General features: G+C 45.2%; 4 protein-coding genes and 1 long non-coding RNA gene across 7 annotated transcripts; 3 read left to right on the forward strand and 2 right to left on the reverse strand.

The window, feature by feature from the left end:
• The first annotated feature begins 12,736 nt into the window (after nucleotides 1-12,736).
• Nucleotides 12,737-14,042, forward strand: LOC101757528 (protein TsetseEP-like). The gene has a single exon (XM_004960682.3). The coding sequence runs from the start codon at nucleotides 12,867-12,869 to the stop codon at nucleotides 13,827-13,829; it is 963 nt and encodes a 320-aa protein (XP_004960739.1). The 5' UTR covers nucleotides 12,737-12,866; the 3' UTR covers nucleotides 13,830-14,042.
• A 6,805-nt stretch (nucleotides 14,043-20,847) lies between these two features.
• Nucleotides 20,848-22,081, forward strand: LOC101757924 (protein FLOWERING LOCUS T). Its single transcript, XM_004960683.3, has 3 exons — nucleotides 20,848-21,204; nucleotides 21,443-21,483; nucleotides 21,676-22,081. Exons 1-3 carry the CDS (start codon nucleotides 20,939-20,941, stop codon nucleotides 21,900-21,902), a joined length of 534 nt encoding a protein of 177 aa, XP_004960740.1. The 5' UTR covers nucleotides 20,848-20,938; the 3' UTR covers nucleotides 21,903-22,081.
• Nucleotides 22,082-29,908: 7,827 nt separating this feature from the next.
• Nucleotides 29,909-36,470, reverse strand: LOC101758343 (chaperone protein ClpC2, chloroplastic). Of its 3 annotated transcripts, none has more exons than XM_004960684.3 (10): nucleotides 36,318-36,470; nucleotides 35,051-35,635; nucleotides 33,953-34,068; nucleotides 33,732-33,854; nucleotides 33,466-33,651; nucleotides 32,695-32,910; nucleotides 32,319-32,536; nucleotides 32,073-32,148; nucleotides 31,892-31,981; nucleotides 30,117-31,295 (listed from the first exon to the last, which is right to left on the reverse strand). In XM_004960684.3, the coding sequence occupies exons 2-10, from the start codon at nucleotides 35,610-35,612 to the stop codon at nucleotides 30,117-30,119; spliced, it is 2,766 nt and encodes a 921-aa protein (XP_004960741.1). In that variant the 5' UTR covers nucleotides 35,613-35,635; nucleotides 36,318-36,470. The 3 variants fall into 3 exon arrangements, with proteins under 3 accessions (XP_012700255.1, XP_004960741.1, XP_004960742.1); XM_004960685.4 differs by lacking the exon at nucleotides 36,318-36,470 and adding an exon at nucleotides 36,137-36,244; XM_012844801.2 differs by lacking the exon at nucleotides 36,318-36,470 and having other exon boundaries at nucleotides 29,909-31,295; nucleotides 35,051-35,612.
• A 675-nt stretch (nucleotides 36,471-37,145) lies between these two features.
• Nucleotides 37,146-40,516, reverse strand: LOC101759029. The gene is made up of 2 exons (XM_004960686.3): nucleotides 40,319-40,516; nucleotides 37,146-38,870 (listed from the first exon to the last, which is right to left on the reverse strand). Exon 2 carries the CDS (start codon nucleotides 38,839-38,841, stop codon nucleotides 37,663-37,665), a length of 1,179 nt encoding a protein of 392 aa, XP_004960743.1. The 5' UTR covers nucleotides 38,842-38,870; nucleotides 40,319-40,516; the 3' UTR covers nucleotides 37,146-37,662.
• A 1,168-nt stretch (nucleotides 40,517-41,684) lies between these two features.
• Nucleotides 41,685-42,340, forward strand: LOC111256595. Its single transcript, XR_002676644.1, has 3 exons — nucleotides 41,685-41,716; nucleotides 41,803-41,874; nucleotides 42,218-42,340. It is a non-coding gene; the product is annotated as an uncharacterized LOC111256595 (long non-coding RNA).
• Nucleotides 42,341-69,423: the final 27,083 nt, after the last annotated feature.

The raw sequence follows: 69,423 nt of genomic DNA on the forward strand, positions 1-69,423 counted from the left end.
GTTTCCCCTGCTGGTTGTCGCACGTGGTGGCAAGCGTGGTCACAGAACGGCAGAGGCCGGGTCTGTGGAACCTTGCACCAAAGGAAATGGGCCCGACACGGGTTAGGGGATTGATAGGGAAGGCCGACACAGGAAGCGACCTCCGGGTGCGCGGATGTCGTGAGGTTAGGTTCACCATGCATGGTTAAAGAACTCGAATTGATTCGTCTGCCTCTCACAGTTTGAGATTGCCTGATCGCTATGTCACCCTGAGTAAATGAGGAATCTGATGATGATATGGTTTTGTTGATATATATATACCTTGTTTTGGTTCTATGATTGCTTAGAATAGGTTGCAAAACCTAGACCGATTAATGAACTTAGAACCGAAGCTAAAACTTGAAAATAGGGTTTTTACTTAGCGCTCTTGGCAAACAAACCCTTAGCCAAAAGGCCCTGCATGTCTAGAAGTGTGGAGTAGCTTCTCCTATCGGTTAAGTCTTGTTGAGCTTAGTAGCTCAGCCTTGTTGTGGCTCCTATTTTTCAGGTGAAGTTGCTGCTTCCGACCCTTCTCCTACTGGCACTTGGCCGCCCTAGCTCCCTCCGGGTTGGACGGTCGAGTGGGATCCCTCCTCGGACGGCGAGGAAAGGGATCAGTGATGTCCCGGCTGGCCTCACCAGGACGTCCGACCCCGACGATTGCTTCCGCTAGTGTTCTACCTTCTGTTGTTTTCTGAAATCTTGTAAAACTCTGATGTTCTTTCGTAACTAAACTAAGTGGTTAATGGTTAACTTGTGGACTTGTTGTACTCTCTGGAACCGCTCACCTTCATGTGAGTCTGCTAAAATGGTCCTGTTCAAGTGGTTAAATCGGAGGAAAATCCGACGGCACTTCGTGTTTACTCGGTTTAGGTATGAGCGTCGCATATTAGGCGGCTAAATCATATCTAACCAAGTAGATCCGAAGTGGATCCACCACACCGCCCAACTTGCATTCGTCCTCTGTATATTCTCCTCTATGGACTCGTCATCAGTGCCTCTGTGGCCTGTGTACACTGTGATGAAACAAAGAAATGTTATTGTCAATTTGGATTTGGATCCGTATTAGTAATGAAAAAGAATGCATGTATTGAACTATTGATGACTCACCTATGTCGTCCACATGGAGTCCACGCGAAGACGGTCCAGCACTAAGTGGTCGTCCAGTGAAGTGTTGCGGCACTGTATCATGAAATTATAAGTTAGTACGACCAATTACTAGTGGAATTGGTGAATGGAAAAAAAGAAAGTAAGAAACACATACTTGTGGGGTAGAAATATTGTGGACGCGGCGCGTAAGTGGAAGGACCTGGTGGAGCTGCAGCCCAAGATGGTGCAACTGGAGGAGTAAACGACCCGGGGTAGCTTGCGTGTGCTTGTGCTGCAGCTACTCACCTCCCAGTAATCCTTCCACTCGTCCTTGTATGCGTGCACCCTAAAAGGTCAATTGTTTTTGACATAACACACATCATATATTGGCTGGCTGCTCTTCACCACCCTGAACTGTCGTTGCAAAGATAAAGTCTACCATCACTTTATAGCTGCCTTCACCTCATCCCCATTAGGGTACAATGCACCGACATAGACCTCATTCTCCCTTTACTTCCAAGGGATATTTTCCCCTTCATTTACTGCTAGGTTCGAATGGTCATAACTTGACCAATTCTGTGGGATAGGATTAGCATCATCCTCATCCAACGAGTCATCATCCATGACATGAAGGTCCTCTTCTCCCTACCTCTCTACCTGCTCAACTAATCTAGGGATGTGTTCGCCCTCATCAGCCTCGCGATTTGGTTCACGGGGTACCTCTTCATCCTCTACATCTGCTTCTTCTACCCCATGTTCAGTATCTTCTTCAGTTTGTCCATCGGTAATCTCCGGACCTTCCTCGGCTCTAACTTCCCCACCACCGACTTCCTCTTGCAACTGACTGTTAGACCCAATCTTCTGGAACATTTCAACAAACAATATCAGTGGTAAACCGCATTCAGTAGCAGTATTTACATAGGTCCTCCAGTTCTGTGTTCCTTCAAGTGGCATCAACTCCCAAAATATTATGGTAGGTCGGAACCTCACTACAGCCCTGACAGACAGCTCCACTTGGTCTCTATCAAGCTCGAAAATCTTAAATAGCCAGTTGCATATTGATCCCCAAGTACTCTCTCTTGCTCTCGGTACTTGTTTGTAGAACAACTTAAATTAAGATAGATCTACCCCTTCGGGATCATATCTAACCTCCCCCGAACCATAGAACACTTGGAAAAATAAACTATCGGACATGCCTGTCAACATACACGACATCAAGAAGCATTATTACTAAATGTTACTAATTTTAACTAACCCTAATAACACCCATGCATTTTAAAAAACTAACTAATGCATTACCATTAATATTAAATTTAGAGTTATCTAAATATGTCCACAAACTAAATCTAATTACAAGTAAACTAAGCTAAATCTACTTCATCAACTAACTAATATTTATCTATGCCTATTTTGTATACCTAGGTTTGATTTAATACATAATGCTACACCAACCTTAATACCTACTACTACATCTACTCACAACAAACTTAGATAAACTGCTAGATTTCAAAAATTACCTGAAGCGAAGCGAAGATCCAACAAAACTTCGCTTCAATCCCCCTCCCCTCCCCTCCTCCTCTTTCTCTTTTCTTCCCGAAAGCTGCAAGTCCTGGGCAATTTTGGCTTTTGTAGCGTGGGGCATCCTACCGCCGAGTGATCCGGTGGGATTTCCCCACTCCCGCTGTTTGAATCGGTGGTAGAGCCTTCCGCCATTTCAGCTGGCGGTAGGGGGCGTGGGCCCTAGCGCCGACAGCTTCCTGTCGAATGAGACAGCGGTTTTCTGCCGCGGTCCCCCGCTCGCCGTTTCAAGCGGCGGTAGGCGGTTTTGCGCGCCACGCTGGACAACTCTCACGTGGCGCCCCGTTTTCTGTGTGTGGTTGTTTTTTTATTCATCTCGCCACTTCGAATGGCTACCGCATTTCAACTGGCGACGGGGACCCTACTGCCGAACCAAACGGCGGTCGCCGTTTCATCCAGCTGTATAGGTCTAGATCTGCTAATTTTTTACACGGGTATTTATTTTTGCAAAATCGTAAAATAAAAAAATTTCTCCAGGGAGCTTGGCGCGCTTCACATCAGCATAGACCCCTCATTGGTGGGCTGGGAGATAGAGCAATTCTTGTTGCATGGACGTACCATTGATCTGAGCAGGATGCAAACATGTCTGGTTTACCTGCAATGAAGCGGTACTGTGACGTCATGGGTGCAGCAACTTAATTATCTAACTGGAAGTTGACCAGTGGGTGATAGATGATGCATTATATGAAATTTTACCACGCACAGCGCCTGTCAACATGATATATAGAGGTAGTCCTTGTTTATAGCCAGGATGTATATATATGATTGAGATGATCCATTAAACCTGTGTGTCGCTCCTATAGTAAACGCTAAACGACTCGCAATGCAAGCCGTCGCTGAGTGCGTGACGAAGCAGGTCTTGCTTTTTCCAGGCCGGTGTGCATACTAGGAAGGAGGGGATACACCTTTTCATACTGGGAAAAGGTACTTTATTTGTGCAAATAGTGTCCCTGCTGTCCCTGTACGATATCATCGACTTTAGTTTATATTTGATATGATCGATATACTACCTTAAGCATGTGAAAATGGCAGCAGCAGTCGTCGCACGGTCTTTAGGCTGCTTGACAACTAACACCAATCATGCGTACCAGCCCACTAACAGGCAATTAATAAATCATTCTAGTAATTTCTAAGTGACTTGCCGTTAAGCTAATCGTGCTTTTGCTAGCTAGTACGTGCTAGAAAATAATTCAAAAAGTTCCCCTACGAATTCACAGCCGAATTAAATTGGACGTTCGGTCCAATAAGACATATATGTGCTAACACACACGTTACGTTATTTTCACTACTTGGGCTTTTATTTAACTGTGCTTGGTAGAAGCAAGCAATGCAAGCGTACATTTTATGCATGTTCCAAATAAGCTTGTGTTACCAGTGCAGTGAGCTTTTCGTCTCCCACGAATTGAATATAATTACCCAAATAAACTAAGTAACTAACTAACTAACCCCTCAGGCAGGGCAACTTATGGTGCTGGCAGTTGGCACATTGTAGTATACTACAACTTGCTGCGTTGTACTGAGAAATGCTTAATTACATATGATCATGTGTTTCAAATAAATTTGGTCCTGCCCACTTAATTATAATAATAACAAACAAAAGGAAGGATGCGCGTGGAGGCTTGGTGCGTACGTACGTGCATGCCCTGCAGGACCCCGGCCTAGCTAGCTATATAATCGGCTCAACGCTCCTTAAACTAGCGGCCGGCCATCGTATCTTTCGTCCCTGCTTCAGCTAGCTATTGCTATTGCAACGTAGCCATCCGGCCTCCATCCATCGACGATGGTGTATACTGGCAGCACCCGTGACCATGTGATCTACGCCTTCATCCTCGCAGGTGTGCTGATCGTCGGATGCCTGCTGGGTGTCGCAGGCACGGCGCTCTGGTACTGCTGCTCCGCGCCACCGCCTCCGGCTCCGGATCAGCAGCGTCCCTCCGGTTGGGAGGGCTTAAAAACTGCCGTTGGTGAAGGGTACCATGCGATCGAAGGCTTCTTTATGGGAAGACGGTAATATGGTACGATCCTAGTTATGCATATGCAAAGCCGCAGCAGGTAGCGTTTGTGTTGGAATAACATATCCCGAGTGGCCGAGTTGAGTCCTTGTTCTGCTTATTGTCTTAAAAGTTTGGATGTTCGTTACTACTTCTGCATATACTACATGTAACGGCAAGTTTGCCTGCTCCTAGCTACAAGTTTGCTATGCATACTGTATTACTGTACGCGGATGATCGATTTGTTCTTTTGTGCCGTTGTCGTTTTTTTTACTCCCCATCTTAGCTTGGCTTGCTCCCATTTATTTTCTGGAATGGTATATATACGGCCGGCCAGTGAATCTGATACAACACAAAAATACAAGACTACGACCCTAGGAGGTCATAGGTAGGAAAAAACTATACTCGTATGGTTGGATTAGGACATCAACGCAGGTAACCACTCAACTCGATACTGCCAAACCTGACCGGTTGGATTGGGACCTCAACGCGGCCGCACCACTCTACTCGGCAATTGTAGCCGAACCGAAGCCTTAACGCAGCACCCAGCAACATTCTCACGCTCATATAGTCGCCGAAACGTCCATGCAGGGACCCGAAAGAAACAGACCGCACCGCACCGAGAAGGCCACAGCCATGCGGGACCCTTAGCCGTAGTGCCGCTGCAACACCACGTTCCACCCGACAGAGTGATACCACCAGATCTGGACCTCTCGCAGGCTGCCTCGCAGTCACCACCACAATAATACAAACGCGTGAGGGCCTTACCACACTCGCTGTTGGACTCTACCTCACTCTCGTCGCCTCAAAGAAATACATGGGGCACACGATGGAGACCGTGCTCGACTCCGGCGAGTAGGTGAGCTCGCCGGCCATTGGTGGAAGGCGCGCAGGACCTCCGCAACGGACGACCTAAGCGCGTCGACGACGTCCGGGAAGGCGACGGGTGTCGGGTGGCGGCGGCGCGGGAAAGAGGAAGACGCGGCAGTGCGGTGCCAGCTCGATCCAGCGCGTGTCGAATGGGGAGAGTGGCACCGCCCGGCGGCCTTGCGCCGCCGGCGGTGGCGCTTCGCCGGTGGGGTGAGCGAGACGGTGGCGACGCGCCTCGTGCGCACGGCAGACGCCATATTGATCTCGACGTACACAGATAGCGAGGTACGGTGGCGCAGTTTGGCTGGACTCGGTTCTTGGCGTTGTGCAAGGTCGCAGTGCTTCTGAAATATGCCTTGAGCATCGTGAGAAGTGGCTTTGAGCTAGTTGGGCAGATGCTTACACTTGATTCGATATGATGATGATCGGTGACAATTTTATTTGATAAATTATGATTTTTGTTGAAGTCTGAGAAAACTGTTTTTAATCGAACTACCATGGTCCATGCATTGTTCCATCGAAAAATGAGCCATTGCATTTGCTTTGACGGTTTGGATGGATGAGATGAGGTGGCAGAGCAAATCAACCAATCATATTGATAACATGTGGCGCAATTTGATTAGAGGGACATATGGATAATTAATTAGTTTGAATCTAAACTTGAAATGCATTTTTCTCCTCTTAAAAACTCAAGCTATTTTCAAATCCGTTTCAAACACCCCGTTAGTTGGAATAAGTACATCGAAATAAGATCCAACATGAATATTTTTATTTTAAAAAATCCATATTTCAAATGTTCCATTTTAGTATTTGGAATATACTAATTTAATAATTTAATGTCGTAGTTCAATATTTCCATTTTGAATGTTGAACTAGTTAATCCAAAATCTTTGACTTAAATTTTATTGATCGTTGAACCCAGTTTTTTTAAAAAATGTTGAACTATGTTTTGTTTTATAGGTCCTTGAAGAATGAAGATGTTGTATTAGATTTTTCCTTGTGCTGGGCTAATGGCTATGGACCTTTTGTCTTTGGGGGCAAGCTGGGCTGTAGCCTGATGTGAAGAAAAATGGGAACAAAACATGTGCTGCTACTACTTACAGCCCATGCAGGTGATCCTTGGGCCATTTGCCTTCCTGGGCTTGGGCGACGCCCACATATTCACACGTATCCCATATGTGGCTTGGTCCACCTTCATGGGAACAGAGGTGGATGGTAGGTGCTTCTTCAGTTCTTGACACCCCTCCACCATACATGTCTCAATCTTTTCTTTTCCCCGTTAATGACAAGTCATGGGGTTTCTTCTTCCTCTGACACGACAGCAAGGAACGACTTTTGACTGAATTAAAGCTCACGCGTATGTGTCATTAATAAAGCCTAATTGTGTCATGTTCGACGCGACATGCAGGTCAGGACCATCGGAGAGAGGCCGGGTGACAGAGACGATGGAACGCGGCTGCTTCTTTCCGCCTTGCTTGTTGCTTGCCCAACGTTAACCCACACACAAAGATACTAGTATTTGTTACCCTCCCGGAAAGAGAGAGAAAACAGGTCTTTTGTTACAGTGACATGCATATCACATATAGCCTTTTTATCTCACATGCAAAAATGTTACTACTTACCTTGTTGGGTACAGTACAATAATCCTGTTCCTTTCAAATGTCAACATCTTTTGTTTCTGTTTGAAGTGAAGCCAAGGGGGGTTTGGAAGGAAAGAGAAGGCGTGTGGAAAAGGCCGGGCCATAGGAGTCATGGGCACTACATCTTGTTGGATATAGGAAGGAGGTTAGAAGGTAGTTGTCAGTGTCGGCGGAAAGAGTCATTGGAGATCCGACGAGACGACGAACCTCTCCTTCGCCTTCTTGCGTTGTGGCCGCCAGGATCCAAGAAAAAGCGATGTCCTGATGCGTAGCTGTGCAGTACGTGTCTCGTTTCTTCTGGTAATGTGTCTTCTAGAAGTAACTGCTAAGACTAGTAATTTCACAAGGTTATTACCATCCGTAAATTATAACTAGGTAGCTAGAGAACTCCTATAGATGTGGTTTGTGACTGCAAATTATTGGGAGTTCTGCACCTTCCGGCCGGCCATTCCTTCGTTTTAAAATATACGACATTTAGAACAAGCTTAAAAGTTGTGTTTGAAAACAATTGAGATGAGGCTAGGGAGAACTTTTCTTGAAAAATAGTAGAACGATTTTGTCTTCTCCTTCCATGCAAATTTATTCTTTTTACCGAAATGTTTGCCGTTTTCCCTCAGCTCGATCCATCCTAGAAAAACAAGGAAAATAGAAAAGAAAATCTTAGCTGATGTATCCATCTCCATCTGGGAATAATGAATGGATTGTTGCGGCCGTACCGTACTCCTCCGCAACCGCCACTGCTGAGTGTGATGTGTGAACGCAGTTGGGTCTCGTCGCGTCGCCTCCATATCCCATCCACTTAGCCACGACAATGGCAGCAAACCGCATACCGCTGAAACCCAGAGCTACCAGGCAGCAACATGTACATGTACTACTGCCTTCTAAACTATGATACGATAAGGCCTAGAGAAGAAAATGTACCTTGAGATGAGGAGGTCTACATGGATATAAGTCTGAATGTCTGATTATTAGTCTCTGGACTTCATAACCATTTATAAACAACCATCTTGAACTATATGCAAATAAAGTCTGAGAGCATCTCCAGAGATGACAAGAAAGCAACTCATGGAATGACCTGGCGCAGCAGATGAGTTGATTCTTTCCCACTGTAATGTAGAGCAACCGAATCTTTCACAATTCAAAAGTTCAACCCAAACCATGAGTCTCATGAACATTAGTGGAGTAAAGAAGTATAGACTATTCTAGATTATAGTTATAGTAGTAGATTCCAATATCATTTTGTGAGTGAGATTAGTTAGGATGCTTAGTATAGGCACGTACTAGTGCTGATACTTAGTGTAGGTCACCAGGTCTCATGATTACTGTATAGGGTAATTTTCTTGTTATGGTAAAGTATCAGTTATATTGCATATTATTGTTAATTTTCCTAGGGTTTACACCCATTCACCACCGCTGAAATGAAAAAAAAAACGAAGACACAATGCCACAAATGGCATAAAAATACACACATATGGAGTGGTACCAGAGACACGGATCAAATGACCCACATCAAGATGCCTATCATATATCACAGGGTCGAGACCCGTCTCCGATGCTTACTCATCATAGATGCGTAGAGCATCAATAATCAATGGGTCTTGTTTAAACATGTATGTGATCTCGTTGTACATGTATCTCGACGAAAATCGCTTGTATTTAGTAGCCTCAATTATTAGAGAAAATTACCGCCGCCTACTAGTGCCGTCACGTCACCACCATCCGTCCATCCTCCATGTGCTCCTCATCACCACTGTCCTCCCTCATCATCCTGCCCTGGATCTCATTGGCTAGGAATTCATTTTGCTTTCCCATCACGTGCGTAATATGTACACTAGTCAAGATGGTCTACTGTTCCTAATTTCCTCCTGTTGGAGGGTCCAATTTAGTTTGGTTCGCACATCAACAAATGACGCTAAACCTAGACTTAGGAATGACAACGGCCAACAAATATCTGGACATTTTAAATAAAGTGATCAAAGCTCAATTTTTTACTCATTGTTCTTGCTAGTTCTAAACCTAGCTCCCCCCACTATAGTTCAATTTTTCTGTTTAAATTCATTTATTTTTTTTAAATCAGTTCATCAGTTTCCCAAACATTTTCCATCTTTTGGCAAGCCTAGAATGTAAGCGCAGGTTACTATCTTTAAATTAACGAAACATACCAACTGTATTATTTACCTTCTTCATGAATGAAATATTGATGCACACTATTGTGCATAACAGCACAAAATGTAAACAGTTTATCACGGTTTTATATGTGTTCAATGCCTAGTAATTTTATAATAACCTGCCCGGTAATTCTCTAAAATATATTTAAATGCACATTTTACTAATTTTTGAAGCTTTCTCCGGACTAAACCTGTGTTACGGATCTACAAAATGGGATGCAATGGAAGTTAGAACCAACTATGCGGTGAGCCGGTGACCCTTTTATTGGTGGAAGAGAAATTGAAGTCCCATGTGGAGGAGGACCTTGCCCGTTGGCCAGGTAATAACTGATGGCCACACACGTAGAGGAAAGACGTACTGTATAGTACACCCCTATTCAATTACTTGGTCATCAGAACAATCCCTTGTTGTCAAAGCAAAAGAAAAAAAAATGGAATCAAAAGATTGAATCATTGGGGCACGAAAGAAACTACCCTTGACTAAATTGCACGCGTATGCCATTAAGGCTTAATGGAGTCAAGTGATGGATCGATCGAGGACGAAGTGTTAATCACGGCACGGCTCTGCCTTCTGCATATCCGTTGATCAAGGGCTAGCTCAAAGGCAAAAGATGTATGTAGATCTCTCCTTTGCCAAAGTGATTCGCATGTGACAGACCATGCGGTAGCCAAAGGAAGAAATGAAAAGGAGGACAGGTGGACCTGCAGGGGCCCATGCACGGCCTTTTTGCTATCCGACGTGTACAAAGAAGATCAGACTCAGCTCCATCAATACAAAGTTTCCTCCCCACCTAACCCTACATCTCATCCTTTTTGAAGCTCACCACTTGCTTGGGAGACCAGTGACATATGATCTAACTCCTATTGTTTGTGATGAGATCAACCTAAAAGAGGGCCAGCTCAATCAAGTCTTGCAGTGGCCAAATCTTCCATCACATCTATTTTTTTTTTACTCGACTCACTTTTAAGCCAGAGAAGATGAATTGATGGCTCGTTACTGTACATGTACCTCAGTACCACTCTATTGAAGCAGTGAAGATGCCCGTAGCAGCAGTGAAAAATTTCTACGTAGAAATCATTAATTATCCCTTGTTAATGCGTTTTTATCTACAACTTGGTAAAATTTGCCTACAGTTTTCTGATATACACCACTGACATAGTGACATCAGCACACTCCCATGACAGAAGGCATTGCCTCTGCTTTCATGCATGTCATCTCCTTGCTACTGGACAGAAGGATAACACCATTCCAGTCGAATGAATGTAGCAAAAACCTTCTTAATTGAGCCCTACATATTAGTTTCAAATTTAAAAATTATACAAGTTTTCTAACATTTTATTATTTGTGTCCATTTGCGAAATGGAGTGAGGAAAGCAAAGAACAGCAAGGTTCATGATCGAAGAGAAGGGGATAGGAGGGCCCAAATTAATAATGAAGCTGTGCATGCTAGCAGCAACAATCCGGTGGTTGGAAGGTCGTTGTCAAGATTGTCGAGTCGGTGGACGGAGCGGATGGGTAAAGATCCAACGAGAAAACGACATCTCCGTCGGAGCAACGGATGAATCCATGGATCCGGCAATCCGTACGCCTCCGGCCCCCGCCACGGGTGAGCTCGACGCGTGAACATGGTCGGGTCGCCACCACACCCTGTCTTTCTTCAGTCCATCCACGACTGTGGATGCACAGCCACACGTCGTTGATCCTAGAGCTAGCGAGCAGCGACAGCTACCTTTTCAATTTGTGGCCGGCCGTAAATCTATGTAAATGCATGAATATGCATGCAGGTAAAACTTTTGTGGTAATATAATACCAGTACTTTTACGAGCCTCCTCGTCCCTTCCCTGGACTTCACTAGAACCGTCTAAACTCTACTCCCTCCGTTTCAAATTGTAGGTCATTTTGAATTTTCTGGATACATAGTTTTTGATATGTATCTAGACATCATATATATCTAGGTGCATAATTAAATCTATGAATATATATAAGTCAAAACGTACAATTTTGAACGGATGGAATGGAGTAGTATTCAGCAAGGGTCTAGAGACTCTTTGTATGGAGGTTCTCAAAGGAAGTTTTACTGCCCGGCTGGCAACCGATGTGGACACTGTCGTGTTGCTCACGCAGCAAATCAAAGTCACCCTCGCTGCTCTTGCACACACAAAAGCAACAGCAGAAATTTGACCTTCTGCAAGCCTGCAACCCATGCACCATGTCACAGTGCCCTCTTCCTTGGGCGACCCTGGACTCCACTCCACAAATGCAAGCCGGCCATCTATGACTGCTGTGCAGACCTGCAACAGAAAAAAAAAATTGGCTCTTCGTCATCATCAGCGCAAAATATCTTCTTCTCGAAGCAAGGAGAGGATCGGAAGATGTAAAGAACAGTCGCTACCTAGCTGGTGGTCATCAGAGGCAGGGCATCACGTTGTCAAACGCAAGCTAGATACTGGTGTACCAGAAGCTAACACGTACACGTCGGGTGTGATATGTGGTGACGACTCGCGCAGGGCAGCATGTGCTGGAAGCAGAAAGCCTTACGCGCTAAAAAAGTAAAAGTGAAGAAAGCTACTACGTGCTGCTGCTACCCGCTGAAAAGTTAATAACCCTAGCTAGCTGGTCAGTGTTCTCAAGATTCGATCGAGAGCTATTTTGCTCTTCAGGCTCCTTTCCTCCGTTGAATTGGAATTGAATGAAGCACGATTCCTTAATGTACTAGTACTATTATTTTTAGTTTCAGAGAAGAAAAGAAAAGAAAAAGTACATGTATTAAATCCTACTAAATATTTCACTGTTAACTCTCTACTAACATTTTGCTCAGGCATTTTAGAAAAGAAAACCACCGTGTCTGTTCCTATACTAAACAATGCTTCAGGGGACGCTCTTCAGTTCTTGCACGTATTTACAGCCACTCAAGCTTTACTATAGCAGCCTTTTACAAAGTGCTTCGTACATGCATTTCAGTTGCAAAAACCACAGTAACAACCGTTCTTCAATTTTGTCCGGGAAAAAGAGCTAAACATTTCGCTCAGCATTTAGCAGAGAAAAAATCGTTTCATTGCTCAGGCATCGCCGCGACCCTCTTCAGATTTAGCAAGCATTTACAGCAATCGGAGCTTTCCTTAGCAGCTTTTTACTAACAGCTTCGTTTAGACATTTCAGTTGCAAAACACGCACACAGCACCCGTTGAAACTGCTACGCGCAGAAAGTAAAACTGAAAGTTACGTCCTACTGCTACCCGCTGAAAAACTAACCCTCGCTGGTTGCTGCGACCTACCAGCCGATACGGCGGGGCCAAGCGTATAAAGCAGCGAGGCAGGCAGCCATACACGCGTCTCAATATCCTTGGCTCTCGCCGGCTATAAATCCAAGCCAGCACCAGCTCCATTCATCAGCACAGACACAACAGAGACCACTCGGTCACTAACGCTCTTCGGTTCCAAAGAGAGAGGGAAAGCAACACAGGCACACACAGAGAGAGAGAGCAAGCAAGAGTTCGTGGGAGCTGCAGCAATGGCGACGCGTCGCCTCTCTTCCTGCTGCCTTCTGCTCGCCGTGCTCCTGGTGGCGGCGGCGGCGGCCACGGCCTTCGACGAGGCGGCGGCGGCTGCCGGCGTCGGGCTGGGTCACGGGGCGCGTTTCGCGCGAAAGCCTGGGCGTGCTGTCGCGGAGATGCCTCAGCCGGAACCCAAACCTGAACCGAAACCAGAGCCCATGCCACATCCTGAGCCTAAACCTGAACCAAAGCCCATGCCGGAGCCAAAGCCAATGCCACATCCAGAGCCGAAACCTGAGCCCATGCCTCACCCTGAACCGAAACCTGAGCCAAAGCCCGAACCTAAGCCTGAGCCAAAACCCATGCCCGAGCCAAAACCTGAACCAAAACCCATGCCCGAGCCTAAGCCGGAACCTAAGCCTGAGCCAAAACCTGAACCAAAACCTAAGCCTGAGCCAAAACCTGAACCAAAACCTAAGCCTGAGCCAAAACCCATGCCCGAGCCGAAACCTGAACCAAAACCCATGCCCGAGCCTAAGCCTGAGCCAACACCCGTGCCCGAGCCAAAGCCGGAACCTAAGCCCGAGCCGAAACCCATGCCCGAGCCAAAACCCAAGCCCGAGCCAAAGCCGGAACCCAAGCCCGAGCCAAAGCCGGAACCTAAGCCCAAGCCGGAACCCAAGCCCGAGCCAAAGCCGGAACCTAAGCCCGAGCCGAAACCCAAGCCCGAGCCAAAGCCGGAACCCAAGCCCGAGCCAAAGCCCGAACCGAAGCCAAAGCCGAAGCCGGAACCTAAACCCGAGCCCAAGCCTGAACCAGAGCCGAAGCCGTATCCTAAGCCGGAACCAAAACCCAAGCCAGAACCTAAGCCAGAACCCAAGCCAGAACCTAAGCCCGAACCCAAGCCCAAACCCGAGCCCAAGCCTGAGCCCAAGCCGAAGCCAGACCCGCCGCACATCCCTCCCGCAGCTGACAACTGACGAAGTGGCCGCTAGCTGTTTTGTATGACGTTGCAGAGTATGGTAGTATCTGAATAAAACCGGCTGGACCGGGAGTTGCATCATCTAGATTGGTGCTCGCTGCTGCTTGTTGTACCTATTCTTTCTTTCCATTGTATTGAGCTGAGTACATTACTAGTGCAGCTTCATTTGTTCTTTGTACATGCATTATTATCCACGTGACTCGTTGCTACACATTTTTGGTGTCATGCTTGATCTCTCGCCATCTTTGCACGTAGGCCTGACGGCTCTTTTTCTATCGCATGCTCCCTCCGTCTCAAATTACAATTTATTTTAACTTTTCTAGATATATACTAATGGAGGGAGTATGTTTCTACGCGTTTATGGCGTCTGAACAACAGAACACAGACATGTGCAGTACAAGGATTATGACTAAACTCAAATTTTTGTTCTACTTTATAGTAAAAGAAAAAAGCAAAAGTGGTGATAGCAAGAATAATGAAAGAAACACGTGATCGAGTCGAAAAGAACTTGGACCGATTATAGCCCTAACTTTTCTATCTCTCGACAGTCTATAAAGTCAGTCAGTCAGTCCATCGATTTGATCTTTTAGCATCAAAACATGACCCACACCGGTCGCTTCCCCTCTCACGTTTTTTTTCCTTCGAGCTGATGTCAACATTGGACATAAATGCATGATGGGCTTCCAAGATCGATGGTGGACCAACATACTTTCATTTTTCTTCCATCCTTCAGTTTCTCAACTAATGCGAATGCGACAAGCGATTACAACTTGGATATAGACCAGTCGTCGTACAGATACATAAGGATGCCGATCAGTCTTGTGCCATAAGAAACTTAACTTTGCTCTGCCTCCTCCTCCTCCTCCTTTCTTTCAGGTAGTGCAGGACTACAACTTGTTAATGTTGTATTGTTGTTGCCTCTCACGGTGGTTTCATGAGGCCCTGATGTGTTGAGGATAAATAAAAATGCTGTCAAATTTGGTGGTGAGAAATTGAGAATTGTATATTATGTGTGGTTGTGTAATTTAAATTAGGTAATAATCTCTAAGACCATTTGTATAGTATCAGGGTTCCAATCGCTACCACTAATTAGAGAAACAAAAACTTTTTTTTTTGACGGGCAACGGGGGGACGAAGAGTCCCACCTGAATTATATTACCACATATGCCGGCAAGCCGGCGATGGTACAACAATTGCACGGTTACAGTGGCTTCAAGAGCCAGAATGGAAGTAGAAGGGGACGGGATAGATACAACACCAGAGTACAACAGAGGAACGGGAGGAGCACAACTCGCAGACAATTCAAAGACAAAACATGTCACAACCGAAAGACAACCATTGATCACCGATTTGCGCCTCCACCAAACAACGTACTTGCCGGTTACACTGTGACCGTTGCACCTTGCCCCACCCCTCGTAGCTACGCCGTCCCGCTGCTGCCCTCCATCTGAGTGACCGCGCAGCAGGAAGGGGACTTAGAGCGGCGAAAGGACGCGCAAGCCAAAGCTTACCGGAAAACGACGACCTCCCTTGGAGCTGACGGCACCACCTCCTGCGCATCCGAGCTCCACGTACCACCATTCAACGCCGCTCAAGGGGAGGAATCCTTGAGGGGGAATTGCAGCAGCGGTGGATACACCACCCGGCATTTGATCTTCTGACACCATCAACAAGGAGAGCATCGACGAAATAGAGGCCCCAGGAGAGGACGCTCACCGAATCACGCCGGCAGCAAACAGCCAATGACAGCCTCGCCAACGAACAGTAAGAAGGAAGGCATAAGAAACCCAAGCAGAAACGAACCAGCTTTGCGGCATGGCGGACGATAGTAGTTCGGGATGGGCGATCTCGTCATCACCTCCAAGGAGGACCACGGCGCCTGAGGGCGTCGTCGGTGACGGCACCGGCCGAAGCCGGGCTAGGATTTCTCCTGATCGAACCATCCCAACCGGCGTCGCTCCAACTGGTGCAAGCGCGGCCATACCAACATGTGGGTGGGAACGCCTCGAAACAACACCTCCATGGAGGAGACGGCACCTGTAGGTGTCGCTGTTGTCGGCTAACGGCATAACGCCGGGCTAGGATTTCTCCCGGCGAGTTCCCGACCCGTCGGCGCAGCGCAGGCACCGAGAATGACGAGGAGCCTTCGCCGCCCTTGAAGAGAAGCTGGGGAGCACGGCTTGAAAGAGCGGCAGGACGCCAACCCCTCACGCCGTTGGGCACCTCAAGAGCGGCGCGGAGGCCATGGAGGCTCTTGGCCAAGTACTGGTTGCCCAGCCACGTCTCCACCAGCCGGGAGAGCTCGTGCCCCGCCGCAGCCAGTCGAGCTCGACCCCGCCGCCGCCGGCCTTGCGAGCTCGAGCCCTGCCACCGCCGGCCCGGGGCACGGGCACGACCAGCCCCACGCCGAAGCCAAGCACCGTGGATGCACCGAGTCCGGGTGCCATGCTCGGACATGGCTGCTCTCGCACCCGAACAGGGGACAAGAGACCCACCACCGCCGGCAGTCACGTCTCCGTCCCGTCGCCGGCACCCCAGATCCGGTAGAGTAGGGACCGGATCTGGCCCAGGAGGCCCCGGATCCGCTGCCTTGCTGGCCGCCATTGCCATGGGCGCTACTGGAGCTCCAAGCCCAACACAGGGAGAAAGAGAACATGGGAGAAAGAGAAACAAAAACTTGATTTGAATCGTGAGGTTGAGGATGGAGCAAGCAGCTAGCTGCCTGCCCAGGCAAGCTAGTATGCCCATTGGTTGCAGGTTTTTTTTATCAAGATTCGATAGTGATGAACCAAGTGAATGAATGGTCCACCAATACAGTACGTGTTGTCCTGCCCTGTCCTCGCATGAATGAATGTGCAAGATTCTCGCCCTTCATTCTATCCCGAGTGTTGCCCTGCTGCTATGCAAGATTACTGCGCCAAATATGCTATTTTGTTGCAAAAGGACTTACTGCCACGAAATACATTCCGTTGCAGCAAGACCTGTTGCCACGGAACCAATGTAATAGTCGTTATATTGTCACGGCATCAGCCATCGTAATTGTTTTCTAATACAATGCTAATTGGGTGGCAATTAGAATAAATGTTGCAACAACATAAAATACGCGGCATAAACTTTGAAGCGTGCTACTATTTGCCACGCCTGCCAAAGATTTTGATATCGTTGCAATTAGTATATATTGCCGTGTTTGACCCTACTGTGATGATTTCTTTTTTATCAATGCAAAATCATGATTTACGTCTATTGTGTTGGTGGGTTACTTCTCTATCTTCTAATACGAATGCGTATACATGATCTTTCTATTGGGCCTCCGGCCTCTATAAATTTTCTATTATGTGGGCTGATACAGCTCATACGCCTTCACGACAAATCAGATAGCCAACTAGGCCTTTTAGCCCATACGCACACTAATAACTGGCCCATTAGGTCCCTTTCCCGTGGGCTGTGGCCTGTGATATCAGTCAGATTTACACTTGCTACAGTTCCAAGTTCATATACCTTCCTTTTTTTTAAGGCCATATACACAACTTTAGAGATCTTGAGACCTGCCACAAATGCAAACATATACCACCAGACATGCAAAGGTAAAAGCAGCTATCCATTTCTCATCAATAAGGGTGAAAGGGATCTGTACCCAACAAAAATTGACTTTTGTCTTGGTTCATGTACACAACCTTTGATGCTTTTTGTTGAAGACAACGTTACCATTAATTATTTTAACCATCATGCCTCCAGCTTTCATTAAGAATGTTAATCTACTTACAAACAGCACGGAAGGATGGTGTTCGTCTCCAAATTATCTTGAAAAGTTGCTGAGCTAATTTGACGGTGCACGTGCCTAATTGACTCCGACAGGCCAAAACATATATATAGAGAGAGAGATCGAGTTGGGTAGATTTCAAAAGTAACTTTTCGTGGAGGAACAGAATAAACCGCACCGAATCTTGTGCATAGGCTGTCCAGATTATATTCAGTGAACCGTCTCCTAATTATCTTAAAAAGGTGGCTAAGCTAATTTGACGGTGTACGTGGTTAATTGGCTTCGACAGGCAAACATCATATATAGAATTGGATAGATTTCAAAAATAAATTTTGAAGGGGGAACAGAATAAACTGCACTGAATCTTGTGCAGTATGCTGTCCAGATTATATATAAGTCATACAATCTTACTCCACTGCTGATGATGCATTCTGTTTCTATCAACCACGCAATGCTTAATAAGTGTCTGCTTTAGTTTGACAGCAACTTTAATGTTTTTCTCATTCATCCATCAGTGGTTATTGGAAAAGTAAGGAAGATGAGGAAGCTCCAATTAAAAGCCAGCACTCGGGAAAAAAAAATAACTCACATGTTCTATAGTAACTAAACAAAAATAAAGTTCGATTACTTAATTTATGATTTTTTTGTTTCACTTTTCCGTGTTCGATTACTTAATTTGTTATGGAAGACAGCTTTGGTCTGCTTTGTAATTTCTTTTCTTCCAGCCCATATCCCTGTCTCTTTCTCTGGTACTAACATGAAGTGTAGGTATATAATATTCTCACTCACTTCGAATTATTAGCACACTTGCTACCAGTTCCATGTAATGAAGGAATGCTGTCTTAGAGATTAAAAGAATAAATTGCCACTTTCAAATAGAGAGACATATGGCCCTCTGTTGAAAATTATACTAGAATTCTTTGCAAACCAAAAACGTATATATGCTGCTATACGATAATGGCACTGATCTAAACAAGAAAAAATTAGGTATTGTTTGTTGCTAACAAAAGCTCTAGGTATAGTATCACTAGTATATATGCGTAGCTCCCAGTGTCCACCTTTGCTGAGAATTTCTTCAACATTCGGTCTCGTTTATCAATCAAAAAGCTATTCATTAAGGGCCATGTTACCTTGATCTATGCATGCATATGATTTTTGGGTAACAGAATTTAAAACTCATAACAAATTTTGGTATATGTTCAATCTTCTTTTTTATTATCATATATGGACCCCCAATAATTGAGACCCTTTAATTTCTTTACAATACATTAAGAAATTAAAAACTTAAATTTAAGAAGTCCCATATCTGTGTGTATTACTGAATGGTCAATGCATCAATCTGATTGAGGATGCCATGCGATTTAAGTAATACTAGTTGTCCGATGGGAATATATGCAAAATGCTAGGATAGCTTTAGACGTCATGATACAAAGTATCTAACATTTGCTTATGTTTTCCTTGCATGTCAAAGGTTCATTGGGTGCATCATTTTACTCTCATGCCGACAACTCAATATATTCTTAGTTGTCTGAAGAGTGCACTCATACTCTCATCCTAAATTATGGCTGGCATATTCTTTACGTAGGTGATGCGCACTTAACCAGAAGATGCAACTACAAAGAAAATCATGTAACTGGCTACGATTGCTACGAAAGAGAAGATTTGATGCTGTGGTCAATAATTGACTTCCATGACAAATTAGGAAAGGCAATGATGATGCCCTCCATATTTAGCTTAATAACGGCCTCTTTAATGGTAGAGGATAGGTCCTTTTATCCAATAAATTTTGAAATGTCATAACATAAATTTTACTAAGCTATTTTATAAGGAGAAGCACGCAGTAGCCATCAGAACAGTTCATTACTAAAATCAAACTGTTTGTTTCCCTTTTTCCAACTGGGAGCAGAACCAAATAGGCCTAGGTGGCGAGCGACCAAGCGAACGTGCCTAAATTTTGTATATAGTTACTATGTACTCTAATAGAATTATTGTCTTTTAAAATTTGCCTTGATCTGGTGGCCGCCTGGATAACATCTTGTTACAAGGCACCGATGCTCCACATCATCGATATGGCTTCTCGAAGGCACAAAGGAACGCACGTGTCTCAATTCCAAGGGCAAATCAACTTTGCTCTAAAAGTTGTATCTATCTCAATGCTTGCATATCCCGGTAGTTTCATGCAATGTGGGCTAAACTTCTGCGTGCACAATATTTAGGTAATTAAACTATATGGTCAAAGTTGGTAAAAAAACAAATAAAGTCTTATAAACCTTAGAGCTTAATTATATGATATTATATTTGGCCCTGAAGAATATTTGGGCAGAAAAAAGCGTGCGTGCACAAAATCATATAAGCTGTGTAAAAATATGCCATTTTCTCGACATCCACTCATGTGCAGAATCCAATACCACAACCCATCACTGGGGAGCAAAATTAAGAAACTCGTATACGTATGCCGGAACATGAATGAAACTGTAGTCACATCTGTCTCCTGATGTCACAAAAGTCAAGAGGAAAAAGAAAAAAGGAGTGTGAGAAAGCTTCCCAGCCTACACACATATAGGTGCCGGGGACCTGAGGTGGGGTTTTGTTGGGGCTCAAAACTAAGCTCATTATCTAGGGTCAACAGCTTTCAAAAGCTACATCTCCTTCCTTAATTTTCTCCGACCCAAGTATTGGGCATTGCATCCGTCCATCCGGTCCAGATCTCGAGAATAAATGGCACGTAGCCTCAAGATCTTCTTGCTAGCTTGTTCATTGGTAAATACTAGATTTTAACTCCAAATTAAAACGGCCTGTCCAGCCACTACATATCTACGCAGCCCTAATGGATTGAGATGGACCTTTACAAAAGAAAAGGTAGATTCCAAGGACCCCTGGATTAAGGATTATGATTAGGAATCGTATCATCCACTCTACGTCCAACGTTGTGGCGATACCGTGGCCGTTCGATCGGAAATGAATGATCCAAGATACACACCAGGAGCACTAGTGTAAGAAATATATTCTTGCAAGATAGCGTGAGGTGATCCACCACGTATCCTTAATTTCATGGTACTCATCGTCTAGATCAGTATCTTGCAAATTCTTGTTGCAATGACTGCTGAGGAATATTTGACCAAATTAAAGCTCATCAACCATATCTCTTTTATTTGCACTGTGTGAGTATACGAGCATCTCATTTCAGAACTCTTCCCACGGATGCCTATAAGTAGGCAACAGTCGTACTCCCCATACCACGCCACACCAAGCCCCATTTCAGCTTAGCAAGCTTTGTGTACCAGTGTCTTGGTCTTTCTGCAACAAGCTAAGTGACCAGACCACAAGCTATATAGGGCCGGGCGGCGATGAGCATGTCGAGGGACCCGCTCGTGGTCGGCAACGTCGTCGGCGACATCGTGGACTACTTCCCTGCGTCGGCGCTGCTCCGGGTGTCCTACGGCGGCCGCGAGATGACCTGCGGGTCGGAGCTGAGGCCGTCGCAGGTGGCGACCGAGCCGGCGGTGAGCATCACCGGCGGAGGCCACGACGGCAGGGCACTCTTCACGCTCGTGATGGTGGACCCTGACTCGCCTAGCCCAAGCAACCCCTCCAAACGGGAGTACCTCCATTGGTACATACGTCTAACGACTAAGCTCTCGCTAGATACATTTTTTTGCATGCTAAATTGCTAATGCATATTAGAGTTGCTTGGGTTGGGTTCTTTGTTGATTTTGCTGTTTTTTCATTTGTTGTATTGTCTAATCTGAGTTCACATATTCTTTTTAATATAATCAGCAGCTCTTTTACCCGATTTGTTTAAAAAAATGCTAATGCATGATTTTCTTAACGATGATGTCTTGCATCTATAGGTTGGTGACTGACATACCAGAAGGAGCTGGTGCCAATCATGGTACGTGAGCTTATGTACATCGCTCAGAGCTGTATTTTGAATTTGAATTTTATGCACGAACCAGTTCACTCAAAAAACTTATGACATTCATTAAGAATGATGGTTGAGGCCGGATTTTTCCTTAATCTAAAAAAACTCAAAAAAACGTATAACGCTCCATCGAGGTATTGACAATAATTGTGCATCGGCAAGGAAACGAGGTGGTGGCGTACGAGAGCCCGCGGCCAACGGCGGGGATCCACCGGTTCGTGTTCATCGTGTTCCGGCAGGTGGTGCGGCAGGCGATCTACGCGCCAGGGTGGCGCGCCAACTTCAACACCAGGGACTTCGCCGCCTGCTACAGCCTCGGCGCCCCCGTCGCCGGCGCCTACTTCAACTGCCAGAGGGAGGGCGGCTGCGGTGGCCGGAGGTACAGGTGAAGCGATCAAGAAATAAGCCATCGGGAGCTAGCCGGTGGTGATTATCAAAGGAAAACGGATATATATAGCGATGGGGAAAAAAATTATGGGACACACAATAATGCATGGAGTGTATAGGCTCCTATGCACCGTATTGTTTCTAATCCATCTACGATGTGCATGATTGATGAGGCTGTTAATAAGCAGTACTCTAATCTATCCATTTGATAGCACTTTTCTGTTATCGTTGAAGTGTCTTCGTTTCAAATTATTTGTGCACAAGGAAACAGGAATGTGTTCGTTACACTTTTGCACTCTCTGCCCAAAGTTTAATATTCTCAAACGAAAAGGTTACGGATTTGCAGTATCGGATTGTATCACCTCAGTCAGGAAAATCTGATCTGGATATTGACCGGAATTCGCAGACTAGTAACAGCTCAAAAACACCAAACGTAATGCATGAAAAATTGGTGCTCTTGTAAAAAAAAATACTTGGGCTTTGTATCATATGATCAAAATATGGTTAAGCGAAATTCCCGGACTTGCTAGTAACAGCTCTGAAAAACTATTCAAATGCAATATGAAGAAATTAATGGAACTCCTACAGAAAAATTGGACGTGTACCAAATTAACTAAAATTTGAAATAGGCCGGTATATAATATATATATACACACACACTTGAAAAGGAGATGGAAGATAGATGCAATTTCAAGTACTTTATACAAAATAAGTTCGAATGTGATCCAAAAACTGCAAGCTTGGACAGGCCCACACGGTCTATCTATCTGTCCAAGTATCCATCTTCGATCGCGTGGTACGCCAACACATGCAGCGCCGCAAAGGCAACGAGCACGCGTGTAGAATAGCACCGCTAGTTCAATAATTTGTTGTTAATTTCCGAGCTTAAGATTAAGCTGTTGTCTGAATATAGGAGTAGGATGCATCGACACAAGGCAACGAGATGTACTACTTTTTCTTAATAGAAATACTAAGTACTGTACTAAGCTATCAACAGAAGTACCCACTAGCTAAAGCTCTCAAGACCACTTAGCGGCAGTTTAGCTGTTCTTGGGACCAAATTAATTTGATTATGAGACCACATATGAATATCAATTCCTACTATCTTCTTTTATCTGTCACGTATTAATAATGCACCATCGTTCTGTCATAGTCCATTGTGACATTGTCAGACAATTCCTGAAAAATGAGCGTATGATGAAAAATTCCTAACTAAATCCACAATTAAGGCATAACATATCTTCTCTCTACTGACACACGTCTTGGTGGATCAAACTCTTTCAACTTTAGGTCGGTCCTATCGCTCGATAGGAAGGGAGACCGACAAGGTGAAACCTATCTCACCTAAAATTAAGGGCTAGCAGCTTCTCAGCGTGAAAAGTCAGAAGTTTAAATAAACAGTAAATTTTTCGTGCAGCTTCCGGAAAGCTGGAAGCTCGAAAAAGCTGAGTTTATATGGGAAGCTGAAAAGCTCAGTTTTCCAAGCTTTTCGTAGCCTTTTGAGTCCAGAAAGCTAAACACATCTTCTAAAAGCTAGTGTTAGCCTTTAAAAATAAAATCAGCAGCAATTTTTTAGAAAAATCTCAAAAGCTATAGCTTAAACAAACTGGTAGTACTCACTTTTTATTCTCGCACCACCACCGCCACACTTGCCGTGTGATGTGGTCTATGGCTGCTATGTAACCGTTACCGGACATATAAGTGGTGAGGCTGCAGCTCACGTAACAGGAGAGCAAAAGGATAATGAGAGAGTCATTACTTGTCCTCCTCGTTTGTCGGAAAGTAGGAAATGGTTGTAACTTGTACTCATTGGAGGTACTTTAATAACATATAGTCGGTTATTTCCAATAGCTTAGCTATATCCTTGGTTGTCTTCATTGGAGGGGTGATGTCATCCTCGATGATTTTTAGCCGTTGGAGATACAGGAAATTAAATCTTCATATATACTGTGGCAGAGAGTTGTCATCCATGAATCAAACAATCGTGTCTAGTTCGCTCACATTTTTCTAGTAATCGCTGTATCATCAAGAAGTGCACAATGGCATTGCGTTATCACTTTTTTTCCTTTTGCAAAAGAACACAGAGCTCAGACGAATGCACACTCTGATTACACGTATTTCTATAGCATCCTCACTCAGTAGACGTACCATCAGATAAAGTGAGGTGCTGTGGACCTTTTTGTTGAAAAGAAAAAACAAAAGTAAGTTTCCATCTCGCCGGTCTCAATCCCACATTGTTCGAATCCTTCCTTGCAGTTAGCAACGGCCAAACAGTGAAGCACTTCCAAAAAGAAATTATTCCTACCCACTACACATACGAGGTCAGGTCCGGTCAAGACGAAGACGGACGTGCCGACGTTGGTTGGTAGTTGGTACGGCCGAGTTGCCGACACAACCCCATATTTGCAGAGCAGATACCAAATCCCACAAACGACGAGGATCGAGCTGCTTGGCCGACGACGCTGCACGTTCGCCGCCGGAGCAGGGCCGGCCGCCGCAATTTCACGGCGGGGCCGGCGATGGCGAGATGACGGCGACGCAGCTGGGCACGAATTGGAATTGATGAGCAGCGAATGATTGCCCCGCCGGAAAGATTATTCGATCCGATAGATTGGTGAACCTATAGCTAGTGCGGCCGAAAGCTGCAGCGCCTTGCGTTTGCGTGGCCGTGGCGCCGTGCAAAGTGCATCCCGCGGCCCGGCCGCCGGCGCCGCCGCCCTGCAGGGCGGAGCAACTTGCGCGCCGTCATCGGAGCTGTGATCGACACCCGGTGTAAATCTCGATGATCAAGCTAGGTCCACGCACCCAGCTAAAAGCATGTGGATCAGTATATATCCAGTGATTGCTATGTGACATCTGTGTATAGCAGGGCGAGCACAAATCTCGAGAAAACGTGAGTGTATGGCTGACCTCCATCTAGTTACTAGCTAATTGCATGAGGAATCCGGCAATTTTTGTTGCCTAGCTGGACAGATGGAAAGGCATATCGATCTAGTATACTGTACCAAAAGTGGTGTGGGATGGATCCTTGACTGGGATGGGATCCAAGCACTTTCCTTTCAGCTACATTACAAGAACATTAATAATGGAGCGACTTGATTAGAGCATCTCCATTGGTCTCCCAATAACTAGTTAATAGGATGTCCCAATATCACTTTCATTGTTATTGGAAGAGTTGCTTTTGCAGTCTCCCAATAATCTCATCCCAATCCAATTACCGTATTGGGAGGGTCACACTTTATTTAGGAAGATTTGAGGTGAATTATTGGATAGTCCCAATAATTATTGGGAAAAGAAAAAAAGGTAAAGGGAGACGGTTGGAGCACTATTTTCTTATCAACTCTCCCAATACGATAGTTGGATTGGGGAAAGGAAGACTGCTAGAGATGCTCTTAGGTCCATCGAGGTAGAACCAACCTATCCGTTTCAAGTATCAGATTCAAAAGGTGCATTGTATTTCATGGCTAATTATTCTTTCGACGGTAGGCAAAGTGGCTGTAGTAACTACCTAGTTCTAGAACTAGTTTTCAATAACAATTTCAATTGATTTTAGAACTATTTTAAAATTCAAGTTCTTTTAAATTAGACTATTCAACTGCCCAACCAGAATATATAAAATTTCCTGTAGTTAATATAAATGCTTATGCAGTGGCATTTATTCCATCGAATCTTCCTAGCTAGTTTATGTCATTTCACTCTCATAAGCTTCAAGACAAAACGAGGTCAACATCATACGAAGAGCATAACGATACTAATCAATTGGTGAAACGGCATCATAAATAACATGGAGGTCCAGAGTTGAGTACCAAGGGGAATTTGTGTAGCTTTCAAACATAAAAGGTAATATTCTAGAGTTAGAAGGATGATGATACCACTCAAATTTTTGGCCTCACATGCGGATGCGAGCCAGATAACGTGTCGAGCATATATGGTGAATTATTTAACAAGAACAAAAATTTATTCGCATGGAACAAAATGTTTCTATACCTAAAAAAATGAGGTAAACACATGGTGATGAGGACATCACCATGCTAGACACCCACGAGTCATGATCTTCCCCAAGTTACAGATCGTCACCAACTCGGTCGTTGCGTTCAGTTCGGATTCAACCGATACCCCTGCACGGTTTCGGCCATATCTCCCTCATACAACATCGAAACGAGACGTTCTTTGATGCGTTGGAACGGGGACGCCGCCGCCGTTCTTTTGGTTCTGATCCTAGCTCTATAAGGTTCGTGGATCATTCTATGTGACCACAACAAGTTGCTGCATCACCAGTTTTGGGCTAACTTGGCCTTGTATCGTGTCGAGCCTTAAGCCCAAGTTGTGGGCGCCCCCCTGGTCGCACCCAACCCTAGTTTGCCCTTTTGATATAAACTCAGTAGCCGCCACCTTAGAAACTCGGGTTTTGTTTAGTTCTAGTTTTACTTTAAGAAATTAAGATTGATACGTTGTAACTGTGGCGACAAGTCCTTTTACAGTGATCCAGGGCTCCTGTTCCTATTCTCCTCGACTGTGTCGATTAGTCCTTTCGAATTGAGAGCTTGAACCCTTCTTTACTTCATTCATATTTGCAATTTCAGATTGCGTGTTTATACTTTCTTGCTTGTGTCCTTCGATTCGCTTGCAGGGAAAGCCTTCTTGGCGAGGTCAATCAAGTTGTGCTCGGTTGATAACCAACGGAGTAGCGGTGTAGCGGTCGCAGGGATTCGAATCAGTCTGATTAGAAGCCCAGATCGTCAACGTCGAGTCTCCACCAATCAAATTTATCACTACCTTTCGGAAGATCTGGTTAGTGCTACATCACATGGAACAAATTTTCTAACCCGTGTTTTAGTTAACATGAATTGCCGGCACACAACCTTCATTAAAAATGATTCAAGTTCCTTTTTTAGATAATGGATTCAAGTTAATTACTCCCACGATTGAATTCAAACCTTAGATTTTCTACTAATGGAAATAAACACGAAAATGGTACAGAAGGAAAGAAATGCAGGTCAGTGTGATCGCGTAAATACACGCGGCGGTAAGACAAGACAGCGTAAACGGCCTGACACAGGGGTTAACCGCTTCCTCCCCTTCATCAAAAACCGCTACCCTCTCTCGCGCGCCATTGCGTCTCCGTTGCGCCCTCACCCGCCCGCCGCTCAGCGCGCGGCCTCGCCCCGCGGCGGCTGGCGGCCGGCCTGTGCACCGCGCCCTCTCCCACCGGCCACCGTCGATCACGTCTCGTAATGGCGGACGGGCATGGCGAAGGTGCCGCCTGGGAAGGGCCCTACGACCCGTTCCTTATGCAGGACGACTTCGACGACGTCATGTACTTGCTCGACATGGCCGCCGTCGTCCTTGACCCGCCGCCGCTGGCAGCACAGGCGCAGAACGTCGCCGCTGGTCCCTCTCCCTCCGGCGACAATAATCTCCTGGAGTGTCCGGCGAAGTCGAACAACGACTCCGTCGGCAACAGCGCTCCTACACACAATGCCGGCGTCACCACCGGTTCTCCTAGCAGGGCGCAAGACGTGGGCGCTAGCACATCGGCGACCGCATCGACGTCATCGCCGGCGGCCACGCACCAGAACGCGTTAGATTGCACCGGCTGCCAATTGCTGCGAGAAGTTCTGCACTCTAACGGTAGACACACGTACCGACGACATGGATCGTCCATGGATGCCGATCAATCACGAATGCTTATACATCTGGCTTCTTGCGAATTTCTAGGGTTTGAGGCGACAAAGCTTAGTATCCATGGGGCCGCCGGGGTGTTCTACCATGCAACACTGGAGGTGTACCGCATCAATTCCGAGGGCATGGCAACATCACTGACGCATCAGTCCAACATTGAGTAAGTTGGAGAGACTCGAATTTCATGTTGTGGCAAATTTCTCGAATGCTTTTGCAGTGCATCTACTAGCAGTAATTTGGTTGAAGCGCATAGTTTCAGGTGCCGGGACTACGAGTGGGTGAAACGCTACCTGACGGGCTACGCCCAGCAACGCGCTGGCGGAGGCTACACCGTCATCCATGACTCGGTCTCGGCGTTCCACGACGCCCTCTGCACCAGGATGAGCTACGGCGGCGGCAACGTTGAAGGCGGCGACGACCGCTGTGAAGGGGAAATAATGGCAGCAGCAGCAGTGGAAAATGGTGGTGGTGATCATCAGCATCAAGAACTCGCCGGTGCTGCTGATGCTGCTGCACATCCTCCCGTCGAGCAGGGCGACGCGCCGGCAGCAGCAGCAGCAGCAGGTTGGATTGTGCATCACTGCATCAGCTCTTCTGATCTTCTTGCCCTTTGCATTAGGTTCTAGCTATCTAGGGTTTAAGTTTCATATTCAGTTTATCAGTTACGACTTATGAATAAAGATTACTGTTTCAAATGTATAGGGCCTTCTGAACCAAGTGCTGATAACGAGCAGGAGCAACGGGAGGTTCGCCCGGTTGGCGGCAGGAGTGCACTTGCGATCCAGGTATCTATGACACGTGATCATTCCACTGGATCTACTGTTTTCTGGCACACAAATTGTTTGTTACACCTCAGCTACGGTTAGTTAACATTGGAATTACAAATTTACAACTAGTTTAACATTTTTAATTTGCAGAGGGAGAGAGCGAGCAATCTGCAGCTGAGCGACCTGGCGCGCTACTTCCACCTCCCCATGACCGAGGCCGCCAAGCACCTCGGCGTCTGCGCCACCGTCCTCAAGACCACCAGCCGCAGGTTCAACGTACCTCGCTGGCCTCACCGAAAAGTAACCACAAGTTCACATGACCTAGCTCTCCTTAATTTAATTATGTGCTTCGTCCTAATCTCCTTTACTAATATTTTCTGATGATTTTTTCTCTTTCATATGTTTAATCAACCGGTGATGGGGATTATATTTGTTTGTGTGCAGATCAAAAGCATTGACAACCATGTTGCCAAGCTGAGGAGGAGCGGCGGCAATGGCGGTGCAGCGGCGATGAGTGAGATGGAGAGGCTCACCGAGTCCAGGAGAAAGATTTACGCTGACCTGGTTGGTCAGTAAAGACCAGGCACATTGTCTACAATTTTTACACTGGAAATAGTACTTGTAATAAGATGCCGCGCAGATATATACTTTGTTGTCTAGTAAGATGCCAACAATTTTTGTTTACAAGAAAGGGAATAAGGAGAGAGCCCTCTCCTAGATTTCATGGATGCTAAAATGAGATGGATTGTCAGGTCCGAGGAAAAAAAATCAAAAATTAAATAAAACGCCACATACACGCACGCATAATTGCCCCTGCTAACACACGCACGCAACCTTACCCCAATGAGCACCTCCGAAAGATCTAGTCGGCAAATTATATTGGCACAATCGAACAAAGAAGTCGCGGATCCATCCCCTTCAAATCAATTCATATCTCCCAAACTATAGGTTTAATTACAATGCATGGATTTTTGTATAGGCATGTATTTCCATGAATCCCCTACTCATATCAAAGTTTTAGATCAATTGAACACCATCTTACTATCCAAATTGAAGTGACACAAAATTCAAGTGACACACAATTTATTTTTGTTCGTAGCAAATATTCCAACGGTGGTGGTGGTGCTGACTCACATATGGTAGATGGAAGGAGAGAAATTTGGCCCACTTGGGCCCACATCAAACATCTCGGAGTAGGTAGATAGACGACTTGCGATTTACAAAGTAGGGAATTCAATCACAAGTTATATTCAGACTCAAATACCGAACGCAAGATTAATTATTCATACTAACCGAACCATTTTGACCAATCTTCAAACTTCAACTCTAAACAAATGTCAAATTATTTTTAAAATAGCATGGTTTGTGTTACAATTTGTAAGTGACGAAGTACTTGATTTTTTTTTAAAAAAGATTACTCCTCGTACGGTATACACTGGCACTAAATATTCAGTTTTACCAACAGTACTGACGATGGCCATCATATTTCCTTAATATTTCTCTCGTATAGACGATGGTAAATTTTAGTGCAATTCAATACCATTCCATATGCTCGTCACTTCAAAAAAAGGGCAACCAGTCTCCACACGTTATCATTCCATGTGAGATTAATTTCAGAGACAAAAATACTTGAATTTGAAATGGGAATTCACAGGCAACATCGATTTTTCCTTCGACTATACCACTAATATACACAGTTATCCGCTAGCTATATGATTATGTGTTTGAAACGAAAACTCAACTATTTTGTCATCTGTTATGTACGATCTAAACCGTGACTGCCGGAGTTGGGAGCTCCGGTATGCCACCCTGGCTGTTGAGCACGATGACCTTCCCCTCTGAGTCAACATCCACAATGGCAGAGTCACCCTCCTTGACCTCCCCAGCGAGCATCTTCTCCGCAAGGCTGTCCTCCAGCAGCCTCATGATAGCCCGCCTCAACGGCCGTGCACCGTAGCTGGGGTTGTAGCCTTCATCCACCACCCGCTCCTTGAACTTCTCAGTAACCTGCAGGTTGATGTCCTTGGCCTTGAGTCGGTCGAAGACCTCCTGGAGCATAATATCCGCGATCTCCTTGACCTCGAGCTTGGTGAGCTGCCTGAAGACGATCATCTCATCGAGACGGTTGAGGAACTCGGGGCGGAAGTACTGCTTCATCTCCTCAATGACGAGGCTCTTGATCCTGCCATAGCTGCTGTCCTTCTCGTCGGAGTCGAGGTCAAAACCAATCTTACGCCCACCCTTCTCAATGACACTGCTCCCGACGTTCGAGGTCATGATTAGGAGGGTGTTCTTGAAGTCCACTGTTCTTCCCTTGCTGTCGGTCAACCTCCCGTCTTCCAAAATCTGGAGCATCATGTTGAAGACATCAGGGTGTGCCTTCTCAATCTCATCAAAGAGCACAACTGTGTATGGGCGCCTTCTAACTGCCTCAGTCAGTTGGCCACCCTCAGTGTATCCAACATATCCTGGAGGTGAACCGATCAGCTTGGAAACTGTGTGCCTCTCCATGAATTCACTCATATCAAGCCGGATCATAGCCTCCTGAGAGCCAAAGTAATAGGCAGCAAGGGCCTTAGCGAGCTCTGACTTCCCAACACCGGTGGGACCTGCGAAGATAAAGCTTGCAATCGGCCTGTTGGGGTTCTTGAGGCCCACACGAGCACGGCGAATGGAACGACTAATAGCTACCACAGCCTCATCTTGGCCAATGACACGTTTGTGCAAAGTCTCTTCCATCTTAAGAAGCTTATCAGATTCATCACTGGAAACCTTCTCCACTGGAATGCCAGTCCATGACGATACTATGTGCTGGATATCTGCTTCATTAACCATAGGTCCTGTCTCTCCAGATTCCTCCTCTGCTTTGCTCATCTCTTTGCTCTTGTCAATGAAAGCTGTTATCTGGGCTTTCAATTCCATTTCACGGTCTCGCAGCTCTCCAGCCTAATGGCAATACCCAAAAAAGAACAGAATTTAGCTGTGAGCATTGGGGAAAAAGGTACACACAATTAAGTAAACAAAAGTACAGGCAGAAAGGCAGAGCATAGGCATCAACATATGTAACGAAAGCAGGGAAAACAGTTAAATAAACAAAGGCAGAATCAGAGACAAGTGAAATTGCACGTTATCAAATTTTAAAGTCAAGTGATAACTATTTAAAGTCAAATAAACAATTTTAAAGTCAAGTGAAATAAACAATTAAATTTTACTCTCACTGACAAGTGATAACTATTTAAAGTCAAAAGTGCAGCAATTTTTTTTAACTCGTATATTACATCTTAAAATGGAAAATAGAGAATATCACTCAAATAGAACACTGATGAAAGGAACAAGAATTGCTGAATCATCCAAAAGTATCTGTCATCTACCAACTATATATCTAAATATTTTGTATATACAAGTGAATGTTTTCCATAAAGCAGTTATGGTGGATGGAAGTTATGGAGTAATATCATCTGCCAGGAGGAGAGGCCTGGTACCATTTCAGTTTGCATCACAACATGAAATAGATGTGAAATTTAGTAAACCTAGTCAGTTACCTTTTCAAAATCCTGGCTACGAACAGCTTCATTCTTCTGTTTTGTGACTTGTTTGAGCTCTTTGTCAAGCTCTCTTGCTTCCTCAGGAACCTGCACTAAAAGTTCGATTTAAAATTGTTTTGGGCATGCAAAAATTAAGCATAAAAAATAAACGAAAGCAGATGCCTCGGGATACTTTTACCTGTGCATGCTGTAGCCTAACACGGGAACCTGCTTCATCAATCAAGTCAATTGCCTTGTCCGGGAGGAAACGATCACTGCAAACAAAATATGCTGTCAGGTGATGATAAAGATGCAGCATAGTAGCAGAGTTAAATCATCCATGAACATAGTCAGAAATGAAGTGCACTAGTTTCTCTGAGATGTTAGCTAAGGTTCCAGGGTATTTTGCTTGTACTTGTTTACATGATCAGCTGAAGTGACACACCTGATGTATTGATATGAAAGCTTTGCAGCTGCAATCAGAGCTTCATCAGTGTAACGAAGTTTATGATGGATCTCGTATCGTTCCCTAAGTCCTCTGAGAATTTCTATGGTTTCATCTACTGTTGGCTCTGGCACTTTCACGGGTTGGAAACGCCTTTCCAGGGCTGGGTCTTTCTCAATGTGCTTCCTATATTCATCAAGTGTAGTCGCTCCAATGCACTGAAATTAGACATAACAAGTTGGTTGTAACAACCTCAAGACAAGGAAGAGCGATGAAAAAACTCATGTTGAAGGAAAAGAAGATACTTCACTTGCGCAAAAGAAAAGAAAACAGAAAATTAACCACAACATAGGAACATGTAATCTTATCTACGCACCTGTAGTTCACCTCTTGCTAATGCTGGCTTCAAAATGTTAGCAGCATCGATAGCACCTTCTGCTGCTCCTGCTCCTATCAGAGTGTGAACTTCATCAATAAAGAGTATTATCTCGTCACTTTGCTTGATTTCTTCCATCAGCTTCTTTAATCTTTCTTCGAATTCTCCACGGTATTTTGTGCCAGCAACAAGAAGTCCCATGTCAAGGGTAATGACCTGCGGTAAATTGGTTGAAGAAATATCCATCATTTCCTCACAATCTCATCAAAAGAATGCAGAAACAAAGCAGAAAAATAAAAGGTATGATCTTCATAATGTCTTCCATAGATTAATCAGTTACAAATTACAATTCTAATATAACGTGTCGCAAATAAGTATGAATACAGCATACTTTGCTCTTTTATTTGCTCAATTATTGTTGGGGTCAGTGCAGATGATTAGAAAATTCTACAACATTTTGAATGCTTAAATATAGGGCTAATATGACTCGAAATATCAAGCAGGCTCTTCAATGATTAACATTGTACCTACATACTAGAATGCCAACTGTACGGGGCTACTCAACTAAAATGAGAAAGAAAAGAGCAATATGTGCATGCACCCTCATGTAGAGTAGCATAAATATGCCATACACAACAAAACAGAAGTGCATAAAAGCAAAAGCTTATTCCTAAGCTCATATGTTCACATAAGTTGCAGAATCAATTAAGCAAAATAGTAAAAATAGAAACATATTGTGTATTTGCTCCGAAATGATGCAAAAGAGGCTACCTTTTTCCCTTCTATTGTTTCAGGCACATCGCCTGTAGAAATGCGTTGAGCCAGTCCTTCAGCAATTGCAGTCTTTCCAACACCAGGCTCTCCAATCAAGCAGGGATTGTTCTTCGTTCGTCTACCTAAAATTTGTACCACACGCTCAATCTGTGGCTGCCTACCAACAACAGGATCTAGCTTTCCCTGCAGATATGATAAATATTACTGAATACTTCTTTTCCAGCACTTGTGCTTATTATAATACAGGAGGACAGAAAAATTACCTCTTCTGCTAATTTTGTTAAATTAGTTCCATACTCCTCGAGCGTAGGCATCTTATTACCACTACTCCCTCCTCCAACTCCAGCACCAACAGCTTCTGTGGTCTCACCAATCATTCGGATAACCTAGAGATCCATGATATTGAAAACATGCTAATTAAACAAAATTTGTTTTCAAACAGAGTACTTCATCATTTTAGAAACAGACACCAGATATAGTTTACCTGTGTACGGATATTGCTGGGGTCAGCTCCGAGACTCTCAAGTACACGAGCCGCCACACCTTCACCCTCACGAAGCAGTCCAAGAAGCAGGTGCTCAGATCCAATATAATTGTGTCCTGGAAAGGGAAGCGTTTAGTGCTCGAAAAAAATCTTATACAGAACTTGTCAAAAATCAAGTGCACTATGATACGATACATAGAAGGAAATGGTATTCTGGTTAAGATAAATGTCTTGACAATTATCAACATAGGAAGTAAATCCACCATAATAAATGAGAAAGCAGGGTGGGATGATTTTACATATACAATTGGTCAATGACAAATATTTTTTTTTACAATAGACAAAGCAAGACAATGGATTCAATTCCATCTTAAGACCTGAATTGTTAAAAGGGACAAAAGTAATATATTGGATGATGCAAAACAAACAGGCCCGTAATGATGCAAATAGCCAAATATGCATAATGAAGATACAAAAATAGCAATGCGATAAGGTTATTCTATGAGATTATGATGCCCATTGCACACATTCACAACTTCCATTCCTTAAAAAGTGGCACGATAGACAAAAATGGAAGATCAATTGCATACAAATAGTGCAATGACCTGTCCATTATCAAATCAGGATCCCTCTTATGTCAGTTAAGAATGATGTGTCGAATACATTTAAGGGAAACTGCACTTGTATCTATGTCAAGACGCCATTTGATATCTTCATATCCAAAAGTCCACAAACTCTACCCAATATTTTCAGCAAAATCTTTCATTAAAAGAAAAGGCTGTCTGGGAGCTTTTTATCAGGACTCACTAGAAAAAATGCCTAAATCTGGAAGTAATCAGAAAAGGAAACTCCATTCTGGGGCTACAAAATGTTGGTCAACAGAGACAATCCTTCTAGATTTTAATCTGATGCAAGTTGCAAATTAAGGAAATAGAAGACAAGACAAAAGGGTATCACAAGAACCATGAGAAGCATACACAGTTGGCAATTCCTTCTAGTTTGATTTAGTTCTAGCAGTTAATTAGAGCGAATAGGAACTGAAATTTAAGGCATCAGGGTAAGGAAAAAAAAAAGAAAAAGAAGCCTTGATTAACCTACCTAATTGGCGAGCTTCCTCCAGTGAGAGCTCCAAAACACGTTTAGCGCGTGGTGTGAATGGTATTTCAACAGCAACAAAGCCATTGCCCCGCCCAATGATCTTTTCCACTTCCACACGTGCATCCTTGAGATTTATACCCATGGACTTGAGCACCTTTGCTGCAATACCAGTCCCCTCTCCGATCAGACCTAAGAGAATCTGCTCGGTACCAACAAAGTTGTGGCCCAGGCGCCTCGCTTCCTCTTGCGCAAGCATGATGACCTTAATAGCTTTCTCCGTGAACCTCTCAAACATCGCCCGAGTAACAAAGCGAGAACGTCTTGTCCGTCGAGAGGATCTGTAAGATGCAACTGCCGACCTGGAATTGGACACCGTTGGTGTCACCGAGAAGCTATGTACTGATCTTAGGCCGACGAATGCTGACATCTTGACAGGGCGGCTAAGAGACATTGCCAACATAGAGGCAGGCCTCCTGGTGCCATGGGACCTCCATCGCTGGGTGCTTATGCGACCCCCGAACGTTGTTCCAAGGGCAACTGACTGGAGTAAAGTCCCTGCCATGGTCAGAAGTGCTGCCCCTTAACCTGTGCAAAGACATTAGATAGTTTAGGAATAGTTAATACCAATCCTCCAAAAATCTCAGATGGACACAATGACTGAAATCAAAACATTCACAGCAGTACAGCCAATTTTCGAAATTTCACCCATCCTCCAGTTAATACCCCAAACAAATCACAAAAACAAACTGTGCTAAAAGTTGGAAAATAAAGTGCGCTACAGAACTCCGCTTCCTACCAAATTAATCCGTAAAATCTGGATGGACATGGACTGTACATCCGCAAAAGAAAGAAACATTTGGATTTGGGGGGAAAGACCTGTTCCCCCGGTTACAGAAAGGGATCGCATCCATGAACTGCGCCCATCGATCGAATTAAATAATGTTTCAACCTCACATTGGCATCGGTTATAACTAAAGAGGGAGAGGGAGATCAGCCATGCATCTTATCCAGAACCAAAACAGAATAAAAATCAAAACTTTTTCCACAAAACAATCTACAGATTCAGGGTCAGGAATCACAGCCCACCCCCGACAACCGGTGATTGCCCATCCATCAATCGAAGAACGCGAATCCTCGATGAGAGTTTCGGGCACGCAACCAAGAACAAGAAATTACCCAATCGCAGAACGAGGAATTCAGAGAGAGAGAGAGAGAGAGAGAGAGAGAGAGAGAGAGAGAGAGAGAGAGAAGCGATGGTGGCGCTCACCTCCGAGGAGAGAGGGGAGGAGGTGGTGGAAGGGCGGTGCGTTGGTGTTGCGTCCTCCCCTGGTCCCTGGAGATAAGGGGGCCGCTTGCTTGGCTTTGGCTGAGTGCCCAACAAAAAAGAGAACACAAGATTGTTCTCCCCCTCCCTCTCTTTCTCCTCCTTTCGTCCAGGCTCCTGATTCTGCCTTTTGTCTGTTTCCTAAGTTTTCTATTTTATGTTTTCTGCATTTCTGAGGATGGGAATTTTTTGACAATTCGGCAATTTTGTTCGTGCCATGCACTGCGATAGATATTTTTTTGGGGGTAACAGATTTTTTTCCCATTGTGAGAACAGAATCAGCGGTGTTCTTGAGTGTTTGCATTGCAAATGTTTGGGGGACAAACAGTATTGTTGACAAAATTGACTTAGGACTCCAAAGAAAAGGAAGCACATTTATTTTAATTTTCTCTCTATTATATTTAAATTGTACATAAGAAAAAAATTTAGATGATGGTGGAGCCCAAGTGGCATGGTTCAGCATGACCGAGAATTAGATCAAAATTTCATAGGACCACCTTCTTCAATGTAGGGTGGAATGCGATTCGAGTGCATCCAAGTTCATGATGAAAACAAACATTTATAAAAAAAAAAACTTAAAGCAATGAGTACCTAACGCTTATTTTTTTCAGAAATAAAATGATTGAATCCCAGTATAGAGTACGGCATGTAGACTGGAGCTACATTCACATATGCAAACTAACAACCCACTGATGTTACCCGAAAGAGGAATGAAATAGTACAAAATACTTTTCTCTTGCCAAACTGTAAGCATCAATGCGTTCAGTCACATAACAAACCATTTCGTCTCATACACATTTCTCTTTCTGATCTTTTACAGCGATGTGGTCGGCAGATAAGATGAATATACACGCACACAAAAATCTTGACATGGGCACTGTTGAGATGGGTGTTCCTTCTCCTTGACGCCGGCGCCAGAGCTTCGTAGGCCATCAGTTTCTGAACAGAAGAGTTTTGTAGTGTGCGCTTCTGCTACGGAAGCGACAGCTTTCAAGCTTTTGGTGACATCTGAATCCACTCACTGAATCTGAACGAAATTTTGAGAACCTCTGAAATCTGAATAGTTCTCCGCCTGCCAAACAAGCCGCCACGCCCACGGGACGAATTCTCTGAAGAACACAAGTGCCACTTGTACTGCTGCACTTGCTCTTACGGATGCAGACATACGTCTTTGCAAACTTGGACAACAACCATGCTGCAAGGAAGGCTGCTGATTGCCTTTGCTACAACGTACTGTGGCATGGTATCGTACAGAAGGCTGCTGATAGCTACAGAACTATGGAAGGACCTATGCAGATGGCTCATGCTTGATTGTTGTATCATGACATTTTGGAGACAGCCATAGACTGAATTGGTAATCTGGAGAATCCAAACCGATGCCTTCATGGCCATCAAACTCATCCAATCCAATCAACTCTTCGATCCGACTCTTTTTGTCCGCTAGTTTTTGGGTGTCGCGTGCTCCAGTCTCTTTAAGAGGTTGATCTGTCTGTAACTTTGGAGCGCTGACCCTTCTTGGGGCGCCAAGTTTCAAGTGAGGCGGCCTTCTTCTCTGACAGTTGCTTGGCACCTGGTGACTGGAGGGTGCAGACGCTTTTGTTGTCCTGCTCAACCTGGAGGGAACTGCTGGCGCCTTCTGAATCTTCGCTTGAGAGGAGGCTTTGGTTCCTTTTGTGCCTGAATTGGTAGTCCCTCTATGCAGTTCAGCGCTCTTCTTTGCTGAAGCAAGTTTGTTCTTATGGAGCCTCTGCAAGACTGGATTTAACTGACGAACTTCAGCATACCCAATATCCATTGTGTTTCTACGAGGCGACACACTGAGAAATTTGTCAAATTCAGGACTGTTGTAGCAAGTGCGCTCAAATGGCCAGAATATTGGCTCATCAGAGTCGTTAGCTTCTTTCCTTTGCGATGTTCCTGCACTAGAACTGGGAGGACCACATTGGAGGCTTCTGACTGCACTGAAAGAAGGACTGGGAAAGTCAGAATCGAGAATATCAAGAAACTGTTCCTTGCCTGGCAGCAAAGCAGAATCCTCTGCATCAAGATCTAAAGAAGAGACCCATATATCTGTTCTGTCAAGATCCTCAGACTGAGTATCTGACTGTACTGTGAATGGTGTACTTGGGGTACTGATTGTAGATGACTGCTCGCTGAAAGAGCTATCATATGAAGAATCACCACACTCCGAGTCTGAAAGGACAAAGGGAAAGCCATTCTTTTCAAGTCTCCATCTAATCGCCTCCTCCTCAGTTGCATCCCGCTTAAGACTCTTTAGTGGCAAATTAAGGATGGCTGATGAAACCTCCTTGTCAGGACAAGGAGAAGTTGCAATTTCCACCCTGTGCATGATGACATCATTGGAACTATACAATGATAACTGCATCAAGAACTGATTATGAAGTGAAGTTGCCTTCTTGTCAAGCTCAGAACCATCAAAATCATGGGTCCCCTCGCTGTCCTTCATTTTATGTCACCCTAAAAGATTGATTCGACCTAGCATTGACAGAAATAAGAACTGTTAGTGGGAAATCGGCAAACACTAGCAAAGCTATTGAGTTTTTCCAGGAAAACAATAAGAAAATGGTAGCACCTGCAGTCAAGACAAGGTATTGCAGACAAACCAGAAGGAAGATAAGCCAGAATCACACCTTACATATTGGATTGAAGTATCCATTAACATTGTGACATCGATGTTACACAAGCAATTAATATCGGCAAATCAAGTTGACAGGATCAAACTAATGTGTTCTGCTATGATAAATAAGTGACTCAAATGAAACAATCTTGACTTCACATCATACATGACGTAATTAATTTTTCATATTTCAGTATTCTGAAAAGTATCCCCACAGAATGTGTCACTGTATTTGTTATTCAAAGGCACTTTCTCACAATTGACCAGGATTTTATATCTGATCCACTTCCTAACACAACACTGCTTTTGCTAACCACTTCAGCTACATGTGGACTTTTATATATAAAGAAAAGGAACCTACTCCCATCTACGAAAGTGCCCTAATGTCCGGGTGTTGTTTTCGGTATATCACTAAACAAGTTCAGGTGCCCCAATAAGGGGGAAAATTCCATTTCTTTAGTGGTCAGATAAATTCTGGAAAAAGAACTACACCAAATAACCAATGGACCACTAAAATCAAACTGAGGCTCTAGTCAAGGAAACAGGCAGGCTTGTGTCATCAGTTCTCGCAGTACTTCAAGGAAACTAAGTCCATTCACATAATGACAGGCTTTCATAGTGATCTCAGAAATGGTCACTTGGTCAGAGTAGAGAAGGTGAGATAGTGATATGCAAAGAAATTTGCTTTCGTTTCAAACGTAAATATTGACATTATGACCGCCGCTCAGATTACACAATGATGCATTTGGACATGTGGAAATTTTATGCGGGGTTAAACTTTACTCCAGTGATGTTTTTAGGGGGAAATATATTAGGAAACGAGACCCCCAAAGTACTCTGTTCCTGATGCTAAATGAAAATTAAGAATTTCTGTTGTTGAAGTAAACTCACCCAGCAATCCCCAATAGTTTCAGAGTTACACCAGCATGCAGAAATCATTTACTTTATATAAAAGCTCGTGAAGATGAAGTGCTTTTTTCCGTGATAAACCAGTCTGCTTACTCCTAATCAAGCTAACAACTCTGCTCCTAACCAAGAACTCAACATGCAGAAAATTTCCCCCTGATTTCAGAATCCACGACACGGAGGTACGAAACCATACCCTTTCTAGCAATAGGGATACAGAAGGGAGACAACAGAGAAAGAACTGAAAGCTGAAAGAAAACCACTGCGAGGGCACTGTCTTCGAGGTTAAATTCGGGAAAAAAAAAGAAAGGAAGATGGGTGAAGTAAGCGACCGAAGATGTATACAGTTTGGCGGATGATTCTGAACTGAAAGAAGAAAGGGAGAGAGAAGAATTTCTACCTGAATCTGGCGCGCCTGGACGAGAAGCCGCCACACCCTTTTGCTCGGCTTCTTTCTCCCGCCGCCGCTCTCCCTCCGTCGAGGGCGGTTTTGAATGAACCCCCTCTGGTTTTGGTAGCGATTTCTTCTTGTTTGGACCTCGGATTCCTTAGGGTTGACATGTGGATCCTCAGAATTCAGGTGATTTTCTTTTTGTAACCGGCCAGGCAGGGGGTATTCGTGGTGCTCGTGTGAAACCGATCGCATCTGGGCCACCAAAATTATACAGCATATCTTTCTTTTCCTAAATGTTCTGTGATCACTTTCCATAAGTTATTGTTCTCTCCAATGCTTTCCATAAATTCTTGGCATTGTCGAAATGTTAAGGGGGCGCTGAGGTCTTATGCTCGGGTTTGACCATGTTTGCCGGGCTAGTCTAATAGGATATGCTACTTGCGTTAAGAATCTTGCAGAGATAGTATGGTTTAATCTCTACTATAAAAAAAAAAGCAAAGAGGACACAAAAATGCGGTCCGTCGTTAGGCCGTCGGACGATGTCCCTCGCTCCGGATATTTTGAGCCGTCCGCTTCCACTACCCTCCGCGCGGAGCCGTTCATCTGGAAATTCCGTGAGTTGCGGCGCACGCGCTTCCTCTTCCGTCTGTTTCCCTCCGCGCGGATCCATCCGCCGCCGCCACAACTCTCCCTCAGTCGCCCATCGCCATCCCACCCCTTCCTTTCCTCGCCTCTGCGCTGCCAGAAGCCGCAGCCGGCGCAGCCACTCCCTCCGTCGCCCGTCACCATCCACCGCCCCTCCCTTTCCTCACCTCCGCACCGCTAGAAGCCGCGGCCCCATCCTGAGTCGCCGCATCGCCGGCATCGCCGCAAGCGGCTCCGCCCCTCCCTGAGTCGCGGATCCATCCGCCGCCGCCACAACTCTCCCTCAGTCGCCCATCGCCATCCCGCCCCTCCCTTTCCTCGCCTCCGTGCCGCCAGAAGCCGCTGCTGCCGCCAACACTTCCTCCGTCGCCCGTCGCCATCCTGCCGTCGCCATCCACCGCCGCCCCTCCCTTTCCTCGCCTCCGCGCCGCCAGAAGCCGCAGCCGGCGCAACCACTCCCTCCGTCACCCGTCGCCATCCACCACCCCTCCCTTTCCTCACCTCCGCGCCACTAGAAGCCGCGGCCCCATCTTGAGTCGCCGCATCGCCGCAAGCGACTCCACCCCTCCCTGAGTCGCCGGCCGGATCTCCGCAGCACGCCAAATGCCTTTTGTACTTCTTCAGTTCGTCAGGTCTGATCACGGTACTTATTAGTTTCTTTGATTGTCGTGCATCTGAACTTTGTGTGACGTTCATGTTTTGTTTGCAGCAACTCTCAGTTGCCGCCCGCACGTCGTCTCCCTATCGCCGCATGTCCTGGTAAATCCTGTAGGCCAATCAAGGTGAGGCCATTCTCCTCTTCCATCCAGAACATGTGAATTCATTTGCCTTGTGTTCAAATGCAGAGGTTGTACACATATATTAGATGAGAGCCGCTTGATGACTCCGGTTAGCAGATCTTTTGGGCACCAGTTTGGGTATGAGTAATGCCTTTTCTCACATCGAGAATGTTTCATTTGATCATATCATTCTGTAGTTTAACTTCGCTAATATCAATACAGTAGCTGGTTGTTCATCAGCCCTAAAGCACACGCTGCATTAAACGCTTGCAGACAAGGTGCTCACACAAGAGTTTTTTCGATTTTAATCAATAATTTTGTGTTATTAATTTCGATTCTGCCTTGCCTTCCTGTCAAGAAAAGGCTTCATGATCATTTGAGTTACAACTACAAGTCATTTTTTTTGCTACTTTCAAAGGAGCAACTGATATAAATTGATGGTTTTATTATCCTTTAATAGGTACTGATTTGTCATGTGCAGGCTTCAGAAGAGCAACTGTTTTTGGTACAAGCTAGGAGCGTGAGGGGAAACTCAGCCTGTTCTTGATCATCTCATGTAAGAAGTTTGATTCTTGCTTTACATAAATGAGTAGCCGGACCTTACAAGACTGAATATCCTTTCACTATCATCATTGCTCTTTGTTTGATCCCACTTGTCTTGGTCTGACAATCGATTTTGTATTGTCTACTTAGTGCTTAGTGTCTAAATCAATTGCCACTGTTGATGTGTGTAGATATAGTTCAGAAACCAAAAATAAAATGCAGCTGCTATGGTCCAATTCTGAGTATACGCCCGACCCTTGGTCCCGGGGTCGGATGCGCCCGACCCCTTGAGGGTGGAACTCCGCCTCGCCCGACCCTTGGTCCCGGGGTCGGATGCGCCCGACCCCTTGAGGGTGGAACTCCGCCTCGCCTGACCCCGAGTGAAGCTCCGCCTCGCCCGATCCTGAGTCCTAGGGTCGGGAGTGTCCGACCCCTGAGCGGAACGTTGGAGTAGTCCGAGGCTATTTTTCAAAAAAACCCCTGACATTTCGTGATATCAACCCGCAGTCCAATTCTGAGTATACGCCCGACCCTTGGTCCCGGGGTCGGATGCGCCCGATGATAGAGTCGGAGTGCCCGATCTTTCGGTGAGTGGAGATAAATTCGACTTGGTGGAAGTAGACCCTCACGATCCGACTACGACGAGCGAACCCGAAGCGCCAATGCAATCGCTGAACCAACTCCCGATGGTTACCAACCTCGCCGGTGCGAGATCAGCCTGATCACGAAGATCGATTCCTGTCCGCAATCGAAGAACGAACAAGAACAAGAGGCGAGCAATCTAAATATCACTCGAAGGTGGAGTTCTGAATCAACAAGGACAGCGCGTATTTGCGCGTGTTCAAGAGTAGCTAAAGCTAGATGTAAAACAAAACTCAAGTCGTAAACAAAAAGGACTCGGACTAAATAAAGGGGGCGCAGCCCCTGGAGTCCCAAGGGGTCACGGCGCCCAACCCTAGGCGCCCCACCTGGGCTGCCCTGTTGGGCCATCTTCTTATTCCGATGGGCCTTCGTTCCTTAACAGCATGATGAAGTTTAATTCTCTCGCACGGGCTCGAGTGATTGGCCCAACTGGATGAGCAACTGTAGGCGCCTGAGGTGGAGGAGCAACTGGAGGCGCCTGAGGTGCTGCTGGTGTAGATGTACTCGTGGTGTCCTCATCCCCTTGAGGGTGGAACTCCACCTCGCCCGACCCTTGGTCCCGGGGTCGGATACGCCCGACCCCTTGAGGGTGGAACTCCGCCTCGGCCGACCCTTGGTCCCGGGGTCGGATGCTCCCGACCCCTTGGTCCCGGGGTCGGATGTGCCCAACCCCTTGAGGGTGGAACTCCGCCTCGCCCGACCCCGAGTGAAGCTCCGCCTCGCTCGACCCCGAGTCCTGGGGTCGGGAGTATCCGACCCCTGAGCGGAACGTTGGAGTAGTCCGAGGCGAAGAAGGCACGTATACAATGAACAAAAAGGTAGTTCAGAGAAGAAGAAAAGGGTACCAACAGTAGATGGCACGTATACGAAGAATATTGTATACAAGGAGGTTCTAACACCTTAGGCGAGGTAATATAATGATTATTCGTGCGTGTCTTACACTTTTCATTTATTTTTTTTAAAATACTTAACTCATCAATTTTATGTTTCTTTGGTCTTGGCGGTTGCTAGACTTGAGTGGCATTTTCACTGTGTTTTTCTGTGGTATTGTGATGCCACACTACACTTGGCATAATGTGACAAAGAGCTCAAGAGTGACAACCAAGTAATCATACTCACTCCATAATTTATTCCACCAGTAATGTTCATAGCAAGTTAAATAAAAAGATACCAATTGATTTTCTTTGGACTTTTTTATCTACTCAGGCATGCCTTTGCAACTTTGTCCTTCATTGCTGAGATTTTTCTTTTCATGTATGTTGGTATGGATGCGTTTGATATCGAAAAGAGGGAGTTTGCCGGTGACAGGTCAGTTTAATGCACTTTCTAAAACTGGCTGGTCCGCAACTTGTTCAGGTACTTTTATGTTAAGAGATGTTGACAACAATTCTAGGATTATCTTGCATTTCAAATTTGAATGCACTCAAATATCATATCGATTCTCTACTCAAATCATTTTAACACTTTATTTTTGCGTGATGGAAGGGTTACAGTTGGTCCTGATAAAGTAATAAACAACTTATTTACTTAATTCTACTGTGTGAAAACTTTGATTTCCACTGCAAACTCTGCAATGTTTTTGGGTCTAATGATGACATTTTGGGTATTGCATTAGATCAGGATATGTTTTGGATCCATTATTTGCCTCATAATGGTTAACCGTGTTCTGTGAAATGTTGCTGGGTCCAAACAGCAAGCACCAGTAAATAACAACATTTTTGTGAACTGTTGCAGATGTTCATCGGTGATGGAGCCAAGCTTGTTCGAGATGCTTTTCAGCTGGCCAAGGAGAAAGCCCTCTGCATCATATTTTATTGATGAAATTGATGCTATTGGAACAAAGCGTTTTTCATCTATCTTCTGGCGCACGAAGCGAATGCCTGTAGGACAAGACTACCAGGCATTGTAAAACATTTTTTTTGTGCATCACATGCAAAAAAATAGGATAGATGGGGTGGCATTTGGATGACCTGTTTTATATTTATTTCACGAATCCAATCTTGGATGATATACTTATTTCATATTTATACATGTTTTATATTTTTATTATCCTGTTGAATCCAATATTTTACAATATAAAAATTTTGTTGCCCGTAGCAACGCACGGGCACGATCACTTTTAAAAAAAAGATTTGAAGAGATTTCAGAGATGGACAGAGAAGCTGTTGCGTGTTTTGCTGGCCCAACTCATGTCCTCCTAAGACCCATTATTCGGTTCCGTTTTGGGCCATGGTCGCGTACCAGCAGCCTAAGCCGGCGACATCACAGCCCACTCGCTTGCCCCGATTCCTTACTTGGGCCAGTTTCATTTGTACCTGGATGAAGTCTTCCCACCAGTCGAGAAGCCTTTTCTCGCAGTCGCGCAGGCGCGCAGCCTGGGAGCTGCTAGGCGTCACTTGAGGCGACAAAATCGCTAACCAACGCCTCAAGACGACGCGGTCCACCAAACAGCCCATGAAGGCTGGACAACGCGCCACCGCTGCTTCCCCTCCTCCTCCACATAGCCCTCCTTCAACATCTCCGGCAGTTCCCACCACCACCTTAACCTGATGCTTGCCGTCACGCCCCCGCCTCCTCCACCACCCACCAACTATCCTCCACCACCCGAGACTGGCGGCACCCCGCCCTGCCCACAACCCATCGTTGCCGTCGATCCGCCGCCGCCTAAGGCCCTCCCTCTATAGCCGGGACTCATCAGAGACCCCACATCCCCAGCAGCACGAACTCGAAGCCCCTAACCCCAAACCCTAACCCTACCGGTAGCCACTCACCGGAGAACTCACACCCCGCCCCCGCCCAGTCCCTGCCCACCAGCTATCAAGATGCCACCCTCCCGATGCGATGGCAGCCCCACCACTACGCTGCCCCACAACCCACCTCCGCGCGCCGGGCTTCCCTGCTCCCCCATCCACCCCTTTTCTAAGGTCGGAATGGAGCTCCCCAATAACCCCGTGCCCAAATACCCTAACCTAGCGGCACGGCGGCGCCGGCTGCGAGCGGAGATCGAGCCAACGAGCAGAGGCGGAAGAATGCAGAGGAGGAGGTGTTGCTGACAAGCGGGATCCATATATATGCAACATATAGTTATCTGTCGCATATGCAACATATAGTATCCACGCGCAGCCTCGCGTACCCCGCCTGACCAACAACGCAAGCTTAAGCTACATCCTCAAGCACCACGTCGACACGGCGAAGATGACGTCGGTGAAGCTCCCGGCGAGCCTCCGCTGGCATGCAGCCTCCGCCGCGCATACACTCAGAGCAGCAGGTCCTCCTGGCAACGGCATCGGCGGAAGACGAGCTGTGCGTGCTCGTTGCCGAGAGGGAGAAAGATATTGGTTGCGCGGAGCAGTCGTCGTCTAGGTGGAAGACGCAGCCGCGGGCGGTGATAGAGAACGAGATGATCGTGTCCTTCACCAAGGTGAACGGGCTGATGGAGAAGAAGACGGGAGCAGCTCAATTGAAGTGGATTGCGTCATTTATGAAGTGAGTTTGTGTAAAACCGTGTGACTGCTCCCATATCTCTATTAATTATTTTGCTTTTTTCATGCACTACTTTCACCCGGCTGCGGCTTGTGCTGTGTTGAACGCTGGCTGCAGCAACAGCAGCGCTGCAGCTGTGCAGCCAGCACTATGGGTCAAAGTTGAAGGATGGCGACTCGACACTTGGACAGCCGGCCGGCGGGCGGCGGCAGCTAACAATCTCGATTGGTAACTAGGAAAAAAAATCTAGTACAAGTCCTTAGGCGGCAAGAGCTGCCAGGCGAGTCCAGACCTTGTTTGCAGAAAACAAGTTCTGCTAAAAACGCCGAGGAGCGGTTTTCTGGTTTTGTGGAGGTCAGGTTTTTCTCGTTTGCGAGTTATGTTGGGAGATCCAAACACGATTTTAGGGGTAGTTACCATAAAATAGGTTTCGCGGAAACTAGTTTTCATAAAACTACAGATCCATCCAAACAACAACTCCTCTTGCGTGGGCTAGGGCGGTTTGTCTTTGTCACGGGCGGCGGCGGCGACGTCCGATGGGAACGGAAAAGGGATCGCCGTCGCTTTCGTGCGACCTCCTTCGCGAGGTGCTCGCGCGCTGAGACCACGAGACCCTCGTCCGCTGCGCCGCCAGCAGCAAGCTGCTCTGCCGCTGCATGCTGGAGCTGGACGACCCGGCCTTCCTCTGCCGCCGCGCCGCCGGCTTCGCCCCGTCCCTCCTCCTCGGCGTCTTCGACTCCCCGCGCGCCACGGGGACGCGCTTCGTGGAATCCCCTGCGCCAACCGTCATCCCCCGCGAGCCGATCCGCTCCTTCCTGTCGGACAACGCCGACCTACTCAGATGCTTCGAGGAGCCCGTCGCCTGCCACGGCGGCCTCCTTGTCCTCCGGCGGTACCGGTGTTCTACCGAACGCGGCGCCGTCGATCTGTGCGCCTGCAACCCCATGACCGGCCACCGCTGCTTCCTCCCGTCGCCTGAGGTCTACGCCTCAGCAGCCGCCATCCTCATCGGCGAGAACGCCGCGGGGAATGGCAGCCCCTTCCAGCTGCTCGCCGTTGACCAGGTCTATGAGAATTGGGGACATACCATGGTTTACCATGTAAGAAGCCAGCTCTTCTCGTCACCAGGACCTTTCCCGGCGACCTCGCCGGGCGGCACATGGGGGCCCGTCAGCAGAATTGCTCCCGGCGGCCCTGCCAATAGCTTCATGCCTGGAGAGTTCTCCGTTGGTCATCAACCGCGTTGCATACTGGATGAACACAAGCTCCCTGGCGTGTCCTGGTTACAATGCCTTCGCACTTGATGTCGATGGGGGATGCGCAGAGCTGATTAAGGGGCCAAGAGAGCTCGAAGGTCCACGTGATGGACCAAATGATGTCTTGCTGGCGTTGACACCAGACCGGAGGCTGAGCTTTGTCGTCCTTGAGGAGCTAGTGATATCCATGTTTGTGTTGTTGTCAGAGAGGTCCCGGAGCTGGGAACGGCGTGCGGTGGTGGTCCGGGAGGGGATCCTTGCGCCGCCTCACTGGATGCGCCTAGATTGCTTCGGCGAGAGGAGTGGCACTGTGGTCATTTGTATGGGCTGCCAGCCCGGGCGGCTTCTGCTCAACCTTGAGACGAAGGAGGTGATGCACATGTCGCCGGAGCCAAAGGAGGAGAGCCTGGAGGGGCGGTGTCACCTCTATGAGATGGACCTTCCTCTCCTCACTGTAGCCCTCCTGAAATCCCCAAATTCATGTGCTGCTTCAAGTAAATTGTCGATAAAGTTTGGCCAGGTGCTGGCAACTATTGATGATACAGCTAGTGCTGATGTTATGCCTCGCAAGATTTTCATAGGAGCTAATCTGCTTAAGGGGGAAAAGTGTATTTTTGTATTGTAAAAGTGTGACATTCATGTTTCATGTTTCATTTGGTGAAAATCAACTCCTTAACTAATTAAATCGGTGCATTTATCATCCTCACTTTAGTTTAATAGTGATTTAGTTGCATCTAATGGTGGTTTATGTCACATAATCATCTGAATTAGAATTTAAATAATTCATGCCTAGCGTGTAATATGCTAGTCGAAGATATAAAATTAAAAAAATAAATAAATCCTCTAAATTGCTTATCCTATAAAAAAATTTCAGAAAATTTAATGGAATTGATTCTCACCGAACTATTAGCAATTGATTCAACATTAGATATTGCTAAACATTTGATGTTGCTAATCAGTATTAGTAAGATGATATATTACGCCATGGCGTAGACCGATGTTATATGACTCTAAACCATTATATTAAACTAAGGTGGGATGATAAATGCACCGATTTAATTAGTTAAGAGGTTGATTTGTACCAAGGACGAATGTCACACTTTTGTAATAATTGAGGGATGAAAAATACACTTTTTGTCAATAGGTGAAGCCAAGAAATTTAATTTATGTCGGCTCCATGCAACTTGGAATTATCAATTTGGCTTAAGTTATAGTGAGTCCTAAATTGGGTTCACCTCGCATTGTATTAAGAATCAGTTTGCTTGATTTTTTTTCAAGTAGTTCTATGCTCTTTCTTTTCTGTAGCTCTCACGTGAGTTTTACTTGTGCTGAGTACAAAATTATCCTGCATAATGTTAATGGTATACCCTTGTGTTGGTCTGTTGGACCTCATGGTCTGGCCATTGACGTAAGGACCGGCACATGTAATTTTTAACTTTTGGAATTTAATAAAATTTGTTAGAAATTAAATGCATGTGTCTAAAGATTTTAAGGTTGTATTTAATTTTTCTCTTTTTCAAAAAAAATTAATGAACCATAGGAGTTCATTGTTGCATTCCTACTCGTGCATTATTTTTAGTTGCTTGAATTTAAATTTGTGTTTGAATTCATTTGTTTGACTCTTTTAAACAAATAGGAAACCCCTCTTCTTTTCCCTCCCTCTCTTTTCTCCCTTTCGGCCCGTCTCTGTTCCGGCCTAGCCGCGCAGTAGCCTAGTGCTAGCCCGCCTCCACCTCGGCCCACCTTTGCGCCGCACCTGCCGCCTCCCGATGATAGGCAGGGCCCGCCTGTCATCTTTCTCCTCCGGCCTCCCGCACGCCCGACTTGACCGGGACTCGGGTTCAAGTCCGAGCCGGCCGCGCCATCCCGCGCCTTGGGCCCGCATGCCTAGGTCCACTTTCCCTGGCTATAAAAGTAGCCGCCGCCATACCCCGAGACCTCATCAAACTTAGCGCCCCGCCTCGAGCTCTCCAGCGCCGCGACCCTAGCCCGAGTGCACGCGTCGTCCACCGCCGTTGATCTCCGTCGTTGTCACCCTTCCATCACCAAGGTCACCATCCGGAGCACCACAAGGAGGTGAGGAGGCTGCTCGTGGAGTTCCCGTGCTCTCCCGTGGCTTCCTCTGCGCGGACGAGCTCACCAGAGTTGCGCCCTCGCTGTCGTGCCGCCTCGCCGAGCCGCGCGACGTCACCGCCGCACTATCCACCATGATGACACCCTAGACGTGTTCGCCGTGCACCCCTCTTTCTCCTGGTCTAGATCCCATTGAGAATCGTGGCCGGATGCTCGATTTCGAGCGAGTTCCAGCACATCGCCGCCGCTCGAGTCCTAGGCGTTCGCAGCCGTTAGATCTAGATCTGACGGTCCGGTTCAGATCTGACCCGGTCAATACCAGTCAAACCCCGCGCCGCACTGTGCGTTTTGCTAAAGAGTCCCTAGGTTTTGTGATTTTTGCATCCGAGGCCCATCGCAATTCAAAAGTAATTAGATCTAGGTCCTTTTTCTTCTGTTTAAGCCCCTAAGCTTTTGCAAATTAGTGCCCATCGTCCCAGCCTTGCTCTTTTGCGTGTTAAACCTTCGATTTATATGCGTATTGATATTTTAGCCCTCGGTTTCTTCAAGTTTAGCCCCTAGAAGTTTAGTTTTCTTGCAGATTAGCCCTTACACCTTGTTTAGTTCATATCTTTAGCGTTTTAGATCTGTTTTTAGCGTTTCTTGCGTCTATGAGTTCATCTTAACGCATAGATTAGTTTTATGATCTTATTTTTCTCTGTTGCTAATGTTTTGTGTACTGTTTTATTATTTTATTCCCTTATTTGCTTTGTATGTGCTTGTGTGATGCGTATAGAAGGACTGCAGTTCGAAGATTTCAACGGTCAAGGATTTGAAGACTACGAGTAACCGAAGCAAGTTCAAGAAGGCAAGTCGTGTCTTTGATCACCATTTGATCCTATGAAATCTTTACTTTCATGTTCAAAACACATATGCTATGCACGTTAAGTTCCTAAACATGATGGGTCCTATTTAAGGTATCCTAGTTTTATCCCTATACTTTGATCAACCCAGGGTAGTTCATGCTTAGTTGCTCAACTTGGTTATGGTGGTATTAATGAACTTAATGATTAAACTTGTTTTATTTATGCTATACCTTTCACTAATACAAGTTCACCATTCTTAATTGGAACATGGAGCGACCACCCAGGAAAACAGTACAACCACAATAACTATATGGCTCTGGTCTTGACTAATTAATTAGAGACTCTAATTTGAAGTGGTCTTAACGAAAAGGCAAGAGGGACGGTGGCAAATGAGGTATAACCTGGCCCTCAGACTGATCTACTCTATGGTAGCTTTGCAGTCTTGAGAGAGGTTTATGCTCTGCTACTGATCTGAAAATCTTAGCAGGCTACTTCTTATTGGGGAATCTTTGTAAAGACCTTGTAGCGTCCCTATGCAATCACACCTCGGAAGTGTGATATTGTGCCTGGCCCGCACATTATGGCTGGGTCTAAAGTTCTTTTGAAATTTTATGCGACTTGTGGGTAAAGATGTGCAACCTTTGCAGAGTGTAAAACTGATTGATCAGCCGTGCTCACAGTCAAGAGGGGTCTAGACCCTCACATGATTAAATTATCGGAAGTTGAATTAAATTTTTGTTATTTATTTCTGTTATCTTTATTTATGTTCATGTTTAATGTGGGTGGTATAAACTTATACTTAGTAGATGCTAATAAAACTTGACCAACCAATTAAAATGCTGAATTGCTATTAAACCATAGGCTATCCTTGAATGGCCTTACACTACACATTCCTCACGCTTGCGGAGTACCAACCATAAGTATACTCACCCTTGCTAAAACCGCTGCTCAGAACAAATCCGCATTGAGGAGGTTCTTTAAGATTGGGAGGAGTTCTAAGCATACGTGTTCCCCCAGTCGACTGCCTGTAGAGTCGGCGTTTTCGTTGAAGATCTGCTGCGATAATAAATACGCTTTTTGCTATTCGATTTAAAAGACTATCAGTCATGTAATAATGTGGCAGAACCGCCCAAATTAACTTGACTAAAATGCACTGAAGTCGTCTGACATGCGATCATGCACTTTAAGCGAGTCAACTTGGTCGACCATCGGATTTCATCCGATAAACCACTTACACAGGATCGAGAAGCATTGCTCACACGAAGGTGAGTAGCACAGAGGTTACAACATTCCCATCACATTAACATAGTTCGATATTTATTACATCAGAGTTTTTGAAATTCAAACAAGTTTGCAAGGTTCAACCAGACGAAGTGAAACAAGCGGAAGCTAAACATCGATACACGATATCATGACGAAGCCGACCATGATATCAATAATCCCTGCCCTCGCCGTCCGAAGAGGGATCCCACTCGACTGACCAGCCCGGAGGGAGCTGGGTTGGCCAAGTAGTGCCAGCAGCCATACTATTGACATCACCTGAAAAGTTAAGCCACAACAAGGCTGAGCAACTAATACTCAGCAAGACTGACCTGTCCGGTGATAAATACTGTCACCAACTTCTAAACATGCAAGGCCTTTTTGGCTTTGGGTTTGTTTTGCCAAAAGCACCTATAGTCGGTCCTTACTTTCATTATTTTAGCTCGAGTTCTATGTTCATGAACCAGTCTAGATTAGCAACTTGTACTAAACAATCATAGTTTCCCAAGCAATTGAAGAACAAACATTCGGATTAATATCCTCATCATGTTCCATCTTTACTCAGTGCAGAATAGTGATCAAGCAGTTCCAAACTGCGAGAGGCAGACGAATCGATTCGAATTTCTTAACCATGCATGGCGAACCTAATCTCACGACATTCGTGTACCACGAAGGGTCGCTTCATTTGCCAGCCGTCCCCGTCGATCCCGTAGGTACGTGTCAGATCCAACTTCTTTTGGCATGCAATGCTCCATAATCCTAGCCTCTGCCGTACTATGATCGCACTTGCACCCACATGTGCACCATGGGAACGACGTTCCAAGGATAGCTGGAGGGTATGCCACGCTATAGTTCAATCAGGTACTAGGTTTCCCCATCCCATACTAGGTATGGGATTAGTACTTTCAAACACTTGATCACGAACGCCGACACGTTTCGACCTTAGCAAGTTCATTGTTAGTCAGACGGGGCAAACCACCACATCGGAACCATTCCCTGTCCCGTCCGTCATCCTCATAGTTGTAGCATGAGTAAGAAAACAACTCCTATAACTCGCGAGTGACAGGCAATCACTCGACTTTTACCGAGTCTTATTTAGCATTGCATCTACTCGACCTTAGTAACTAGTGATCAAAACAAGGTACTAAGTTCATGCATCTACGGTTTCAGTCAACTCCTACAACGTAAATGCACAATCATAAGCATCAACATATTGCATAATTTAAAATAGGGAAACATGTACCGGGGCTTGCCTTCAGGAAGGGTTAACAGTTCTTCGAGGTCTTGATCTGGCTCGGGCTCTCCTTCCAAGTGATGAAGCTCCGCGGCGGGTTCTTCCTCCGGTGCGGGGTGGAGCTTGTAGGTTCCGTCAGCAAGATTTGCTTCTACACGACATGCACATGTAGGAGTTTAGATTCAACTAGGCGCGGACACGAACGATGCACGATATGGATTACGGTAGAAAGGAAGTTGCCTATAGGCCACAATCACCCACACAATGTTTTTAACTTCTCTTAACTTCACAAAGGAAGGTGAGGTCGGGTTTAAACTTGCGGTTGACTTTGATGGTGACTGTGTACACATTTAGATTCTTGCAACTTAGAGTTTGCACAAAGAGAGAGGGAGGTTGTGTTTGGGGTGGGTCAAGTGCATTAGGAGAGTTATTTACTTCTGAAAGTTTTTACGTACCTTTTCCCCAAAATTTCTTATTTTTCCCAGCTCTGGATTAATACTTATGCAAAAAATAAGATTTAACTCTAGATTTCAAATGTAAAGCTAAAACAGTAACTTTAAGTTCTTCTCCAGGATCCTAAACATTTCTCTGAGCTTCAGCTCACAGAAACATTCACTACAGAGTTGGATTTACCTATTTTGCATTTTTCTTCTATTTACTATGATTTAAAAGGCCTAAACAAGGAATAAAACCGTAAGATATTATTTACAACAGTAACATGAGCAAACTTATTTTGTAAGAAACTAGACAGAACAAGGATTCCAACAAAAGTGATTTGGTATTTTTCTGATTTTTCCTCGATTTAAGATGTAACTTCCAAGTTCCTGTCGATTTAAAACGAGTTAAAAGAGTCGGATCGGGGAAAACTTACGATCTAACCCTTAGACTTAAGGAAAAACTGTATCGGGATCCTCAGATTTAACATAGAGAAGTCCCCGGAATTTAACACAGATACCCTCGGTCAAAAGAAAAGACTCAACCGAGCCCTCGGGCGAGGCGGACAACACTCGAGCGAGGTGGACAAGGTCTGGTCACTTTCGCGGACAAATCAGGGTCGGGGAGAGCTGGAAAGGGGTCGACAGCTCACCTCCGGCCCTACGGACGAGGTCTCGAGGTCGGGAAGAAACAAGCCGGGGCGGAACGAGGAACAACGGCGGCTCGGGTAGTGTAACATCCGCAAAAATCACCAACTTAAATCACCCGTTAAAAATTGTTTTCAAAATCTTGTTACCGTTGAGCTCTCGAAAATCCAAAATCTTCCCGGCGGTTTCGCTGTCCTGGCACCCAAAGCCAACAGCCATCATTTTATCCTCTCCTGTAATTTTCGCCGCGTGCCGGTCGACAAACCGCCGCGCGTGCTCCGACCGCGTTCCGCAATCGCCGCCGGTTCTCCCTTTCTTTTTCTCTTTTTCCCTCCCATTTCTTTTTCCCTTTTTCCCTTTTCTTTTTCTCCTTCTCTTTCTTCCTTTCTTCTTCTTCTTCTTCCTTCTTCCTTCTTCTTCTTTCTTCCTCCTCTCTTCTTCATGGCGCCTAGCGCCACCTCCTTGCCACCCCTCCTCAGCGCCATTACTCCCCTGCCCTCCTGGCACCCAACCCCCGACCCTCGACGCCCGGCCCCACCTGCGCCCGGTCCCCGCCGGCCCCGGTCTCCACCGTGCCCGAACGGCGCGCCGGCGCCCGACCCCCCTGCACACCGGCAGCACGCCCGGCGCTGCCCCATCGCGGCCGGGGCTCATCTGCCCGGCCCCACCTCCGGCCCCTCCTGCGCCGCTCGCCCCCCCTCCGGCGTCCCCTACCGTGGCGCCATCGGCCGTGCCTGCCTCCCACGGCGCCACCCCGTCCAGGCCCCACCGACGGCGCCCTTTCCTGTCGCCTATAAAAGCCATCGGCCTTGCCTCATCGCCCCACCACCGCACCACCGAGCAACTGCCTCCCCCCTGCGCTTCACGCCGCCGCCAGTAGTGCTGCTCTCCCGTGAACCGCCGCCTCTTTGCCCACTACCGGCCGCCCTCCCTCCCAACTCCAAATCCCCAAGGTAAGGGGCAAAACGGAGCCCCCACGGCCTCCTTTACTCTCTCCCACCGCCTCCCCTCGCCGCTGGCGAGCCTAGGCCGGCCGCCCCTTCCCCCAACTGGCCTGTACCGTACGGTATAGAGGAAGAAGAAAGACACCTCCTTTTCGATCTAACCCCCTGCTAGTCCATATTCACAAACAAGGCCTTCCACTACTCTCAAGAATTTCTCGCAGATGTGCCCCTCCACCACTCGAAAATATTTACAAATAGGCCCCTGGTTTATCGCAGATCAGTCCTAAACCTTCTTTTAAGCCCCTAATACTCCGTTAACTCATCATTTTATGCGCCAAACTTCCTCCAATTAATCCCAAATTCGACCACGTCATCCTCCAGTATACTTCCGCCGAGATATATCCAAATTTCATGAAAATACTCATCCCACCTATTTTCCGTTCGCATTCTCTGTTCGGAGCTCAACTGGTAAAATCCTATTTTCTTTTTATTTATTGTGTGCTCGTTTGTGTGTGCCGTAGATCACGGAGTACCCGAGGAGGAGCACGAGGAGGAGTTTGACCATGAGCCCGAGCTCAAGGACCAGCACCGCGAGCAGGAATTCCCATAAGGCTTTGAGGACGGCAAGTCCAATCTCACCCTTTGATGCATATTTGTTCCTAGTTTTTCAAACACAACCTATTGGCCTATTTTATAAAAGTGCATATTATTTTATTGCAAGACATGGTTGGATAGCCACTCTTGATTGTTATGAACATTCCTTGTTGTCCTATAATTATCTCTAAATATGACTTGCTCTGTTTGGATGATAATTACTGCTAGAATGCTTAGGACCTTGTTACTCAAATTCAATCATGACTACAATGGTTTATTTAGAGAATAAATGTGTGAGTGTTTTCAAATGAGAAAATGGGTTTTCGGGTATAAAGGCAAGAAATGCTTAGATGAGATGGATGGGTGTTTCTTGTGTGAAATGCCAGAATGTGGGCTCGTACCTTGGTGGCTGAGCAAGGTTGGGAGATATCCATCTTATCATGGTTAAGGACTAAGTTGATGTGTCATCTTGCCTAACCTAATCTTCGTGCAACCACTCGACCGTTGTGTGGGCAACGGCTTAGCATAAATCCCACTAGCTAAACTGTTAGTCTTCGGGTAAGCTAGTGAGCAACGGGAGCCCATGGAAAAGGAGTAAGATATTTGTGACTTAGGTCCCGATTAAGACCTCGTTGGTAGGTCATTAACCCCTTGGTCGCTTCCGTGTGGACTAATCGGTCTTAGCTAAGGTGGGTAATGGCTTTGTTAGGATCCGCACAGGCACTAAGGTGATCGTGCTGCGGTACCCTACTTGTGGAAAAAGTGTGCAACCTCTGCAGAGTTAAAACCTATCTGGGTAGCCGTGTCCACGGCATTGGACGAGTTACGGCTTGGTCACATAACTAGCACTTGGAGATGGATGGTTTTTATGGCGTGTGTTGGATTTTGGAAGTGTTCGGCAGTTGTGTCGTGGGCTATGGCGGACGGGGAGTCCGATAGCAATAAAATTTGGATACTTTGTGTAGGATCAACCCCACTTAATGTTTCGGTTACTAAAGGAAAAGCTTTGCGAAAACTCTTTTGAAAATGAACCCATGCATGTGTTGAAAATCTAGCTTTATTGCAAATAAACCTTAGCCTTATTCTTGATATATCCTGTGTATATTCTTGATTGTATTCCCCTCCGTGGATGGGGTTGGACTTGTTGAGTACTTTTGTACTCACCCTTGTTTCGCTGCTACAGAGGAAGACTCGGACTTCATCGCCGAGGAGTTTGAGTAGGAGGTTGTGTCCGCACCCAATGCTGCCTGGGGTGATGGCCTTCGCAACATGCTGCTGCTGCTGCTGCTGCTGCCGTGTAGTCCCGAGTGGTGTCTTTTGGTAGTCGCTTGGCTCGCCGTTGTTATTTATTTGCTTATTATCACGGCGTGGCTTTCACGCCCACTCCCTCAGGAGTTGTACGGTATTTGAACCATCTGTAAAATAAATGTGTTATCAGCCTCCTAGGACTGATATTTGTATCACATTTAGTCTCTACTGATGTGGGGACGCTTCAGGTAGGCGTCGCGGAAACTGACAGGGGCCTCAGAGGCTCCTTGAGCAGGTTAGTGAGCTCTAGGCGACCAAGGCAAAGCTGACGGTAAAGGAGTCGCTGCGCGGGGCTGGCCGGAGTGGCAGCTCCAAGTGCGGTGGAGAAAAATAGAGCAGGTAGTGCGGCAAAGGCGGTGGTGTGGTGAAGGGAACTCCGGTAAGAGGCTTCGGTACCTTTTTATAGAGGCACGGAAGTGTTCGAAGGAAGGAAACGAGCTCGAGCGAGCGAGAGGATAAGATCGAGGGAGAAGGAAGTGCTCTGTCACGGCGGCAATTGGTCGGCGCCTCCATTGGCCGGAGAAGCGGAGTTCCGGGGACAGGATCCTCTGTGCATTGGGCAAAGGAGATAGCGTCGAGCAAGCGCGGTTTTGCCGGGCGGGAGGATTGGCAAGGCCGGGCGTGCATCTGGTCACATCAAGCGCCGGATTGGGGGCGGCGGCACAGCCGGTACCCGGCGGTGGCGTGGCGTGCGAGGGGGAGGAAGGCGCGGGCGCCGGTTGGGCGGAGCGGCTCGTGCACAGGGGGAGGGGAGCAGCCTCAGCGGCGATTGGCCAGCACAGCGCTCGCCCCGTCTTGTCGTGGGCGCGGGTAGGGCGACGGCGAGCTCACCGGTGGATGGAGACCACGCGGCGGGCGACGCGCAAGCGAACATGCCCGGACGCGCTAGCGTCGAGGCAACCTCAGGCAGAAAACCCGACCGACTTTGGGGACCCTCCACTCATGATTTTCAAACTAAACGTTCAAAAGACCCTTAAACAAACTTGTAGTACTGCGGTCGTAGTTCAACTTTATTAAAAGTGTTTGCTTAGATTTTGAAAGGATTTGGAGAAAACTTGAGCCAAGATTTGCCAAAAACCAGAGTTTTCGGACTTAGGCATTTCAGCCAAGTTGGTGAAAATTTCAGGAGTTTGGCTGTCCTTGACTCGACTTTAGGGCAGTTTCTGGTTTAAAAAAGACCAAGGTGTTATTGAAGGAGTTGCTCTTCAGTCTTAGGACTTCAACTTCTATTAAGGGCTTTTCTCGAGTTTAGTTAAAAAACTTGGAGGAACACCCCCGCCAAGAGGCGCACTCTGGACGGTTTTCCAGACTTAGAGTTGGAATGCCCAGAGGGCTGAGTTGACTATTTTACCCAACTTTGACCAAGGTTTTGAGCAGGTTCGGTTACGATTTAGACCTGGGTCAGTGTAACAAAGTTGGGAACACACTCAAGGGACTACAACTTTTATTAAAGGTCTGACTTGAGGTTAGGTATGAATTTGTGAGATAACAGGTTGTAAAGTCGAAGAAAAACTTGAATTCCAGGACTTAGGTTGTTTGTAGGGGTCTATAATATTCCTGTTTTGATTCTTGTTTTTGACCTGCTCCCACTCCGAATTAGCCAAAGTGTCTTTAACAAAAGTTGTTTGAAATTAAAAGTTTTACAACTCTTAATTGGGCAAAAATTTACGTTTGCACATAAAATCTTTAAGTTTTATATTTAACTCCAAAAAGAGCTTCTTAGGGTCAAAAAGGACATTTCACCTCTTTTGCTTAGTAACTAATGACTTGTTTAAGTTTAATTACACCTAATTAAGGTAGAGTTGTTACAAATAATGATATACTCTCTTTACGATTATGGCACTGTCCTTGATATTACTGAAGTCGTGGCATGTGTGTAATGTGATCTTGGCACACATATGATTCATGCATCTGGTTTTACCTTTAAAATTGGATGTGACACGTGGCATGTTCCTGAGCCAGCACCAGGCTGCTGCTCGCTCGTTCTGCGAATGTTTGCAGCATCACTATACTCCAGGTACAATCTAATGAAATAAGCTTCTGCGCAAAAGAAAGAACATCAACATTACTGCCATTTCTCATTTATTAATTTTGACAGAAATCTGTTGCACAAATTACTAAAACTTTATTCTCTCAACGAAGACATGCAGATCGAAATCTGTATTGATTGGCTCCCATATGACTTGGGTCCAAATTGAAAAAAATAAAATGAATCAGAAAATTTTAGTAAAGGTTGGAACCCAAGACGACACATCCTCCTCGTAGGGGTAGGTTCCTCTGGAGGCTATTGTCGACGAACACTTTATGATATCCTTGGACTGGAGATCCAGAAAAAACATGCTGGAATCAGGCGCTGTGACGAGCACGATGCCACTCCTCTCGGCGAACCACTCCAACCGCACGCTCCCTGGCCTCCCCTTCATCACCCCGCAATCCTTGACGAACTGCGGCCGCTTGCTCCACTTCCCTGTTCGCTCCGACTGCGCCCAACCGGATATCATGTCATTGTTGGCAACGAGCACGATCAGGCTCCTGCCCGACGACGACGTCGCCAGGAGGATCTGCTCCGTCCTGTCTTCAAGAAACCTGCACGCACGATGGAAGCTCTTGGGGAGCTCTGTGAAGGTCACCCTTGCTGCTTTGACGTGGAGCTTGAGGACGTAGTACGTCCTGTCCAGGTGGTACAAGCAGTGCACGGTGTCTCCAACGACCACGGAATTCCCTGGGCGTTGCAGCATCTCGTCCCCGTACATGATCAGAGGACTCGAGCTTCTTATCCGAGGGGCCCATGTGCCTTGCTTCGATGAGAATGCATGGATCTGCAGAGAACGCCACCTGCCCGGCGGTTTCACGAAGCATGCCTTGAGCACTTGGAAAGGCCGGCCGACGCCGCCGCCTTCTTCGCCGTCGCCGACGAGCAGGACGTACTGGCCATTATCTAACCTTGGTCCCAGAGGTAGGGCTTGGCTACGGCCGGTGGCGGGGCGGTACACGCATAGCTTCTCGTCAGTCCCCCAGCCGCCACAGCCTGAGATGAGGATGAGGCCGTCACGCGCCGCCGCAGCCTGCCAGAACCAGACGGCGGTCTCTCCATCTGCGGCTGGGGGGAAGCACGCTGCTGCGCTGACCAGCCTGGTGACGTGCGCCGTGGTGTTGTCGACCAGCCTCAGCCTCCCGTCGTACCTGTCGACCTGCAGGCGGCCGCGCAGGAGGGAGGGCACGAACCGTCCGGCGCGGCGGAGGTGGAGGCGGCGGCGGAAGGCCGGGTCGGCGATGTGGCGGTGGAGCTCCTTGGACGTGGCGGTGCAGCGCACGAGGGTGGCTGGGTCGGATTGCGCCGCTATCTCGAGGAGAAGGTCGAGCGGAAGCCACGCGTGCTTGCACCTCCTTGGTCGTTGCCGCGGCCGGGGGAGGATGGAGGCGCCTGCCATGGTTCGATTCATCACAAGCTGTGGATCGGTGGGGAATCTTGTAGTTTGGCGGTGTTTCTTGTTAGCCTTGTGTTAGGTTTGTTGGGAAGAACTTATAAAAAGCTTGACCGGATTCCAGTTAGTACATAATGGGAACTTAAATATCCCTTTGCCACGGTATGCGCGTCTCTGAAGATGTTAACTCAAACTCTCAAAGTAATCTATACCTAATATTAAAGAGAGGATGTTTCTTCCAACCGTCATGATCATTTTGCAAAAAACCCCCCTCAAGTTTATGGTAATCAACCCACAGTCCTGTGTAGGGCACTTGTCGTTTTTGCTAAGAAGTCCCTAGGGCATCCATCCGTCCGTGTCCTATCCTTATCCCTTCCGTGAGTTCCTTCCTCTCCCAGTCGCACCACCGCCGGCTTCCTCTTTTCCACCGCCATCTCCCTCCCTTCCCCTCTCGCGATGCAAAGCGGGTTCTGTGAGGTCTTCTCCTAGTCACACGAGGACACCGCGGCATGGTCTGCATGCTGGCGACAGCAATGGCCGCCACGCATGAGGAGGCTGCGGCGTGGTCAGAGGAGGCGGCGCGGCTGGTCTGGTGCGGCACCGTCCCCTTCCGGGAGCTCCTAGAGGTGATGCCTTATCTACAATGTCCTCTCGGAGCGTGTCGGTTTGCTGCATCTCTGCTCCCAATGATCCAATGCTCCAAATCCAATCTAATCCCAGGCAAGAAAGGACGGTGGCTTGCGTAGACCGGTCGGTGTCACTCGGCATTTGGTCGCGTCTCTATGGGTGGTCGAAGGAGGTGGCGCGGCGGGTCTGCGGCGGTGCTGTGCCGCTCCAGGTTTCATCTCCACGACGCCGATGTCACCGCGCTCCACCCAAGGTACTGTCGTAACCAACAAAAACTCGAACTTTATTCGTACTCATCAAGAACTTCTTTGATTTGGTATTTTCTGATCTAATATAAATAGAAGAGGAGGAATATTGAGCCCTTCTCAACTCATCGGGCACCAATCCTGATTTGGGTTGTCGCAATCTCATCGATCTCCTTAGCTGGCCGCCTCCGTCCCCCAAAACTTCTCTCGGCTCTAGCCTGTCCGACCGCCTGTTTCGTCGTTCGCCACGGCCGGCGAGTCCTCACAGCAGGTTCGTTCTCCAACTAATGCCTGTTTGTAGACTATGTTTACTTTTGCCCGAATCTTGATATGATGTTATTTTCAGATTTATAAAATTGTTGCAAGGTTTTTCTTTGTAAAGGGTTTCTTTTGGACAACATTGTTTCATTATTGTTTGTTGCTCATTTAACATGTAGTTACAATTCATATCTCTACTTGGAACTCACCATAAGGCATAGGATTCCCCTATAGCAGAAAGTGTTGTGCAATTTTTAGACTTCAATTTGAATGTTTTTACTTCGATGCTTCTGAAGTAGTTGTTCATTGTTTATAATCTTGTTTTTTACTTTGTTCCTGGGCGTTGGATTGGTAGATTTTGGCGTGGAATAATACTCGCTTTGTATTTTTTGCAGATAATGGATTCGAATGTTGAATCACCTAGTGGTGTTGATCTTGATGATAGGCCATTTAAAAAATCAAAGTATTCTGAATCTATTATTTCCGAATCAGATAACCAGATTGATTGTTGTGACCCATTGGAACCACATCCATCACCAGATGAAATTAAGCAATCAGAAGAACACAGTAAAACTAAGGTTGACGAATCATATGATTATCTCCCAAAAGGTATTTGGAATTTTTTTTATTTCATTATATACATTCTTAGTTCCCTCAGTTATGATTGTTCAAATTACTTGACTTTTGGCAGATTATACAATGAGCGATTTGGATTATTGTGCTCAAATAGCAATTGAAACATCTTTAGAATTTGATGCACTGGTGAAGATAAATGATATATCTGTCAAACAAAAACAATTGTTGTGCCTGCTAGATCAAAGCAAATACGTAGATGATGATATATGTACGCTTTCATAAAATACTTTCTGAATATCATATCATTAATGACTGCTGATGTATCTTTTAATCTTTACAGGTAACCAGTGCATATATATGTTGTATAAAGGATACGGTTCATCTACAAAATATGAATGGTATTAAAATTTATTATGAGAATCCTTTTGTTACAGGACTGTTTAAAAGAGATGGACTACTTGGAATAAATGAAGGTGGCAACTTTATTACGGAGATTGTGAAAAAATATCTAAAACATGAAATGGTATCATCTATTTTTGTATTTTTCATATTTTACAAATTATTGGTTTGGCTTTTTTTTTTTAAAAAAAACCTGTGCATGTCTGCTAGATTCTACTTCCAGTAAATATAGAAGAAACACATTGGTATTTAGCTATTCTTAATGTAAAAAATTGTGAGATACAAGTACTGGACTCATTATGTTGGAAGTTCCATCGAGATGACCTCACTAATATGGTAAGTTTTGTAATATCATATTCTATATGATCCACCACTCAAGTGAATAGCTTTAGCTATTGATTAATATATTTAATTTATTTACAGCTAAAAGGACTACGATGTCATTTGAGCATTCTTGAAAAACAGCAAAAGTTGATTGACCATAATTGGAAAAACCTGCAAGTTACTGAATGGACGATCACAGAACAATTGGAAGAACCAATCCAGAAAGATGGGTATGCTTCAACACATTAACCTAAGAATGTTCACACTGTTAAAGCAATGTTTAAGAAAATTGTCTCTTGTAGTTTATTCAATTCTATGTATCTTCTGTAAGATTCTTTGCCTTTTTTTTCATTAATTTTTCTTCTGTAACCATACAGCTCTTCTTGTGGTCTATTTATAATCAAGTTTATGGAATACTGGACTGGAGAGACACTATCTCATGCTATTACACAGGTATATTTTATATAGTTGATGTCATATTAAGTTTTATACTTAACCACATTCATTGCTACTTTACAGGAATATATTAGTCAATTTAGACAGAAGTTAGCCGGTATACTGTTATGTTGGAAAACAAACATAGCAGAATTAGAGTATTATCATATCAAAATAAATACCAGTCACTAATGTCCATTCTTTCTTCAATGAGTGTGCAAGAGTTACTTTGCGGCATTTGCGACTACATCAAATCAATCAATTGTGCAAACACATTGAAGTAAGCCACTTGAAATTACTACTATTGGAGCGACGAGGCCAACAAGACCTGCGACGGGCTTTATGCCGAGCTCACCTGCCGCGTCTACTTCAAGGCCCACGAAGGCTTCAACCTTACCTTGCGCGACGGTGCCGCCTGCCTCTTGCCCACCGACGCCGATGTCAAGTACCAGCACTGGATCCAGGACCAGAGGCCCAGGAACGGGATGAATAGTGATGGCCACCCATCCGTAAACAGTACAATCCGTCTACAAGTTGTATTAGGACACGAGTCAATCCTTACCCGTGAACAGTACAATCCGCCTAGAAGTTGTACTAGGACACAAAACGGACTACGATACACCAATATATATATATATATATATATATATATATATATATATATATACACATGCATAATAAGTAAACAATATGCAAGCCATACAACACGTTGAGTTTCTAGGAAAAAACCCTTCGATACAATCTGAGGTAACAGGCCCCTGGATACAACTGTTGTTTTTTTATAGAAGTGCCATTGTTGCTAATAATTCTTGATACGTACTGTGATTATGCTGAATGTAGATTCCTTGAGGATCCTATCGACGTCAACCATTGCCAGTGCCTGGAGCCGCAAGTCATGGTAGAGTACTGAATTATGTTGGTGAACAAACCTGGAACATGGACACCAATTCGACAGGTTGAATAGCAGAGCCCCCTTATTTTTATGAGAAAAGAAAAATCAAGTCAGATTACGAAGAGGTTCCAGTGACCTAATTTATTAAAGGACCACTTCACTGGACGGATCTCCTAATATCCAACCTAATTTTAATTATGAAATAATTGAAGCATATCAATCTGTCATGAACAACAATTATATCAGGATTGAATTAGCAGTCACTGTTGAAATTGCAAATGACCATCAACCAAACCTTATTATTATATGATAACAGTAGTAAAACTGGCTTCTTTTTTCTTGTCCGTAAGATGCTCTACTGGTGTATCATCATAAGAAAAAAATCCTAAGAATGGTAGTGAAGATGAGCAGTAGTAGCAGAGGTCGATTTGCCTATTTTGATAGCCCTTTGCCACCTGTAGAGCTCTGGTGCATTGATTGTTTTCTTCTGTGTTTCATCCTGGGCAACAACAGGAAAATTATCAAAGGATCATAAATAAAAACAAACACACAATGCATGCTATTAATATTACTAATGGAAAACTAAAAAAATGTCAAGCAGTAGTAATTTCAAGTGGCAACAACAGGAAAATTGTCAAAGGATCATAAATAAAAACAAACACACAATGCATGCTGTTAATATTAGACTCTAAATCTTTGGATTTCATTCCATCATCTTGACTTTCCAATATCACAACATCATTTGAATTTTCTTCAGTGACATGATTTTGTACAGAATTGATACCAATTTCTGCTGTGTTTGTTTTTCTCATGCAGTGGAGTCACAATCACAAGTCATTGATGCAAATGAAAAGAGAAGGAAAAGAGATAGAGAGCATTATGCCAAAATGACAGATGAAGAAAAGCAGGATAAACTGAAAAAACAACGTCAAGCCTATCATAGAAGCAAAGGTAGAGATGCAACACAGTACCAAAAAAAATGCGCAAAAGAGAACAGAAATATGCAAATATACAGCTAGAACAAAAGAAAGCTAGAATAGAACAAGCCATAACTAACCGTGAAATGAGGAGCAGCAAAACAACGAAAGGTTCAATTGCAATGGAGAATCTTGTATATATTGAAACAGATATGTCAGTCAGTACATCTAGCCTTAATGTTAAACATAGGAAACATGTGACGCCAGGAGAAAGGCAAACATTGCTAGCCCGTCAAAACAAAAAATTCATGAAAAAACAAAAGGGGACAATTTATTCATCATCAAAAGAAGATGAAACCATGAGCGAAGAGGACAATGACATAGAAATGCAAAAACAGCCAGAAATCATGAATCTCGGTAATATTCTAAATTCTATACAAAACTTTCGCATTTCAATACAATATATGCAATACTTTAACATTTGAATAGACTACATACATCCATATATTATACTAACAATCCCAATCAAACAGAAATACCCTCTTCAGTATGCACAACCATAGAAGACATTGATGCCCCAAAACAACTAACAAATGATGAAGATAATCGTAAGGTTATCAACTCCAAAGTAAATTCTCACATGATACAAAAGAAACAAAAATATGTATTCACAAAAATCTGTACAGATAATGATGGAGTGATATTTGAACAAGACACGAACGAGGATGATTACATGTTCTCATGTCAAGGTATGCTTCAATACTTTAAAAAAATCCTTCCATCATTATATTAATACTTTCCTGAATTTTTTATATAAAAAAAATTCAACAGAATTGGACACAGATGTGGATATCAAAATCAGAGAAGACGAAGAAACTGCTACAAAGATCTCGGATCCATATAATATTGTCTATAGCAACATACCAGACGACACAAACATGCTGAAAAATAAAGAAAATTGCATATACTGCAATGCAAAGAAATTTGAGTACGAATCTGAGGGGTTTATGCTGCAGAAAAGGATAGATTAGATTAGCCAATCAAGAGACACCTCCTGAACTCATGAGACTTTGGACAAGCAACGATTCTGATGCAAGACATTTTCGGAATAATATAAGATTTTTCAATGGACACTTCTCATTTACATCTCTTTATTGCCACCTAGACAGTGAGACCACTGACACGAAAAAAGCTGGTATTTACACCTTTCGAGCTCATGGCCAGATGTATCACAATATACAATCATTTGGAAATAGTCGCTATGATCCAAAGCATCTAGAGTTGTACTTCTACGATGATGATCCAAGCCTAGAGCATCGGTATCGACGTTGCCGTGAAGAAAAGTACGAGCAAGACAAACATGTAGTCACAATTTTAACACAAATTCTACGTGAAAACCCATACTCTAAACAGTTTAGAAGTTTGGGACAGAATGAAAAACTTGATGACTACAGGCTGATCTTGAACCTTGACCAAAGATTAGACCAAAGAACATACAATGCACCAATAACTTTAGAGGTAGCTGTAGTGTGGATCAAGGGAAATGAAAGAAGAAATACCTTTGACAAGAATGTAATACTACATGGAAACAACAACGAAATACAAGGCATCAAATCATACTATGGCTGCTATGATCCATTGTCTTATCCTCTATTCTTTCCAAGAGCTGAACTCGGTTGGCATTCAAATATCCCAAGGGCCAATACAATATTGGAAGAATTGAGAAATGATAATGTTGATCGCAACAATAGTGACAATGACCCAGGTTAGAATTTCATATACTTTTGTCTTCTAAATTTAGTTTACTAATATGAAAAAACTATATAAATATTCCTCTAACTTTAGCGTTCCAATTCTTACACAGATTCAAGCAGTAAACTGTGGGTAACCATGAGAGAATATTACTGCTATAAATTCCATGCAAGACCAAGCATATTCAACCCAATATTGCATGGTGGTAGACTTTTTCAGCAGTTTGCCGTTGATACATACATCAAGATTGAGAGCTCCAGATTGGACTTCATATGGCATTATCAGAAAGAAATAAGGGCAGATCTATACAAAGGCCTCCTGGATAGCATTCAAGAAGGAGAACAAAAGGGGGATAAAGTAGGAAAATGAACGGTGCTAGCATCATCATTTATTGGAGGGCCAAGAGATAAATTGTGACGATATCTAGATGCTATGGCTTTAGTACGCAAATATGGAAAGCCAGACATATTCCTAACAATGACATGCAACCCAAACTGGGAAGAGATCACCCGAGAACTAGAGTTTTCACAAACACCTCAAGATCGCCTAGATCTCGTGGTTAGGGTTTTCAGGGCAAAACTAGAAGAAATGAAGAATCAATTGTTTAAAAAGCACATTCTTGGAAAGGTAAAGGCATATACCTATGTTGTAGAGTTCCAAAAGAGAGGCCTACCTCATGCACACTTCTTGCTGATAATGACCGGAAAATACAAGTATACATGTCCAGAGCAATATGACAGAATAATCTATGCCGAGCCGCCAGACAAGCACGAGTATCCAGATCTATATAAAATGGTCATCAAACATAAGATGCATGGTCCTTGCGGCATATTAAATAGAAATTGCCCTTGCACAAAGAATTGAGCATCTTGCAAAAACAATTATCCAAGACCATTTAATGAAACTACAATTCAAGGCAAGGACTCCTACCCATTGTATAGAAGATGAAATGACGGTCGCACCGAAACAGTCCAGAACTGTAAACTAGATAATAGATGGGTTGTTCCTTACAACCCATACCTATTGCGCTTTTTCAACTGCCACATGAATGTTGAGGTATGCTCAAGCATTAAAGCCGTCAAGTATCTGTTCAAATACATCTACAAGGGACATGACCGGGCCTCTGTATCTGTAACTGGAGCAGATGCTGAAGGAGAAATTGATGAAATTAGACAGTACAGAAACGCACGGTGGGTTACACCTCCAGAATTAAGCATGCAAGTGCTGAGAGCCGATATATATCTTTGACTCTATTGGAAGTGTTTGAAGTGAGCAATACATCATTTTATAGAAATCCAATCCATCCGATCACATTAAAATTCATGAGACAAGTCTCTCTGTCCCCGTTAAGTCATATATGAAGGGTCAAAACAAACAGGTATAAAAAACATTGACTAGTACATAAACCGTATGTATAATTGGTGGTAGGTTTGCCGGTATGTAAAAGTAATATTGTTTATGCGGATCTATCTATTTATCCTATAGTAATCACAGATGCTATAGAAAATCCCACGTTAACGAGAAAGAGAAAATATCTAGCCATTGATCCATCGTGGCCCCCTTTTTTTAGCCGTTCAGATTTAAAAAAGTACAATTACTTATTAGTTACTTGCATTTGGTTAACTTTGCTAGGTTGTTCTAAGGATAATAGGTGCAAATGGACGGTGGGGCCACTGGTGGACGTGCGTTCCTTGCCAGGGCATGCCTACATGAGAACTAAGGAAGACCGGCTGTGTGGACGTGGAGGATGTGATATTACACGATGCTGGAACATGGACCGTTGCCATGTTAATCCTCTTGTACAAATTAAAATTCATTACAATTTTTAGGAAAAATATGTATGAATGTATGATCCGTTAGAGGAAAAGTGAATAGGACGGACCAAAATGTTGGATCCTTTGTTGGAAAAATGGTTTGAATTTTGGCAATGTAAGTATTTCCTTGATTTTGAGAGAGAGCCAAATAGGATTACATTATTTGTTAATGTTCGTCTCATATTGATTTTCAACCTTAAAAAATGATGCACTATTTCAACTACAATCACATTAAACGAAACATAAAATTCGATCCATCTTGGCCTCTCGAGCTATGTGAGTAGGAGAACAGCATAGCAAAGATAAACGATCTAATTAATCTTCCTAGGAAGAGCTTTGAACTCTTGGAAACAACAAAATAAAATCATTCAATTCGATTGGCAAAGTGACAATACATCATCGGCACAATGATCAGAAATAGCGATTCTTGGTGAGGTACAAATGTATGATCCATTGTCGGGAAAGTAAATAGGACGGACTAAACTTTTTGTCACATATTGATTTTCAGCCACTAAAAAAAGCAATGAGGTAAGATAGTCATTTGTTTCTAAATACACAGTACAACATAGTTATTGTTTCTAGTCCGTTGCGGTGCGGTGGGATAAGAATAAATAATCACATGACAAGACATGGCATGGGAGGCTATGACGCATCATCATGACTAGGGAAAACCAAAAGCACCAAGGATGATGAACAGATTCTTGCCGATGTCCCATCACAGAGCAAATAAAGCAGGATAAAGGGGATTGATCTCGAACT

The sequence above is a fragment of the Setaria italica genome, chromosome III (genome assembly GCF_000263155.2).
Source record: "Setaria italica strain Yugu1 chromosome III, Setaria_italica_v2.0, whole genome shotgun sequence".
NCBI classification, from domain to species: Eukaryota; Viridiplantae; Streptophyta; class Magnoliopsida; order Poales; family Poaceae; genus Setaria; species Setaria italica.

Coding starts and splice junctions, on each gene's coding strand:
- LOC101759029 (XM_004960686.3), bottom strand. CDS start 38,841: ATGAAGGACAGCGAGGGGACCCATGATTTTGATGGTTCTGAGCTTGAC.
- LOC101757528 (XM_004960682.3), top strand. CDS start 12,867: ATGGCGACGCGTCGCCTCTCTTCCTGCTGCCTTCTGCTCGCCGTGCTC.
- LOC101758343 (XM_012844801.2), bottom strand. CDS start 35,612: ATGGCAGGGACTTTACTCCAGTCAGTTGCCCTTGGAACAACGTTCGGG. Junction 32,911..33,465: donor AAACAATAGAAGGGAAAAAG/GTAGCCTCTTTT, acceptor AATTTACCGCAG/GTCATTACCCTTGACATGGG. Junction 31,296..31,891: donor GTAGCCAGGATTTTGAAAAG/GTAACTGACTAG, acceptor TATTGCCATTAG/GCTGGAGAGCTGCGAGACCG.
- LOC101757924 (XM_004960683.3), top strand. CDS start 20,939: ATGAGCATGTCGAGGGACCCGCTCGTGGTCGGCAACGTCGTCGGCGAC. Junction 21,205..21,442: donor AAACGGGAGTACCTCCATTG/GTACATACGTCT, acceptor TTGCATCTATAG/GTTGGTGACTGACATACCAG. Junction 21,484..21,675: donor AGGAGCTGGTGCCAATCATG/GTACGTGAGCTT, acceptor TGCATCGGCAAG/GAAACGAGGTGGTGGCGTAC.